The sequence below is a fragment of the Glycine soja genome, chromosome 3 (genome assembly GCF_004193775.1).
Source record: "Glycine soja cultivar W05 chromosome 3, ASM419377v2, whole genome shotgun sequence".
In the NCBI taxonomy this organism is placed as follows: Eukaryota; Viridiplantae; Streptophyta; class Magnoliopsida; order Fabales; family Fabaceae; genus Glycine; species Glycine soja.
This window is the reverse complement of record NC_041004.1, coordinates 15,366,865-15,438,953: the sequence shown is the minus strand read 5'-3', so window position 1 is coordinate 15,438,953 and position 72,089 is coordinate 15,366,865. Positions and strand designations below refer to the sequence as shown.

General features: G+C 36.1%; 2 protein-coding genes, 1 long non-coding RNA gene and 1 pseudogene across 4 annotated transcripts in view; 2 read left to right on the top strand and 2 right to left on the bottom strand.

Moving 5' to 3' along the window:
- Nucleotides 1-12,632: 12,632 nt before the first annotated feature.
- Nucleotides 12,633-13,514, bottom strand: LOC114404987. The gene has a single exon (XM_028367692.1). The coding sequence runs from the start codon at nt 13,512-13,514 to the stop codon at nt 12,633-12,635; it is 882 nt and encodes a 293-aa protein (XP_028223493.1).
- Nucleotides 13,515-50,795: 37,281 nt separating this feature from the next.
- Nucleotides 50,796-53,038, top strand: LOC114404985 (annotated as a pseudogene).
- A 15,056-nt stretch (nt 53,039-68,094) lies between these two features.
- LOC114406197 lies at nt 68,095-69,078 on the bottom strand. Its single transcript, XR_003665386.1, has 2 exons — nt 68,754-69,078; nt 68,095-68,604 (listed from the first exon to the last, which is right to left on the bottom strand). It is a non-coding gene; the product is annotated as an uncharacterized LOC114406197 (long non-coding RNA).
- The window catches only part of LOC114406195 (CASP-like protein 5B2), a 4,615-nt gene continuing 642 nt past the window's right edge, over nt 68,117-72,089 (top strand). The window contains exons 1-3 of one of the 2 annotated variants that reach the window (XM_028368838.1): nt 68,117-68,571; nt 70,698-70,730; nt 71,677-71,809. In XM_028368838.1, the coding sequence (XP_028224639.1) occupies nt 68,438-68,571; nt 70,698-70,730; nt 71,677-71,809 (300 nt within the window). In that variant the 5' untranslated portion in view covers nt 68,117-68,437. The remainder of the gene's footprint in view (nt 68,572-70,697; nt 70,731-71,676; nt 71,810-72,089) is intronic. The other variant, XM_028368839.1, reaches the window with a different exon arrangement.

Below are 72,089 nucleotides of genomic sequence, written 5' to 3'. Positions count from 1 at the left end.
CCACCCACTGCGAACTTCAATCTCTGGTGAAGCGTTGAAGGGACCACTCCCAGGGCATGAATCCAAGGTCTTCCCAAGAGGCAGCTATAGGTGGGATTTATATCCATTACTTGAAACACCACATTGCAAGTGTGGGGGCCTATCTGAATGGGAATGTCGATTTCCCCCATCACTTCCCGCCGAGTACCATCAAAGGCTCGAACCACCATCGAGCTCGGTTTTAAACGTGACGCACTAAAAGGAAGCTTTTCCAAAGTGGTCTTCGGCATTACATTTAAACTCGATCCATTGTCGATAAGTACCTTTGCGACAACGTGGTCCATACATCTCACCGACACATGTAGAGCCTTGTTGTGTCCTCTCCCCTCAACGGGAATCTCTTCTTCCGCAAACGCGATATAATTGTTGGTGGTTATATGATTAACGATGCCTTTGAAACCCTCCCCTGAGATATCATGTGCTACATGGGCATCGTTAAGGACCTTCATCCACAGCGCACGATGAGGCTCAGAGTTTATGAGTAGTTCAAGAAAAGAGATCCTTGCTGGAGTTTTATTCAGTTGCTCGACTACCTTAAACTCGCTTTGTTGGATGAGGCGGAGGAACTCATGGGCCTCTTCCAAAGTCACTGTTTTTCCTTGAAGTCCTTCTTTCTTTTCGGCCCCTCTTACCACTGGAGGATCTACTTCTTTCGAGGGGGTGGCTATGTCTGTGGGCTCTTGGACCATGGGCGTTTTCCCTTTGGAGGGAAATTCCGCCGGGTGAGGGGAAGCAAACACCCGACCACTGCGGGTTACGCCACTGAGGCCGGTGATGTTAGTTACCTTAGCTGATAGGGAGTCAACTTCGGTTGCAACTCTTTCGCTGGACGCGGGAGGGGTATACTTCCACGGAACGGCCTTATTACTTTGATATGTAAATGGCGTTGGCTTGGGCGCCGCCCGGGGGTATATGGGTGTGGAGCCGGTCCCTTTTCTAGTAAAACATATCACTAGGGCCTTGGGGGTTAGAGGAACCTTCTTCTCTTCCGACTGCATGCAAATTTGTGGTTCTTCCCTCCCTCCTATGGACACTTCAAGCTGCCCCCAGTCCATGAGCCACTGAAGCAATTCTTCTACCGCGGGACAGGTTTCCATTTCGTGCGACTCCCCGAGGTGAAACAAACATTTGTCCCTTTCGCCTCCGCCACGGGAGACCATGCACGCCGCTTGCAGTGATTGATAGATGAAGCGTCTAGAAGTAGCTACCTCTCCTAATCTCTTTTCCCGCGATGGCCCATCCTCTTCGACGGCGTTCACGCTAGCCCCTACATGACTAGCTAGTGGGTTGGTTTTAACATTTGGGCCTTCCTCTTGAAACGATAGCCAACCGGCACTGATTAGGTGTCGTACCTTATATTTGAACGGGAGGTAGGAGTCAATGTTGTGTCCGGGAACTCCAATATGGTACGCACACTTGGCACCCGGGTCATACCACTTGGGGTAGGGTGGCTGGAGGACCTTCCCGAGTATGGCCACCACCAAATGATTCTCCAATAATGAAGGCCATAACTCGGAGTATGCCATGGGAATAGGAGGGAAGTTGTCTTTCGGGGGCAGGTGTTGTGCATATTTATAGGTCGCGCCGGGGGCTGTATTATTAACTGGCCGGGGTGCGGCTGGAGCTGTGCGTTGGGTCGGCGCTCTTTCTGCTGCGGGTGGTCTTTTTACTTGAGTCGGGAGGGAATTCCCGGCTCGGATTAAAAAATTTGGGGGATTGGGTTGGTATGAGTTTTGGATATTTTGGGGTGCTTTCATCCACGTCAGGGCGGTGGTGACCGCGTAGGCGTCTCCTTCCTTTTTCCTCGCGCCCACTACTGGGGCTCTTTTGTTGTTGTTGGGGGCCATATTGGCAGCATATTCGAACTTGCCTTTTCGTAGTCTGGATTCAATCCTTTCTCCGGCGAAGACGAGATCCGCAAAGTTAGCTGGCATGTAGCCTATCAACTTTTCATAGTAGAACATGGGTAACGTATCCACCATAATTGTGATCATCTCCCTCTCCGTCATGGGCGGTACGACTTGGGCTGCGAGATCTCTCCATCTTTGGGCATATTCCTTAATGGACTCATGCTCTCGCTTAGTCATACTCTGAAGCTGGTTTCGATCGGGAGCCATGTCCGTATTGTACTGGTACTGCCTAATGAAGGCAGTTGCCAAGTCCTTCCACGATCGGATCTGGGAAGCTTCCAGATTGGTATACCATGCTACAGCTGCTCCGGCCAAGCTGTCTTGAAAGAAATGGACCAACAACTTTTCGTCCGCAGAATACGCCCCCATCTTTCGGCAATACATCCGGAGATGCCCTTTTGGACATGTCGTCCCTTTGTACTTATCAAAGTCTGGTACTTTGAACTTGGGAGGGATGACGATGTTGGGCACGAGACATAAATCCGCCAAATCCGAGAATGGGTAATTGCCAAGGCCCTCGACTGCTCTTAACCTCTCTTCAAGCGCCTCCATCTTCCCCTTATCTTCCGCGAAGGGAACAGATTCTTTTACGGGTGTGGGTGAAACCGGGATATGGCGGACTATGTTCGGTTGGGGTAGTTCATGGGGGGACGGATCTTTGAGGTGGAGTAGGGGGCCAAGATGGGTATCTCTTTCCTCATCGTCTTGCCCAGGATAGTCGTCATAAGGTGGGAGTTGCCCCTCGAAAGTAGGGGCTTGGCTTAAATCTTCTGGGGTGGCACGGGGGGTGAAGTCCAGAGGCAAGCCATAAGGATAAGCTTGCGGACTATACCTTCGACCAAACACGGCCGTGTTTCTGTCTCGGCCCGGATTTAAGGCGGGCTGCAGCACCGGCTCCGCTTCCCTAATTGTACTAGAGGCGGTTGCCGTGGCTTTATCCTCTATAGTTTTCTGGAGTTTTGACATGACCTCCAAGATGGAAGCCATTTGATCTTTTAAAGCCGATAGATCGGCCTTCATATGTTCCTGAACGCCCTCTTCATTATCCATTTTTCTGGATCGAGTGTTATAGGGGTGCCTTGGTGTTTTCTTAGTTATGATGAAATTCCTAAAGAAATAAACAATGGTGAGTATGCCACCAAAACATGAATATGCAAATGAATGATCGGAGCACTCGGATCCACCCCAAGGTTTTTTTTAGATAACCTGATGAGTACAGAACTTCTCATTTTATAAAAAGAACAAAGCTTTCATCTAGCCAAGATTATACAAAGGTGTTACAAGAGAACCTAACGGTTTCTAATTATGTAGGCCATCAAATCTATCATGTGTTGACAGTAATTGATTAGCCCATGCATTTCCTCAGGGGCCGTACACACTTCGGCCATGGCTTTTGCTTTGGCTAATAGACGCGGGAGGTCTTGACTTCCATTCAAGGTCAAGGCGAACCTATCCATCCACATAGTCGCTTCTTGATGCAAAGCATCAATCACTCTCCCTCTTGCTTCTTTTTCGGCGTACAACTGTGCAAAATCCTCCACTAGCTTTTGTTCATGGGCCACAGACTGGTTCAACTCTTCCTTGTATTGCCCTATGATAGCTAGCATGCTTTGCTCCGTGGCTTCCAAGTGTTGAGCCAAACTCCTTTTGGACCTCGCGCAAGCAACTAACTCTTCTTTTAAGATCATGCCATGCACCCGTGACCGATCTCTTTCCTCTCTTCGGAGCTTGAGCTCATTGTTGCTACCCCACAATGCTCCTCGGAATTTCTCTCGGCCATATTCCTCCTTGCAGGCCCTTTTGGTTTCTTGTTCAAGGGCTCTTGCAGTGGCCGTGTTTTCCTCTTGTAACTCGGTGCACTCTTTCCGGATGTGTGTAGTAGCTGATTTGAACTTCTCCTTGGCGAGTCTTGCCTTCCCTAGCTCCAATTTTAGAGCTCGGACTTCTTCATCTTCCTCCGGAGCTTCGAAGTTCTCCTCATCGATAACATTCAAATTGGAGAGCCAATCTAACCCTCGCGTGTAAATTCTTAGCCATCCATGATAACCTCCGATGACGCCATTACGGACGCCCCTAAGCTCCTTGTCTTTCCTCAACGGACTCCTCCACGCCTTGTGGATTCTTTGTATAACCTTGAGACCTTGCGCACCTAAATCTTTCACAAGGAAAGGTGAGAGACTCCCTTCCTTTGGCGCTCCCCTCATGGGGTACCCTAGCTGTCTTATGGCGAGCGCGGGATTATAATTAATACACCCCCTAGTCCCTATTAATGGAACATTAGGGTAGTCCCCACACGAGAAAAGAACTCCTTCCTTGCCTTCCTTCCAACGAGGAAACCAATTGATTGCGCTGCCCCCTATCTCCGCCAAATGTTGGTCCCAATCGACTCTTCCTTTTTCGGCGCATGAGCGATAACTTTGAAGCGGACACGGGTGTCTTGTGTCTTGTTGGAATAGGTGTGAAATCAACCACACACAGAGAGCGGGTAAACAATAGACAATCCGTGCACTGTTTTTCTCACACCTCCGGTCAAAGGTGTCAAACAAATCTACCAAGATAGCCACCACTGGACTTTCCTTGCTATGGTGATATGCGAGGAAAGCATCAATGGCGGCTAAGTCTACCAAACCGTCAACGTTCGGGAAGAGGACAACCCCAAAAATCAACAAAGCTAATATATCCGCAAACGGGCCCCACTTCTCTTGGCTTGCCATATCCCTTGCCTTGCCTTCCAAGTATTTCCGAGGCAGGCCCACTACGCCGTTCCGAGTTTGCTTCATGTGATCCAACCTTTTGCTGAATCTCCAACCACAGCTGCAATCTTGCTCAAGGAAGGAAGAAAACCAGAGAAAAGATACGGTTTTCTCCCCCAAAGAGGGCATCCTAATATTTCCTCAAACTCTTCAATAGTTGGTACCATTTGGAAGTCCCCAAACGTGAAACACCTCAACGGCTGGTCATAGTATTGGGCGAGGGATACGACAGCTTCCGTAAATACCTCCGCTGTGGTCAAATCTAGAATCTTCCCGTACACTTTGCGGAAGGCTTGCCTTTGGAGAGGTCCCATCAATCGTCCCAATTCCTTGAGGCTAGTGATATCTAGACTTTTAACCTTGACTTGATAAAACCTTTTGCCGTTTTGATTTGTCCCCATCATTTACCTAAAAAAGGGGTGGATCAAGACTCCGACATGAGTGATGCAATGCGTATGCATGAAACAGAAAGAAAACAACACAAAGGGGTAATTCATACATACGAGACCGCAGAGATCCAATTTTAATGCTACGTTTGGGCATGATGGCGCCTCGACGTAGCATAAAAAAGGTTATGTATTACTCTAAAGAAACCAAACACCACTAGCAAAGACTATAAACTAGTGCTATTTTACCAAAAAAATGCATGAGAACGAATGGCACGGAGCGTGTTTGCTCTTTGCCCCTATTTGGGAACCTATAGGACAATATCTAGGGGTCTCTAATAACTACTCCCCAACAATTCATAACTCACACGGCTGTTTTCTAGAGGTATCATCACTCAAGATAATAATATTGTGGCGGTATGGAATACCAGCGACAACACATTATAAAGAGAGAAAGCTCTAGACGAGGTTTCACTATTATCAAGCAAGTCGGAGACCTAGCATGATGATAGATTCACCTCCACTCCTTAAATTCCCATGAACCCGGGTATAGGGCCCCTTTTTTACTCAAACCTGTGGGTGCTTAGAATGCAGTGTAAAGAATGCGAAATAGACAACAGTTATTTACATTTTACACAGTTTCAACAAATGCACACACGAAGTTTCACAAATCCACAATTCCTTAAAATAGGCCTAACTCACAAAAATAGTCCCCAGTGGAGTCGCCAACTGTCGCAACGTGCCTTTTTGTGGGCGAGCGAAGGCGAGGCTCACGGGTGCACTTTCCAAAGGAGGAAAGATGCGTAGAGTCGCCATCAACGTTTATTTGTGGAAAGCGTCGGAAAAACCGAAGGAAACCGGTCAAAATGAAAATTCTAAGTTCGGGAGTTGTATTTATGCTTGAGGAAGGTATTAGCACCTCTCACGTTTGTCTCAAAGGACAACAGCCTATTTTTTAGAATCGTGGAAATTGTATTACCTTAACTTTTATTTCTTTTTATTTTTTGAGGTCAAAAAAAGCGGGGCTTTTGCTCCTATGTACCCTCCATCAAAGAGGAAATCAGACCTACGTAGTTCTTTCTTATGCGTGAATCAAGTGATTCTTTTTACTTGAAAGGTGATCATTTTAAGGCGTTGGACCTTAAAAATGATCCATTTTACTTGGTAGGAAATTGAAATGATAAACTTTCAAAACCCTATTTTTTGTGGACAAGCTTAACTAGGCGAGTTGATTTTAGCCTTAGTTTCACTTTAGTTATTAGTCAATTCAATTAAGAATGAGAAATCCCAAAGATTGATTTTTCGCTTTATTTTACTAAAAGGTATTTTTTTATTATTATATTATTATTTTACCTCTTTTTTTATTACCAACGTGGTTACGGCACGACCGAACGGTCGGAATTCATTTTAATCGAAATTAACGGATGATACAATTCAATTGATCGGTGGAAATTTATTTTATTTTTAGATTAGGCGAGAAATGACTTAAATAAATGACTTAAGCATGTCAAAAGGGGGTATAAAAAGCGAATGAAAACGAGAATAAAAATACATGAAACAAAATGTGGACCACCACGGGTACATAGAATGAATTGAAAAGCTCGGTTCGAGGTACTTACCCGTTGAAGACTGAAGAAAACGAAGAACGAACGATGAATGTTGAAAAACGGTCGAGAATCTTCGCGTAATTACTCACAGAAACGTTACGGAAGCGCCTCGGCTTGGATTTTCTTCATGGAAATAATTTTCCTCAGCAATTTCGAGAGAATGAGAAGTGCCAAGAAGGCTTAACTCTTTCTCCCTTCACTCCTCCCCCTATTTATAGCAAAATAGGGGAGGAGCTTGAACCCAGCTCGCCCAGGCGAGCAAGGTTGCTTCCTCCAGAAGCAACAGCCTTCTGGAGGAAGAATCTGGAAGGCCCAAGTGGGCCTGATTGCTATTTGTACCCCCCTTTTTACTAAATGCACCCCCCTCTACCTTTTTTTGGTAATTCTTTTTCCATAACATTACGAAAGTTTACGAATTTCGTAACGATACTTATTTTCCTTCTGCAAGGTTACGAGTCCTTACGGATTATGTATTTACTCTTTTTTAGTTTTTGAAGAAGTTACTAAAACTCACGGATTGCGAAAAATACCTCCTTTCGATTTCCGTCACATCACGGAATTTTCACGGATCGCGTAAGCCTGCTTCCTTTTGATTTTCGGCACGTCTCGGGACTTCACATATTGTGCAACCAAGGGTGCCAAATATCTCGAAGCGGCCAATCAATGGTTGTATATCATCAAATTATAATCCCCGGACGAAATTAGGGTATGACAATAGTATAAGCATCATAAGCTCAACTTAACATAATTCACATTATCTTACCACTCATTGCATAACATCACTCCCAAGGATTTAATCATAAAATCACATTCCACACCTTCACATTAATCATGTGTTCAGAACAAACATATCTCAAGTACAATACAACATCTCACACTCACACAATTTATTACCCACCATCACGTAGCAAGTCACAATGATCATTACACAAGCATTATGAAACAGATACACTAAGACTCAGTCCTATATGCAATATGGTACCATGCTAGTAAAAAACAACATCAGGGTGCCTAGGAGTACATAACAAGACACACCACACAATGAGTATGCCAGGTCACTCTCACTAAGTGAAATCATAAGGTGACCAATCAAGGTCACTCTGTTTTGAAAGAATGCTCAAATCATATGGGATCAACATAGACTTAAAGGAGCACTCAAACCGAGTGTATTTACCCCCAAGGTATAATGTCATCCAGGTATAATGTTTTTATCATTCAGATATGATGTTTTGATCATTGCTAATCGAATTACAGTGTTTGGCATCGGTTACAACACAAGACCAAGGGGTCACGCAGGGTTTTGATGGTTGTTTGTCAGTTCCAGAAACAAAAGCCAAAAGGAAGAGGCAAAATGGTCATTTCCTAGACCTAAGCTCACACAGGCTAGCATCTAGCTCGCCTAGGCCATGAAATTTCTTCAGCCTTAAGCAACCAGGTCGCTTGGGCGAGCTGAGACCTTTAGCTATAAGAAACCAGCTCGCCTAGACAAGCTCCAGCTCGCCTGGGCGAGCTTCCCCAACACCAAATGGATTTTTCTATAAATAACCATGCAGGGGGAAGGTTTTAGGGGCTGGCAATTGAAGGAAAAAAAGGAAAAATGCAGGGAGAAAGAGAAGAAGAAAAAAAATCAAAGCCAAGGCGTTGCCAAATCGAACCATGGATCGTTTCCTACATCATTTCTATTGCTAGCCTTGTACCCAGTGCAATAGTCGGTTAGTTTTTCTTCAGATTTTGATGTAATCTATATACCCTTTTGGGTCCTTTATGATATTATGTGTGCATTTATCTTCTCCACTTATCATTGGTAATTTCATTTTATTCGTAAGGCTTAATTCTAGTTGATCACTGATGTCATGAAAATTGGTTTTTTTAGTGAGACTGGAAGGTAATAAACACAACAAAAAATGAAAAAAAAAATCAATTCATAACCCAACTTCTTTTCATCAAATATCACTTGAGATCGTTTCAAGGTCCAACGCCTTAATGATTCTCTCCATTTTTCAAAATTTAAAACGTCGTTTCAAGGTCCAACACCTTATCGACTCTTTGTTTGCAATTAAAATAAATCTTTAAAAAAAAACAAAATCAATTCAACACACAAACATTCAAACTTAAAGAACTACGTAGGTCTGATTTTCTCATTGCACCTGAGGATACGTAGGAGCAAGGGTAACACCCTTGTCGATTCAAAATAATAATAATAAAAAAGGGACAATAAATAAAGTCACGTTTTGCATACTCGATTAAAGGTTGTCATCCCTTGTGGCGAGCGTGTGGGGTGTTAATACCTTCCCTATGTGTAAACAACTCTTGAACCCTTCTTTTCAAAGTTCATAGACCTCTTTTTGGTTTTTCTAACGTTTTCCTCAAATAAACGTTGGTGATGACTCCCACTCGTTTTCTCCTTAGGAGACGAACGTGCTTTCTTTTATTTTATTTCACCATCTCGTCATGAGGTAGGTTGCGACAGATGGCGACTCCACTGGGGACATTTTAGAGAGTTAAGCCATTTGATCAGTGTGCAATTTTATCATGACTCTTTCTTTCTTTATGTTCCTTTTTCTCTTTTATCCTTATGTTATGCTCACATTCATGATCATTTCATTCCGCTACAGTTCTTTTTGTGGTTTTTGCTTCAACCTCATTTCTTTTATCCTTTGTTTTGTTCATATTTGTATATAACTTTTGCCATGTTATTGCCTCTTGGTGTGTATCTTTGTATCTATTACTTTTGTAGTTAGAAATACTTTGTGCCATTGAATCTTGGGATGGACGACCTGTGATGTACTTGTTGTATCTACCTTGGAATTTTTTGTTTGCTTGAAAGGTAGGGAGGGGTAATTCTAAGATTGCTCCATTCACACATGACACCCACACTGTTTGCACACACTTTGAGATATTAGGCCCTATACCCGGTGATGCAATCCTCCCTAGGAAGGGACCAATCACTAGAACCATGAACAAGAGGCTCCAAGAAGATTGGGCTAGAGCTGCTGAAGAAGGCCCTAGGGTTCTCATGAACCTTAGGGTAGATTTTTGAGCCCATGGGCCAAGGTTGGGTCCAATTATCTTTGTACATATTAGACTAGGATGTCATTATATTTGGTCCTTGTATTTAGGGCTCCATATTGTAGGTAGGGTACCCTAGAAATATAGGATTTTTCAGCCCTTGTATTTTTGGGCACCTAGACTAGTTTTTGTATTAGGGGTATTTTTGTAATTTCACATGCACTAAGTGGATATTTGATGTGTGTGATTGGAAATAAATTTAATTGAATTGGTAGAAGCCCAATCCAATTAAATTTTAGAGGGGGAGGTGAGCATTTTCTTACTACACCCCATTGCCACATCATATAGTCACACTTTGTGCATGTCCTTCATGCATTTCATGCCTTATGACACCTAAGCACACTTAGTGGAGAATCTTGGAATTGATCTTGGATTAGTGGGCTGAACCATAACTAAAATTCACTAATCATAATTAGTGAAATTTTGGCTCCAAAGTTTGGCTCCACAAATTCAATTTCAAATTCAAGTGAAATTTGAATTTCCCTCTAATTTTGTGTGACACTTAGGCTATAAATAGAGGTCATGTGTGTGCATTTTTTTCAACTTTGATCATTTGAATATTAACTTCAGATTTCAGAGCTCTTTTTGAGCACAAAATTTCGTGCTCTTCTCTCCCTCTCCCTTCATTCATCTCCTTCTTCCTCCAAGCTCTTATCCATGGCCTCCTATGGTGGTGAGCTTCTTCTAGACTCATCTTCTCCTTGAAGTGGTGTCTCCTCTCTCTCTTCCTTCTCCATTTCGCTTCCATTTATCTTCCAAGAAGCAAAGGAATCCATTGATGAAGAAGATCCTAGGCCTACAAGCTCCAATGGAGCTTGCATCACCCGGGTCTATGTTAGCCATAGGGAGTGGAGGTCAATCTGTGGTCATGCTGGATCCCCAACTCGCTTGATAACAATGAAGCCTTATCTAAAGTTTTCCTCTTTTGGTGATGCATTGTCACTGATAGTCCCTATCGCCATAGTGTATTACCTAAGAGGATGATGTCTCTAGAGGCCGGTAAGGTTACGTGAAAATACCCATGGGAGTTGTCACTAGATAGTGAACTTTTGGATCCTTTCCATTAGGTTCCTGAATTAAGGACACATAGCAAACTCATAATGTTTGGTTTCCTTAATCGCATCATACATCTCTTCATGGGATCATAATGGACATATCATTCCTGCATTTATCATTCATCATATTCATGCATTGCATTTTCCTAAGTCATTGCATTGTCATACATATTCATTTAGCATGTTTTTGTTCAGCCAATTGCATACATTCCACTACTAAAAAAAAAAGCTTTCTACATCGCCCAATTAACATCGGTTATAGCTAAAACCGATGTTAACAAAAGTGCGGTGGCATTTTTGTAATTAAATGGAGTTACTTAACATCGGTTTTAGCAAAACCGATGTTAACTACTTCATGTTAACATCGGTTATTTAAAAAACCGATGTTAACATGATGTTAAGATGAATATGGTAACATCGGTTTGGGCAAAACCAATGTTAACTTCATAGAGTTAACATCGGTTTTGAGGGAGCCGATGTTAAGGAGTTGATTTTAACATCGGTTTGTTAAAAAACCGATGTAATGTATTTGATGTTAACATCGGTTCTTACAAAACCGATGTTAAGTATATTTAGTTAACATCGGTTATCCATAAAAAACCGATGTTATTGTGTTTATAAGTTAAAAAAAATAGAGATTTCAGAAGCCGCGCGTTTGAAAACCTTGCCCTACCTCTTCTCTTTGTCATCCTTCTGCCTGAAATTGCTGTTCTCTTTCTCCTCTCGCCCAAAATCTGCCGGAAACCGCTTCGTGGACACCCACATTGTCATTGGTCGAACCCACAGAACCCCCTACACTGCCGGAAAACCCACATTGTCGTCGCTGGAACCCACAGAACCGACATTGTCCTGGGTCAAAGAAAACCCTAGATACAGAGTTGCTACTAGGGTGCTGAAACAGTCGTCGGTGCTCAAAGGTCAAAGCTTTCTCCACGAGGTACGTAGGTCAAATTCGTGTATGCTAAGTTTCGTTGTGAGTGGTTTGACCCAAATTGGGAGTGCATCGGATAACATTTTGTTTGCGATTGTACAGGCTCCGCTAACGTGCGTGTGTTGCTGGGTTCTCTTCATCAAGGTAACACTAACTTCTATACTTCATTTGAACTATTTTATTTTTTCTGGGTAGTAATAAGTAATGTTGCATCATTTTTAGTAAGGTGTTATTCTGTTTGCACTATAATAGAGAATCAACCATGATTTCTGTAGATGGATCCACAGGGTTTTTGAAACTGCATGCAATTGCTTTAACATTTTACTGTCCAACAGAGTGGGCTTCACTATTGTTGTTTTAACATATTTTTTGTTTCTTGAGCAAGTAATGCTTAAGTATAGATAATGTTTATACCCAAGTGGATTTAAGGAACTGGGTTGCTTGCTCTGTTTTCTATTTTATTCGCTTAATTGTTGAATGCTTCCAGACTGTTTATAAACTATTCACTTGCCTCGTATTGGCAGTTTCTAAAAGTTCTCATATCCTGTTATTGCAAATTATGCTTGTAACTATTTTAAATAGTTAACTGTTGATATTAAAATAGGTTATTGCATTTAGTTATGTTATGATGTGGGATTAAAATAGGTAACTGTTGATAACTGTTTTGGACTATAAAAATAGGTAACTGTTGATATTAAAAATAGTTACCTATTCAAAGTAACTGGGTTCGTCAGTTCTCATATTCTTGTATTGCATTTAGTTATTATGCTTGTAACTGTTTTACAATAACATATCCTGAAGTGAACTGCTTATCTGAAAATGATGAAGGGTTTCAGCCTTTATATTAGGAGAACATATCTTTTGTTCTAAATGTAACACCCATTACATGATAAAACCCTGACTAATATTGCTTGCCCATTGATTAAGATGAGTTGAGAAATGTTTCTCAAAATGTCTTAGCCAAGTCCAAGTCCAAAAAATAGCTTCATCAAACAATCTCTTAGCATCAAATTCTGCATTTGAAAACAGAACTCTGTTTCTGGTTTTCCAAATAGCCCAAGTTACCGCCATCCACCAATATCGCCATCTGTTACTCCTTAATCCTGCTGCCTGGATAGATATATGCTGTAGAAAATTCTGTTTCGGCCCAAGAGGAAAGGCAGTTTGTAAGTTCAGCCACGACATCGATTCCCACAAAATTGGTTGGATAAAGACGCAGTGGAAGAACAAGTGAGATGTCTCCTCTACAGCTTCTCTGCAGAAAGGACATCGCAGATCCTGCAATTGCACTTGTCTCCTATGTAGATTCATCCTTGTTGGTAGTCTGTCTTCTATTAGCCTCCAAGCAAAAACAGAAATTTTGCTAGGAATTTTAATCCTCCATAGTTCCTTACACCAGTCCTGATGCTGACCCCCTTTAGAAGCTTCCAAAATCAGATTGTATGCACTACGGGTGGAATATTTCCTTGTTTGATCACCTAACCATTCCCATTCATCCGATACTTGTTGCTGAATGTGTATACCTTCAATATCCTTTAAAAAATTGACTGCTGACTGAATTTCATTTTCAAACAGCGATCTTCTCCATAGAAATTGCCATTCCCAGCCTGACTGCATGTGCTGTCCCATGTGTCTGATGATTTGGTTTTGCTGTGTAGATATTTGGTACAATCTAGGATACCTCTCAGCTAAAGGTTGCTGCTGCTGATTCCATTTATCTTCCCAAAGCCTGACCTTATCACCTCCTACAATTTTCCACCTCATGTTGCTGTGAACTATGTCTCCATGCTGTGCTGAATTAACAGTTTGTTTTAAATCTTTAATTATAAATAACAGATGTTAATATATGCCCAGAAGTCACAATGAAGTGTGAAAGTTTACACTGTGTTTTTAGTTTCATGTGTTGGGACCATGGTAATAGTTATAAACAAACTATGTTGGAGTTATACAATCCTTTCTCCCGAAAATGATTGAAATCACATGAACATGGTACCCAATGCTTTGTTAACAAGAAAGGGTGGTCTTTCAGGCGTCTTGTGTCAGTTTGATATATACATTTGTCATGCATAGTATGCCCTAATCATTCATCATATCTCCTCTATGATAGGTTTTTGAAATATTGGCGATCAAATTTTCTATTCCTGCGAGGATAGGGTCAAACCAAGCGTAGTCTTTTAAGAAAAGGATTATATCAAGTCAAGGTCAAAGTATGGAAGTAACCAGCTTGTAAAAGTTGGCACAGAATATGGATCGAGTTTACATAGCTTCTTTGACTACTGCCAACACATGATTTAGCTAATAACTCACAAAATTAGGAACCGTTGATGTGTCCATGTTTTATTTCCAGTTGCACTTTGAATCTGACGAGATTTAATGAAAATTAGAGTTGATTCGACCCTATGTTCTACTGAATGTCCTGGGTAAAATTTGCAATACTTCAGCAACGTATCATTCACATGCATTCATGCTTGCTTGTCTTTCCACTTTGGTTGCATTGCTCATTGCATTCTTTCTTTGAAATTAGAATCATAATCATTGTAACCAAAGAGAAAGATTGCGCTTTACGGCACCCTTACCAGACGTGTGCCAAGGCCAGAATAATGAGTGAAATCGAAGAAGTACGGGAACAAATAAAGGCTGATATGGAGGCCTTGAAGGTACAAATGACAATGATGAGCATGAGGAAGATGATGGAGGATAACATTGCTACATTTGTTGCTGCGAGTACTGCTACTGAGATGGACCGGATTCACCCGACCAGTTTCAATAAAGTGAATCATCCAGTCTCAAATGTAGTAGGTTAAGAAGGCAAGGCAGCGGAAAATGCATGTGGGCCTCATCATGTTCAGGTTCAAAGCAAGCATTTCTTCCTACCATATAGGTTACCTCCTAATTATACACCACCCACTGTTGTAAACGATTCTGGTGAGAATATCAACAATTCTGCACCCTTACTCATTGAGAATCAACAACCCCAATCTGATCATGCACATGACTCTCAACCCATGGGGGAAACACATGAAGTTCCCCAAGATATACCATTGAAGGGCAGGCATTTTTTGGCATCCTTGTGTTGAACGCTCCCAGAATATCTCAATGTCGCCCGTTATGACAACCCTTGCATTTTGTAAGGAGAGAGACATTTCACATTACTTGAGAAGGAAAGGTTTGAGCATATGGAGGAGAGGCTACGCGCTATTGAAGAAGGAGGAAATTATGCCTTTGCTAACATGGCAGAGTTGTCCTTAGTACTCGGCGTGGTTATTCCTCCAAAGTTCAAGGTGCCAAATTTTGATAAGTACAAGGGAACAATTTTCCCAAAGAATCACCTGAAAATGTATCGTAGGAAGATGGGGGCATATGCGAAAGATGAAAAAATGTTGATGCATTTCTTCTAGGAGAGTCTTATTGGGGCAGCTATTACCTGGTATACTAACTTGGAACCTTCCCGGGTCCATTCCTGGAAAGACCTAATGGCTGCTTTCATTAGGAAATATCAGTTTAACTCTGATATGGCTCCAGATAGAATGCAACTACAGAACATGTGCAAGGAAGACAATGAATCTTTCAAAGAATACACTCAAAGGTGGAGAGATCTGGCGACTTAAGCCCCTGATGATGTAGAGAGAAATGATAACCATGATAGTGGACACATTGCCAATGTTTTACTATGAGAATATGGTAGGTTACATACCTTCAAGTTTTGCAGATTTAGTGTTTGTTGGCAAAAGAATCAAAGTGGGTCTAAGAAGAGGGAAATTTGATTATGTTGCTACTGCAAGTTCTAGTAATAGAAGACCTGGGATGAGTGGAGGGAATAAGAAGGAGGGAGAAACCCATGTTGCAACTACCGTTCCTACATGGCCAAATTTCCCACTACCCCCTTTAAATCCCATATACCAATATCAGTCCTTCCCATTACTCACCACCCTACCAACCAAGAACGCCCAATCATCCATAAAGGCCACCCCTGAATCAGCCATAAAATCCATCTGCTGCACATCCAAGACCAAACACCACCCCTAATACCAATCAAAACACCAACCAGGGGAGGAACATTCCAGAAAAAAAGCCTGTAGAGTTCACCCTAATTCCAATGTCGTATGCTGACTTACTCCTGTATCTACTCGATAATGCAATGGTGGCCACAAGCCCAGCAAAGATTCCTCAACCTCAATTTCCCAGAGGATACAACTCCAATGTGAAATGTTCTTATCATCGGGGAGTTCGGGGGCATTCCATTGAGCATTGTATGACCCTGAAATATAAGGTGCAAAGTCTAATTGATGCAGGCTGGCTGAGGTTTGAAGAGGAGAATCACTTGTGAATTCTGATGTCGTCAAGCAATACTATGCATGATGCTTGGGGCAACTTGAAGGTTGTTGTTAGATGTTTCCAATGACTTATTAGGATTTTCAGGTGTATGCTATTACTGTAAACAACAGTCACAATGTTAATAATATGGATGAATTTGATGTTGTTGGCTCTCATTCTCTCACAATTACATCTTTGCTTATTTAACTTTCACTGGAATATGAACGTACACCGTTGGTTTGTTTGCTCAAGTGACTTTTGCTCCTGAGTTGATCTCTGTTCGACCAGAATACTTGTTTACTCCCCCTTCCAAATTAGTATTACTTGTTTTTATATGGGAGTGGTCTTACCGACAAGCACACCGGGTTGCCAAGTAAAATAATTAAAACGGAATGAATCGAGTATCGAACACAGGGAACTTGTTTATTTAGCAAAGTTTTGTTAAGTAAGCAGGCAATTGCAAACAGAAATTAATGATTGTGAATTAAAGCAAAAGTATGTTCTATCCTAAGTAAAAGCAATAAACGAGAACAAGTGAGTGTGAAAACAGATATCTAATGGTGTTGGGTCCTCCTACTGAGTAAGTTGATGCAATTAAAGATGTTTTTCTAATTAAAGATGTTCCTGTGTTCTATGCTGAGGACAAAAATACCAAACACCGATTCCTCTAGAGTTTGAACTAATTTAAATCAAACTTCGTTCGCAGATCCCTCTTGTTGAACTTAGCCTAATTTAAACAGCATTATACTCATAGCATAATAAAGAAAACTAAAACCCTGCACAATATCCCTAGCAATGCAGTTATTCAATCCCTGCTCTATCAAGTTCTAAGGAAACAGTACATTTCCCAATGCTAAAGTCCCTAACAGCACACACAAATGGGTGATCAAGCCACAAGCATGCATACAATAAGCATAGATAGAAGTAGTGAACACATAAAACAACCTTAATTAGATATGAAAAAGAGTTTACATCAACTACTCAATAAGAATCCCCAACTGAGGGTTTTATCCTTTCATGTCAAGGAAGCTCCTTTTACACTAAAGAAGAGGAATCAAGAGAAATTGTTTGTTTACAAAGGAGTGGGGATGTCTCCTCCACCTCTAGGAATCTCACAATCACTCAAAAACTCACTAATCTCCCTAAAAGATGAAAACTTGGCCCCTTGCTCTGCTCTATGCTCTATGAAATTCACACTCTTCAGGCCTCTGAGTAGTGAACAATTTTCTTCGCCCCCCCCCCCCCCTCTTTTCAATTTTGTGCAAATCAGGCTTAAAAAGGGCTTCCTGATATTGACGTCACACTTAGCTCCATTCTCGCGTTAAGCCTAGAAAGCAACAGACGACTCGCTTAGCGAGCTAATAACGCGCTAAGCACGGGCTTGCGTAGCAGATGTCTTTCTAGATTCCCCTTTACTCGCTAAGCGCACTAGTGTTGGGCTTAGCCGTTGATGTGTGCTAAGCGCATTGAGCTCGCTTAGCACGATGACTCCCTTGACACTTCTTCAAAATAGCTCCTTTTTGCCTGAAATAAAAGAAAATTTAACATTAATTCCATGTAAAGAGGTTTCTACTGAGCAGAGATAAAAACAAAGCAATTTTATTTACAATCCTACCAAAAAGAACCATAAATTGGGAGATTTATATATATATTGGAAAAACTTTCTATACAGAAGTTAGTCGTAAACGACGACTAACAAACTCCCCCAAATTTACAGTTTTGCTTGTCCTCAAGCAAAGAAAGAATAGTTCACTTGTCCTCAGGTGATAAAAATTCACAGTGGTTCTTTACAAATGTGTTTATTCCAAAGAATTCAATCACATGACAAGAATGGCATTCAATGTTTCCATCAACAACTTCTCACAAGACATGCAATTTTTCAAAGACATGAACTTGATTATTAAGAAACACAACTGAGATAAGTTAGTAAGAATGATGGATATCAAGGAAGGATCATCAACCAAAGCCTCACGGTCACTATTTCACTCAAGCACAAGTGTTTAGGCTATCCATCAGTCAACAACCAACATAAGTCTCACTCTTTGCACTTCATCTCATACCATACAGTCAAGAACACACAAACTTGAATCCAAAGGACTTTTACTAGGCTTGTAATGAGGTTGGGCTGCAAACAAATCATGGTTTTTCTAGGATGCAAAACTTAAGTTCTAGGAGAGCATTCATCCATAGATTAACCTCTTTCTTTTTATTCCAGCTCTATTACTTGCCTTTTCGCACTTAGCTTTTCTTTTTCTTGAATAACAACATACATTTTTATTTTTATTTACTACTTACAGTTTTTTTAACACATTGTTGTGCTTATTAACTCCTGTGTGTGCTATTATTCCTTACCATTAGAAGCTTTCACCCAATAAACTCCCCCAAATTTGGGGTAAATTGCTTTGAACCAAATTTTTTCTTTCATGAATGATGCTCTCCTACAACCTAAGATAAGGTAGAAGGAGATACACTGTATAGGCTCAAGGTTCAATCGAACAATCATACTTTTAGCTCAAACTGGGTACAAGGGATAAATCATTCATACACAAGGTAAGTTTTTTGGCTAAGTGGCTACTTTCAATTAAAACATGGCCTTCATCATCTTCAAACTCATGCATTCATTTCATATTCAGAGATTCATGCAAAAACCATTACTTAATGCTAGTCCTTCTCTCACAATTAAAGATCACAGTCTCACCGGGTTGTGGCTAACGTGTTCCTTCATAATCAACCTGACAAACCAACTAACATTTTCAGTCATGATCCTAAGTCCATGTTCCTTCTCTTCTAGTGACTGCATGCTTATTCAAAGAATATGGTTTACGTATTTCAATTCACTCACATCATACAACTGATCAATTCAAACCAATCATAAACACTGAATTCCAAAATCAAGAATCAACCACTGGATAATATAAATGCACTATTCATCAAGCTTTGTACAAGCTTTCAACCAAAAAAAACTATAAACTGAAATTTAAAAGCTGAAACATAAACATAAATCTAAAGACTGAAACATAAACACAATCTAAATTATAAAATGTACTAAAAACAAGATAATAATAAAACTGTTCAAAAAGCATGGAAATAAAAATCCTGATCCTGTCAATGATCCTGTGCATGCTCATTCAGGTCTCGTGTTGGTGCAGATGATGGATCTTGAGAAAGAGGCAGGTCCAACACTGATGCAGATGGCTCAGGCTTAGGCTGAGGAGATGGCTTTGGTATTGCAACATCCTCTTGAACAATAACTGGATCATTCTCAAAAATGAAAGGCTCACGCGAAATAGGCTTCGAGGCCTCTAGAATGTTGTCCTCCTGGTCCTATTGAGGCTCTTGGGCTGCAGAGGCCTCACCCCCTCCCAAAGGAGAAGGCTGGACTCCTAGCCAGGCCATCTTCTGAAGAAACTCCTCGATGTTCATAACTGGCCGTTGCTGGACCACATCCTGCAAACTCTACATGATCAAGAGTTGGCCCTGATGCAGGCTCTGCAGCATAGACAAGGAAGGCTCTGAGCTCTGAGCGGAAGGACCTGGAAGAACTGGAGCTGTTGGTGGTGGAGGGAGAGGAGATGTAGAAGAAGCTGATGTATGGGGAGCAGGGGTAGCTGATGTAGATGGGGCCTCAGATCTCCTAGCCCTGGATTTCTGAGTCCCTGGAAAAGTGACCGAAGGGTCATCCAGGTTCCAGCAATTCTTTTTAATATAAGCCAAATTAATGGCTAGGCTCAGGGATTCGAAGGTTAGAGAATCAGATGTGACTCCTCGGGCCTTGCACAAGGCAGTAATCAAGGCTGGAAAACCTAGCCTCGAGGAGTCGTGTTGTTCTATAAGAAAGATCTAACCCGAGATGAGGGACTCCAAGTTCATATCCATCTTCATGATGAGCCCGTATATCAACTTAGCCTTATCCAAAGTAATGTCAGGAGTGTGGGATGTCAGGGCTAAGTTTGAAAAGGATAAAACAATCCAGGTTTGTGCCAGAGTAGTCAGATTCTTCCTCAAGATCTTCAGAGGTAGGCCATCTGCATTCAACTCAAATCCTCTCCCAGGGAGACATAGACGGGCTCTTGAGGAACAGGCCTCATATTAGCAAACCTGGAGTAGGCGAGCAAGCTCTCCCTTTCCTCTATAACCACTAGTGTCTTCAAGAAGGGGTTGAGGGCGTCAACATCAAATTTAATTAGGTGCCCTCGCACCCTCACCTGCTTAGGCGATTTGTCTTCAGGGTCATAGAGGTTAGCATAAAATTCTTTAACAATAGCAACAACAATGCTTCCCTCTGAGAAGTTAGTGAGCTCCTTATGTCAGTTCCTCGTTTCAACTTCCTTTCTAAATTCATCAAATTCGGCATAGAACAGCTTCACACACCTTTCCGGAAGGATTTTCTGGCCAATAATATTGTCTGGATATCTATCCCAAGCATCTTGTGGTGTGAATTTTGATCTGTCATATCATGCTTGGGACACTGAACCTGGTGCCTTCCTTTTACGAGAAGCCATATGCAAAACAAAAAAATCAAATCACAAGATTAGACAGGAATTATTCAAATTGAAAAGTAGAAAATAGAACTGAAATTAAGGCTGGGCGCTTAGCGCAATAGATGCACTTAGCGCGCCTTATGAAATTTACTCGTGCGCTAAGCGCGATAGACACGCGCTTAGCGTGTGAACACAAAAAATATTTTTTTCTGCAAAATGGGCTTAGCGAGTAGGCTCGCTAAGCGCAATTCCACAAATTTTTAAAACAGAGAAAGATTAGCGCTTAGCACGGCGAGGCGCGCTTAGCGCAACTACTAAACTAGATAACACAAGCTTAGCGAGCAAGCTTGCTAAGCCCAATTCTAAGAAATTTAAAAACAAAGACATAATAGCGCTTAGCGTGACATGCACGCTTAGCGCCCAACAAAAACACAAAAATCCTAAGTGTCTGATATACAGTACTTGCTTAGCGTACAGTCGCGCTTAGCGAGTTCAACAGAGAAGATGAATGTGCTTAACGCGACAGCTACACTTAGTGCGTTCATCTATAAATCCAAAATCTTCAACAGAAGCAATGAACTCGCTTAGCACAGCAAGGCACTTAGCGCGTTCATCGTGATTTCCAAAAAACTAGGGCTTCTCACCCCTTCTCATAGGCCCTTATTGGGCCATCAAACCCTAATCAAAACAACCACATTGTGACTACAGTATAACCCTAAAGCTATTCTAACTAACAACTAACCTAACACTAAGCATAAATAGAAATTCTACCTAACAATCACTGAGTTATCTATCCTAAGGTTGAAAACTTAGAACGAAAATGAAGTAAAGAAACTTACTTGGATTGTGTAGTTGAATGCAAAAAATAGCAAAGGTGCAGGAATGCAGGGAGATGAAGCAAGATGAGGGCAGATGCAGTGAATGGCCTTAATGCACAACAAGAGTGAAATGGTAACTGCCTAAGGCAGATACCTTATAATTTTTGGCAGTTTCGTATGGTGCACTTAGCGCACAACTGCGCTTAGCGTGTCCATATGACGTTTGAGTTTTAAAGGTCCATACTCTTAGCGCTTCTGCTCGCTAAGCCCAATTCAAAATTTTAAAATTCCAAAGAAGTTTTTGGGCTTAGCGCGAAAGGTCGTGCTTAGCGGGTACTGCAGCTTTGATTGGTCCTACAACTTGCCCTTAGCCGCCAAAGGATGCGCTTAGCGAATTAATGCTCATTAAATGCAATAGTGGCCTGCGCTTAGCGCAATTCTAAAAATTGCAATTCCAAAGAAGGAATTGCGCTTAGCAAGCGTTCGTGCTAAGCCCAATTCGAAAGAATTAAAATCCAGGGAGGTTTTTGGGCTTAGCGCTAAGCACCCACTTAGCGGGACCATCCAGCCAATGATCAGGGGTCAAGGCGCTTATCGCGAACAACAGCTCGCTTAGCGCGTGAACGAAATGGCGCTTAGCGCAAGGGTTGCGCTTAGCGCGTAGACCACAGAAAATTTTCTAAGTTATTTTTCTGTCCATCTCTTCACAAAACTTATAAACCCCTTTTTCAAATGCTAAACATGTTGAATTCATACAATCACAAGCAATCAACTTAACTAAATGCAAGAAAAACAAAATTTAAAAAGGGCTGGGTTGCCTCCCAGTAAGCACTCGTTTAACGTCATTAGCTAGACGCATAGTTCTTTGTTATCCTGGATCAATATTGGTTCTCTCCTTCAGAACCTTCTCATCAAACTCCTTCACCTATAAAAAAACATTCTGGTCCAACAATTTTCTTTCTTCGTTAAATAGATCAAAGCTGATCTGTTGGTCTTCATTACCCATTTCTAACTTTTTCTTCCTCATGTCCACTACACAGCTTGCAGTAGACATAAATGGGCGTCCCAAAATTAAGGGAATATCTGCATCTTCTTCAACGTCCATTACAACGAAGTCAGCAGGAAAGATAAGATGCTTGACCCAAACTAAAACATCCTCAATCACTCCATAAGGTCTGGTGATGGAGCGATCTGCTAAGTGTGAAGTCATCCAAGTAGGCATTATCTCCAACTCTCCAAATCTCTGGCACCTGGAAAGCGACATCAAATCAATATTGGCACCCAAGTCAATAAGAGCTTTGCCAATAGAAACTTCACCTATAAAACAAGGTATAGTGACGCTGCCTGGATCTTTATGTTTTGGTGGAAGGATACGTTGAATTACGGCGCTGCAGTTTCCTTCCACAATGATGTTGTCACTATGGATGTACGTGTTCTTTCTAGTTAGCATGTCTTTCAAAAATTTAGCATAGAGTGGCATCTGTTGTAGAGCTTCTCCAAAGGGCATGGTAATTTCTAACGTCTTGAAAATATCCAAAAATCTACCTAGATGTCTTTCTTTGTCTTTCCTAGAAGGTACCAAAGGATATGGTACTTCTCTCCCTTCAGCTGAAGATGCTTCTTTCTTTTTCTCTCTAGCACACTCACTCTAGCTTTTTTTCTTCTCTTCTTTTCTCTCTTTTTCTTTTTCATTTTTCTCATTTTTTTCATTTTCTTTTTCTTTCTCTTTTTCTTTTTCATTTTCTTCATTTTCACTCAAAATTATTGGTGTCTCTCTCATCTGTTCATCCTCATCTTCTTCTTCTTCCTCTATAAGTTCACAAAAGGGTTGCACTGGTTTAGGTGCTGGTTCAATTACCAGCTGTTGTTTGTCATCCTCCACCATTTCTCCTTCTTCTTCTCCTCCTCCATGGTTACCTTCCTTCCTCGGGTCATCACAGCCTTGCATTCTTCTTTTGGATTCTGCTCAGTGTTTAGCTCCAAAAGTACTAGAAGATTTTTCTGCAAGCTGTTTGGCTAGCTGCCCTACCTGGACCTCTAGATTTTTTATGGCTGACTCTGTGCTCTTATGATTAGTCAATGACACCTGCATAAACTGAGCAAGAGTTTCTTCTAGCTATGTTGTTCTCTCATATAAGCTAGGCCCTTATTGTTGTGGCCTATTAGGTGGCCCACCCTGGTCTTTATTGAACTGATTATCAGGGTGAGTTCTCCATTGATTATGCTGCTGGTAAGGTTGACCATGTTGAAATCCAAAAAATCCACCTGCATAAAAATTTTGTCTAGACTGGTTTCCCATGTAATTAACTTCATGAGATGTTTCTTTAGTGGGAATACACAAGCCTGACCCATGAGCTCCACCACAAAGTGTGCACAACCTGTAACCTGTAAAACAAATAAAGGTAAAGGTTGGCTACCATGCAATTGAGTTGGCAACTTACTTAGTGTTTCAGTTAAAGCTTCAAGTTGCTTGGATAGCAACTTATTTTGGGCCAACAAGGCATCTTGTGATGAAAGCTCCAATAAACTCTTCTTGGTAGGAATATGAACTCTATCATGCAAAATTGTGTGGTCACTGGTAGCCATATTTTCAATTAAGTCCATGGCTTCTTCATGTGTCTTCAACTTGATTTTTCCTCCTGCAGAAGCATCGAGTAACTGCTTTCACTGCGGTCGTAACCCATCAATGAAGATGTTCAGCTGTATATGCTCTGAAAAACCATGAGTGGGAGTTTTCCACAGCAAGCTACGGAATCTTTCAATGCCTCACACAAAGATTCATCGGGAAACTGATGGAATAAAGAAATTGTAGCTTTTCCCTCTACAGTTTTAGACTCTGGGAAATATTTTTTAGAAACTTCTCAACAACCTCATCCCAGGTCTTTAAATTGTTGCCCTTGAATAAATGCAACCATCTCTTGGCCTCCCCAGATAAAGAAAATGAAAACAAGCTAAGCCTAATAGCATCTTCAAGTACACCGGCAAGCTTAATAGTATTACAAATCTCAATATACGTTGCCAAGTATGAGTATGGATCTTCATTTGGCAAACCATGAAACAAATTGCTCTGTATCAATGAAGGTGGGTAAGTTAAGTTTTGTGCCTGAACCTCTGGCCGCGCAACACTTGAGAAATATTGCGGCACCGAAGTACTTGAGTAATCTTCCAAGGTCACTCGTCGAGGTTGCTCTTCAGCCATGACTTCGGCTTCAAATTCTGCTGTTTGAGATTCCCTGGATGCAGGTGAACTAGAAGATGATGACTCAGAAAAGTGAGCCTCTTCAAGGATTGATGCTACTGTTATGTCATGCAAAAGCTTTCTTTTTCTCTCTGCGTTGTTTCTTCTAAAGGTGGCTTCAATTTCTAAATCCAATGGAACCAATTCACCTGCAGAAGATCTACGCATGCAAACACTAACAGGAAAAGCTGTTAACCAATTCAAGAAGAAAATAAATTTTGAACTAAACATATATTAACAAAAAAAGAAATTAATAAATCAAAGAATAATGAATTAATGCCTTCAAACTGAACTAGACTTTCCAAATAGAAAAAGTTCCCCGGCAACGGCGCCAAAATTACTTGTTCAACCAGAATACTTGTTTACTCCCTCTTCCATATTGGTATTACTTGTTTTTATATGGGAGTGGTCTTACTGGTAAGCGCACCGGGTCGCAAAGTAAAATAATTAAAACGAAATGAACCGAGTCTCGAACACAGGGAACTTGTTCATTTAGCAAAGTTTTGTTAAGTAAGCAGGCAATTGCAAACAGAAATTAATGATTGTGAATTAAAGCAAAAGTATGTTCTATCCTAAGTAAAAGCAATAAACGAGAACAAGTAAGTGTGAAAATAGATATCTAAAGGCGTTGGGTCCTCCTACTGAGTAAGTTGATGCAATTAAAGATGTTTTTCTAATTAAAGATGTTCATATGTTCTATGCTGAGGACAAAAATACCAAACACCGATTCCTCCATAGTTTGGACTAATTTAAATCAAACTTCGTTCGCAGATCCCTCTTGTTGAACTTAGCCTAATTTAAACAGCATTATACTCACGGTATAATAAAGAAAACTAAAACCCTGCACAATATCCCTAGCAATGCAGTTATTCAATCCCTGCTCTATCAAGTTCTAAGGAAGCAGTACATTTCCCAATGCTAAAGTCCCTAACAGCACACACAAATGGGTGATCAAGCCATAAGCATGCATACAATAAGCATAGATAGAAGCAGTGAACACATAAAACAACCCTAATTAGATATGAAAAAGAGTTTACATCAACTACTCAATAAGAATCCCCAACTGAGGGTCTTAGCTTTTCATGGCAAGGAAGCTCCTTTTACACAGAAGAAGAGGAATCAAGAGAAATTGCTTGTTTACAAAGGAGTGGGGATGTCTCCTCCACCTCTAGGAATCTCACAATCACTCAAAAACTCACTAATCTCCCTAAAAGATGAAAACTTGGCCCCTTGCTCTACTCTACGCTCTCTGAAATTCACACTCTTCAGGCCTCTGAGTAGTGAACAATTTTCTTTGCCCCCCCCTTTTCAATTTTGTGCAAATCAGGCTTAAAAAGGGCTTCCTGATCTCGACGTCACAGTTAGCTTCATTCTCACGCTTAGCACGAGTAAGTGAATTTGAGCTTAGCGCCAATCTCGCGCTAAGCCTGGAAAGCAACAGACGACTCGCTTAGCAAGCTAATAATGCGCTAAGCATGTGCTTGCGTAGCAGATGTCTTTCTAGATTCCCCTTTACTCGCTAAGCGCACTGGTGCTGGGCTTAGCCATTGATGCGTGCTAAGCGCATTGAGCTCGCTTAGCACGATGACTCCTTTGACACTTCTTCAAAATAGCTCTTTTTTGCCTGAAATAAAAGAAAATTTAACATTAATTCCATGTAAAGAGGCTTCTACTGAGCAGAGATAAAAACAAAGCAATTTTATTTACAATCCTACCAAAAAGAACCATAAATTGGGAGATTTATATATATATTGGAAAAACTTTCTATACAAAAGTTAGTTGTAAACGACGACTAACAATCTCCAAGTCTTCCCAATCAGAAATTGCACGTTCTACATGTTTGGTGTGTCATAAGCGATGAGTAAAGTTGAATAAACATTTGATTGACTGTGTTTCCAAATAAAAATAAGAAGTATAGACATTCATGTGACCCATCTTATCTTTCTTAAAAGTTGTATTTCCTAAAAAAAGGGATTTGTGAAGAGCAAGAGTCATTTGGCTTAATCTATCAATTGAAAATCCTTTAAATATTTCTTGTCCTTGAAAATTCTTTTTCGAGAACCTGCACAGTTTCTTTCATTTCTTCTTGCTACAAGGTCATGATGAACGACAACAATAGGATTTAGCCTCCTGGTGGACTACAAGTTGAAGAGTTCATAATGTTGGGGAAAAAAATGGATCTACCATTCCTACTCCCCAATTATGTCATCCCTGACCTATGATTCCATCCTAGTTTTCGCCGCCCATGGTTCCGAGAGACCCAATTTATACATAATGAGCACCTCACCCCTTTCTTTCCTTGTAGTTGGAGTTGGGCAAGATTTCACTTGTAAATGGATTGGCTTTAGATGTGAGATACAACTCATAACCACTGCTTGTGAACAGCCTGACTCCTGCTTTCCCAGCTACAGTACAGATTTTGCCAAAGATAACTCTCTCCTGCTCAAAAATCACACAAGAAGCCAAGGCAAGGTGGCCAGTTCTAATCTAGCTATTTTAAAACAAATTCTCATCTCAGGAAGATAGATCAAACTATTACAGATAGAACAGAAAGATTGGTGTAGGCTCTAAGCCAAGCCTATCTCGTGTGCTATAAAATAGACAACATACATTCCCGATCCTTTCTCAAGCTATTATGTCTAGTCCCGAGTCCAAAGAGGTGTTTATATAGTGTTCTCCTTCTTTCCTCGACCCTTTCGGCTAAGAGGAAATCTGGAGCGACAAAAGCGATTTCAGTCTCCCCACCATTCATTTGAAAGGTATAAGGCACGCCATTCGGTCCTTTCTAAAGTAGTAGTGGTGGCTATCTCCCTATGAAGATATCTTTGAACCCTACACTGGGGCAATGACAACACCATGCATAAGCTTCAAGAAAGCTATGGGGCAAATAAGAATTTCTCACCCGGTAGGTCGAAAACCCGAAAGGGGAGCTAAGGCAAAAGTTAGGGTAACTATTGTCGTAGCCTACCCTTCGATGGGAGGACGAGCGAAAATCCAAAGGAGCTTCTTCCAAAAAGGAAAACACGTGAGAGTCTCCACCAACGTTTATTAGAGGAAAATGCTAGAAAAACCAAAAATAAGGGTTTGGGAGTTGTTTACGCATGGGGAAGGTATTAGCATCCCACGCGCCCATCACAAGGGACGGCAACCTTTAATCGAGTGTGCAAAATATGACTTCAAAATTGTGTATTCTCCCTTTTTATATTTTTTACTTTTTTGGGGTCGATAAGGGTGTTGACCTTGCTCCTAAGTATCCTCAGGTGCAATGAGGAATTCAGACCTACGTAGTTCTTTAAGTTTGAAAGTTTGTGTGTTAAATTGATTTTATGTTTTTCGAAAGATTGATTATAATTGTGAACAAAAGGTCGTTTAAGGCATTGGACCTTGAAATGATCTCAAGTGATATTTGATAAAAAGAAGTTGGTTATGAGTTGGTTTTATCTTGATTTTGTCTATTAACTTTCAATCCTCTTTTAAGACAACTTTACAACACTAGTGATCGGTTAAGATTGAACTTTACAAAGAAAAACGAGATTGCCGATGATAGATGGAGAAGATGAATATGCACATAATAACAAGGGCGACCCCTAAGGGTACATAGATAACATTCAAATCTTAAAAACAAAACTAACCGATGGTTGCACGAAGAACACCGAATAAGGAATGATATAGGGAATGATCACGGTCACGATTTGGTAGCACCTCCGCTTCGTTTCCTCTTCTTTCTTCTTCTTCCTTCTCTCTTCTCTCAATTCCCTCAACTTCTAAACCTTGGACCCCTTCCTCAGCCTCCCTAGCACACCTATTTATAAGAAAATGGGCACTTGGGGCAAAGGCAGCTCGCCCAAGCGAGCTGAAACTTTGTGCTGAAGTAATGAGCTCGCCCAGGCGAGTTTGTTTCTTCACCATGAAGTTTTTTGGTGGCCCGGGCGAGCCAAAGGCTAGCCTGGGCGAGCTAAGGTCCAGGAAAACCAAGGAAAAGACCATGTTGCCCCCTTTTTTTGGTATTTTTGCATTCTTGATCAAAACACTGAATGATCATTTGTTTCGCACTGTAACTGGCATTCAAAACCGTAAGTCGACTAGCAAGGATCAAAAGATCAACGAACGATAGTCACCGGATGAAATTAGGGTATGACAACAATAAAAAAAAGAGAAAAAAAAATAAGGAGCGCGTTTATCAGAGATTTTGTCCTAAAATCCAAACTGTAAGAATCTCTAGTCAAGATTTGAAATGACACATGGTCGTTTTTCTTCATCCCTTGTTACCCCCTTTGAGCCAAAGTATAATTGTTTTCTTGAGAAAAAAACAACAAAAACCTTAAGTAGGAACCATCGCTGAACTGGCAGAAAGAGCAATACAAACAACACATGCATGAGGTTTTCCAAGCTCTAGGTTGGGCAACAATGATGTTAAGAAAAAAAAGCCGAAAGCAAATCCGCCAAAGGCAAGCAAAGCAAAAGGAGACAAAAGATCTCCAAATTTTACAAGGAAGGCACAAAAGTGCAATAAGGATTAATGTATAAGACAAATGGAGTAGAGCCCAACCCAAAAGGTTGAAATGAATAAAAGTACAAGCAATGCTCTCGAGGTTCTTACTAAATATAACCCGTAGGCACTCTTTGAGCCTCTCTGATCATTTCTTTCATAGCCCTCTTACCCCTGACCACGTTACAAGCCCAATAAAGCCCATGTGGATCACAGAATGACTAATTTTTCTTTTAAGTTTGGATTCTGGAATGGAACCCACACACGCTTGTGATTGTTGAATATATATATATATATATATATATATATATATATATATATATATATATATATATATATATATATATATATATATATAAAGAATCCTCTAGGTTTTGCGCTTGCACATTTGAGAAGAAAACTCATTCGACCAGGAGCTTGTGGAAAATGCTGAAATACAATTGTGATAGTAGGGTACATCTGATGTTAGTCGCTCATCCAGAATCCTTAGGATTCCTTTTGAATCCCAAAGCCATATATTTTCTTGCTTTGCAGAATAATCAAAAATTTTAAACAAAAAGAGACATGAGTTACCCTAGGATCAATATGTCAGTTGATTAATTAAATGTCAAATGGCTCCACTGTTGTCTTCTAAAATTGTCAAGTGATTAAATCAAAACATACACTCTGAGGGAGTCCCCGAAGAGATTTGTAAATGATAGGATGAGGTTGCATGAGTTATTACGTCTTTCAGAAAAAGATAGTCAATCTATGTTTTTCACAAAAAAACAATCACAAAAAGAGGAAAGAATGTCATGAGCATTGCCCAATTTTCATGATTTAAAACCTTTTGCATTGCTAGATACAAAGCCTACACTTTACTACATTTCAAGATGAAGGTAGCACACCTCTACATTCCAAAACTCATGTTCATATCAAGCTATAAGTGCATAGATTTCTCTTTATATACCAATTTTCAAAATCCAATGTCCTATCTTTTGAGTTTAGGATGAGAGGCCCTCTCAAAGAGTCAACCTCTTGCTTTCTTATAAGGTTAAGCCCTTGGGTACTAGTACCTATTGGCAAGTTTCATAGGACTCAACGTCTTTTGCTTTATGTTTCCATATGACTCAACATTTTTTATTTTTGTTTCATAGGGCTCAAAGTCCTCACCTTTATCTTTCATATGACTCAAAGTCCTCGCCTTTATCTATCATAGGACTTAAAGTCCTCGCCTTTATCTTTCATAGGACTCAAAGTCCTCGTCTTTATCTTTCAAAGGACTCAAAGTCCTCGCCTTTATCTTCCATAGGACTCAATGTCCTCTGTCTTTATGCTTTCATGGGACTCAACGTCCTTCGCCTTTATGTTTTCTTTGACTCAACGTCCTCTATCTTTATGTTTTCATAGGACTCAACATCCTCTGTCTTTATGTTTTCATAGGACTCAATTTCCTTTGTCTTTATGTTTTCATAGGACTCAACGTCCTCCGCCTTTATGTTTCCTTGGACTCAACGTCCTTTGTCTTTATGATTTATAAGACTTCAATGTCTTCTATCCTTTACATTTTGAAAGACTTCAATATCTTCTGTCTTTTACACTTTCAAAGACTTCAACATCTCCTTCTTTATCTTTCTTAGGACTCAATGTCCTCGTCTTTATTTTTCATAGGACTCAATGTCCTTGTCTTTGTGTTTCTTAGGTCTCAACGTCCTCTATTTTTATGCTTTCAAAGACTTCAAGTGTCTTCTGCTCTTATGCTATAGGACTACAATGTCCTCCATTTTATGTTTTGTAGGACTTCAAGGTCCTCTGTTTGATGTTACAGGACTTCAATGTCCTTTTTCTTTTTTTGATTTTCACTATTTTGTTTTCTCTGGCATCCGATTTTGAATATTCAAATCGCTCGAATGAAATTTGTGTCATTTATCTTTACTTATCTTTTATTTTCAATAAAAGATAAGTAAAGAGGGGCAACTATCAGACCTTAATTTCATTCGGGTATAATGTTTTTATCATTCAGATATGATGTTTTGATCATAGCTAATCAAATTGCGGTGTTTGGCACCGGTTACAGTGCAAGGCCAAGGGGTCGCACAGGGTTTTGATGGTTGTTTGTCAGTTCCAGAAACAAAAGCCACAAGGAAGGGGCAAAATGGTCATTTCCTAGACCTAAGCTCACCCAGGCTAGCATCTGGCTTGCTTGGGCCATGTAATTTCTTCAGCCTTAAGCAACCAACTCGCTTGAGCGAGCTGATACCTTCAGCTATAAGAAACCAACTCGCCTGAGCGAGCTTCCCCAACACCAAATGTCTTTTTCTATAAATAACCATGCAAGGGGAGGGTTTAGGGGATGACAATTGAAGGAACAAAAGGAAAAATGCAGGGAGAAAGAGAAGAAGAAGAAAAAAAAAAAAAGCAAAGTCGAGGCACCGCCGAATTGAACCGTGGATCGTTTCCTACATCCTTTCTCTTGCTAGCCTTGTACCCTGTGCAACAGTCGATTAGTTTTTCTTAAGATTTTGATGTAATCTATATACCCTTATGGGTCCTCTGTGATGTTATGTGTGTATTTATCTTCTTCGCTTATCGTTGGTAATTTCATTTTATTCGTAAGACTTAATTCTAGTCAATCACTAATGTCATGAAAATTGGTTTTTTTTTAGTGAGACTGGAAGGTAATAAACATAACAAAAATGAAAAAAAAAATCAATTCACAACACAACTTCTTTTCATCAGATATCGCTTGAGATCATTTCAAGGTCCAACACCTTAACTACTCTTTGTTTTCAATTAAAATAAATCTTTCAAAAAACATAAATTCAACAAATAAACATTCAAACATAAAGAACTATGTACGTCTGATTTCCTAATTGCACCTGAGGAAAATAAATAAAGCCACGTTTTGCACACTCGATTAAAAGTTGTTATCCCTTGTGGCGGGCGCATGGGGTGCTAATACGTTCCCTATGCATAAACAACTCCCGAACCCTTCTTTTCAAAGTTGGCAGACCTCTTTTTGGCTTTTTCAACGTTTTCCTCTAATAAACGTTGGTGGCGACTCCCACTCATTTTCTCCTTAGGAGACGAACGTGCTTTCTTTTATTTTCTTTCGTCGTCCCGCCATGAGGTAGGTTGCGATAGGTCTCACCTTCCTGATTCAGGTCCAACCCCAAAAACAACTTTTACTTGTAGACACTACTCATGAATTATATAATACCCATGACCTCACACTTATTTTTAAACCCGTTTAACACAATGTTGTACAATTTAACACCTTAGGTTCCTAACTTGGAACCCTACACTTTCCATTTAACAGCCCGCCCATAAACCTTTTTCCTAAGGTAAACACTAGTCGGGTTATTGTATAATTCATAACTCACTACACAAGTAATATCACACTAAGTATTAACCACACACTTATTCACAACCATATCCCATGTCCATAATTTAACATCTCACAGCACATGAAATATATAATACTCACAACCTCACACTTATTTTCAAACATGTTTAACACATTGTGCTACATTTTAACACCTCAAGTTCCTAATTTGAAACCCTACACTTTCCTTTTAACAGCCCGCACATTAACATTTAGCTAATATCTTGTATGTGCAATCCACATGGGAGATGGGTCTAAAGTCACCTAATCCTTGAGGATTATCACATTTGGCGATCAAAGAGATGAAAAATGAAGTTGTACCTCTAGCAAGACCACCATGAGAATGAAATTCCTCAAGAACCTCATAATATCACCCTTCAACAATTCCCAAAACTCTTTGATGAATAAGAAAGTGTAACCATTCAGGCAATGACTCTTTTGGCTACCACAATCACAAATTGCTTCCTTAATCTCCCCCTCTTTGAAGAAGGAGGTAAGCATAAGATTATCTTTACTAGAGAGATGATTGATTTCTATCCCATCAAGCTTCAATCTATCTTCAAAATCTTCCAAGAACCTCCTCTCAAAGTACTTTTTCACCTCCATCTTCACCATGCTAGGCTCTTCCACCCAACTCCCCTCCACTTGTAGTCCCTTAAAAAACATTTTCCTCCTTTTCCAATTCATTATGGAATGGAAGATTTTTGAATTGCAATCCCTCTCTTTTAACCACTGCACCCTAGATGTTTTGACAAAGCAATGATTTGTTTGATTTTACCACTCTCCAAAAGTCTTTTTGTTGTTCCAGTCGTCTATTAAAGTCTACTTCACAAAGACTCCCCCTCTCTTCAAGAACATCCTGATCATTGATCTCTTCTTCAATTTGCTTTTGTTTCAAATTCATAAGTCCTAACACCTCGATGTTCTATTTTTTTAAAACCACCTCCACACCTTTTTGCTTTTCTTTCAGCACATAGGTGTAACATCCCATTTTTCGTAAATAAATCAAAAAGGTTTTTTTAGTTAAAAAATATATTTTTAGAAAAATTTTGAGATTTTTATAATAAAATAAATAAGGAGAAATAATTTTATTAATTAAAATAATGGTTTGAAGGAAAAAAAAGGAAAGATATTTGATTTATTCATTTGGTAGGAAATAAAATAGAGTATTTGTTTATAAAATAATAGACAAAGAAAAATAGAGTCAATAATAGGTTATGAGTACCCTAACTATAAATAAAGGTATCTTAGGTCAGTTTTCATACTAACGATATTCTCTACACCTCCTCTTCCTCTCAATTTTGTTTTCCCTTCTCCTCCCAAAACCCTCTCTTTTCCCGTATACCACCAAACCTGACTCATAAAAATGATGATCTCAGACTGATTTACCGTTGGATCGTCGTGAAAATTTAGCACCAGGTTCGGAACTCATTGCCAAACCTTTTCACCATTGGGAATTACGAAAAACTGTCAGAGATGAGAGAAATACCCTTTCCATCGTAGCTTTTTCTTTTCCCGTAGAAACCCAAAACTGTCTCAATAAACTATGATCGCGGATCCATTAACTGTTGGATTGTTGCGAAATTTTTATGTGTGGTTTGAGGTTCATTTCCGCACATCTTCACCGTTGGGATTTGCAAACTAATGTCTTCTGAGGGGGAATAATCATCGCATGTAGACAATGGAATGGAGACTTCAATCTCTTCTTCTCTCTAACACTTGGAAACCCTATCAGAGCAATCAGAGAAAAAACTTGAGGAATCTCAGGAAACCACTAGAGATGTTGCTATCGCTGTCACAATACACATGTGAGCCCACTTAGAGGTAAGGGATGAGTTTATCACAATTGGGGTTAGAATGAACATATCTAAGGATCCTTAGAGGATTAAATTGGGTTTATTTTAGGATGTTTGTTGAATTTTTCCTTTATGATTATAAATACAATATTGATGTTCTGATGTGAATTGGTTGATAAAATTGAGTTCTCTTGGTGTTTTCATTTTTCATATCTATGATTTTGATTAATTGATTTTGATATAATTGTGCGAAATTATTAGAGGGGTTATACTTCCCATGTTGTGATAAACCGTTTGTATAAATTGTTATATTGAGATTATGAAATTGTGATTCAAATCGTGAGTATGTGATAAATTGAACCTGTGATGAAAGGTGAAATACATGTGTATTAAGATGTGTGTATTGAGTTGTGAGTTATGAATTGTGCAATCACACAATTGTAAGACCCTTTAAGGGCAACGAGTATTGTGATGGGATCCATTGTGGGAACCCGACGAGTTTAATCACAAGCGCGACGAGTTAAAATGATTTTGAAAACAATTGAGTAGTTGTGTGTATTGCATAGTTCATAGGTAAAGTGTATATGATTCATGAGGTGTGATAACATGCTAGTTTGAGATTATACCATTGTGATTGAGGCCGAATATATGTGATAAATTGAGTATGTATTGACTCGTAATATATGTGTGCATTGAGTTGTGAACTATGAATTGTACAATCACATGACTATAAGACCCTTTAAGGGCAACGAGTTAATACTAAGTCCCTTTAAGGGCGACGAGTTAATGCTACGACCCTTTAAGGGCGACGAGTTAATGCGCGACGAGTATTGTGATGGGAACCACTGTGGGGACCCGATGAGTTTAATCACAAGCGTAACGAGATAAAACTATTTTAAGAACAATTGAGGAGTCATGTGTTTTGTACAGTTCATACATAGAGTCTGCATGCTAAAATGTTTTCTGGATTGGACCTGAATTAGTAAGGAGAGGCCTTGACGGACTCTTCGGAGTGTAAGCCTTGGGGGTAAATACACCCAGTTTGAGTGCTCCTTTAAGCTTGTGCTGATCCCACATGGTTGGAGCATTCTTGCAAAACAACGTGACCCTGACTGGTCTCCCTATGATTTTACCTAGTGAGAGTGACTTGACTTACTAGTGCGTGATTTGTCTTATCATGTACTCCTAGGCGCCCGACGAGGTTTTTTACTGACATGGTACCACATTGCATATAGGATTGATTCTTAGTGTATCTATTGCATAACGCTTGTGTATTGATCGATATTGATTGATTTAGTAATATTGTGTTTTGATCATTGAGTATGTGAATGTTATGAAAACGAATGAGATGTGTGGTGTTGTGATGTGATGTTGCGCGATAAAGTAGTGAAATAACGTGAGCTATGCTTAAGTAAGTTGTATTTTGTTTATATGATATTTATACCTACATGTCTTGTTTCTCTTTATTAGTTAGGAATGTGATAACTCACTCCCCGTGTGCTATTTGTGTTTGGATCCTGTGATGATCTCGAACTTTGTGTTCGTGGGAGCAGATAATTAGGTGGATGACTATGAAGAACCTTATGCTAAAGGACACGGAAACAGAATGCTCTAATAGGATGTGATATTGGGGTATAGGTTTCTATATTAATTGCATGAAGTCTTGGACGGCCTTGTTTTGAGCCGAGATGATTTATTATTTATTTGGACAAGTTTTATTATGATGTTAGAAAAATGAATGTGAGCCTTTTAGCTTTTTGAAAGGCTTGTATTTAAATGTGTTTTAAAAACTTTTAATTAATTTTGATTTCTTATTCCTTTTATTATTAGTACATATATGTGTGGGGTAGAGGGCGTCACAATAGGCATCCCACCCCGCCATATTCAAATCCCTCTATGCCTCCTCCACCACCTTGCAGAATCTCTTGTCTTGGAACCAACAATTGAGACCCCGAAATGGTTAGGCCTTAATCAAAAAGGTTATTCTTTAGCACAATCAGAAATGATCCGATATATTTCTATCTAGAACATATTGTGAACTCCCTTTCCAACAATTAAACCACTCTCTTGCTACTAAAATCCGATCAAGTTGACTTTTTGCTCTTCCATTAGCTCTATAGCAAGTAAAGCTTCTACCAATAAGAGAAATGTCTAAGAGTTCAATATCTTCGATAAACTGGTTGAACTCCGTCAATTCTCTACCTCCATAAGACCCATTACTTACTCCAACCCTTTCCCGTCTACTTCTTACCTCCAAGAGACCCATATCTTCAATATTGTTTTACGAATATCAATTGAACTATATGGTTCAATTACAATTGAACCATTGAACCTTGAACTAGTATGTTGACCGGTTTAATGACCGATCCGATTTTAAGAACATTGATAATCTTAGTTTATAGTTTTTTTCTCCTTTAAATGTGATTTTCATGAAGAATTTCTTAATATTTGTGGGAAAATAAAGCAAAATACTTATTTTGGGCACTATTTTTAGGGGTGTTTGTTTCATAGATAAATTTTTTAGTCCCGGGAATACAAGAGGGGAAAAATTTATCTTGCGCTTGTTAAGAAGTAATAACATAATTCATCCTGAGCATATTTTATTCATGTGTAAGCCATAATCTCATATTTAAGCAATATTTAATCCCAATGAAGGGAATATTTATTCGTATGGGACAAGAATCACTCGTAGTGAGTAAAAATACACATGTACCCTTCTTACTAAGCATTACCCTATTGCCCTCATAATGTTTTCTTCATGTACATTTTTAGGGTAAAATTTAATTATGGGTCAAATAATCATGGGATCGTGATGGATTGTAATAACTTTTTTGGACATTGTGTTTAGAACTTTCGTGTGAGTTGTTACATTTTTACCTATTTTGGACACATTTGTATATTTTTAACAAACTTTAACAATAAGGATATTACAGTAATTATTATATATGTTCCTAGGAAAATATGTCAAACAAACACATGTTTTAATTATTCTTGGACATAAAAAATATTCTTAACTATTTTTAATAGTTAACTAAACACATTTTTTATAATATACTCAAGAATAATATTCTCATATGTTATTCACAAGAATAATATTTTCGAGAATAAAAAATTAGGCTAAATTACTTTTTTATCCCTCTAATTTATTATTTAGGTTCAATTTTTAAAACTGATTCAATCTGGTCTTGCCAGCTAAATTAAACTAATCGTGTTAGGAACTGTGTGTTTTTGGGCACACTTTTTGGAGGCGATCGTTTCACGGATAAATTTTTTTAGTCCCTTGTTTTGTTTGCCACAGAGTGTGTTTTCTTAACACCGTTAACCCAATTTAGATGGTGGGAACAAATTGAATTGATTTTAAAAATTATAGGATCAAATTGAACCTAAAAAAACAAGAAGAGTAAATTGAATCTAAAAAATAAATTAAAGGACCATAAAATTAATTTAACGAAAAAAATTATTGGTAAAATAGGCATCTCCTTACAAATGGATAGAGCATCTAAAATGTTAGAATAACATCACGTCATCATATTCAAGGAAGTAATTAATCTTTAAGTATATCATGATACCTTGCTCTTTTTTTCTGTCAAAACCTAATTGGTTAATGTCAATCTTATATAATGTTTGATACCCAAGACAAACAAGGAGAAAACCATGTATGACAAGACAAAATCAAAATAATAAGCTTAAGAAAATCAATATATAATAAAATATTTAGATTCTATCATGCATATTCCTCCCAAATTGTGGTAATTTTTTATACAAATAATAATGTCCAATCTCATTTCATCTTTTTTTTTGCTAAATATATTTTAGGTCCCTAATAAATTAAATAACTTTATGTAAGGTCCCTAATACTTTTTTCATTAAGTCCCAAATAAAATAAAATTTTTATTTTTGATCTTTGATATTTTGTTTTAGTCGCCAATAAATTAGTAAATTTTGTTTTAGGTCCCAAATAAATTTGGCTCCCTTGTTATTAGTCCTTATCAAGTATTTTAGGGACCCAAAATAAAATTTATTAATTTATTAGAGACCTAAAACATATTTTAGCTTTTTTAACGAGTTGCATCCTATTTTTAAAAAATCGAAATAATGGTATCAGTTAAGGTTGAACATTGGTTGGGTTTGTGCGAGTTCGGGCCCAAACTTGTCAATCTGGATGAAACTGACCTAAGCATTTCATGGTTCATATCTGACCATTTGGGGCTTCAAGTCTTGTGGGTTATAGTTGGGATCGGGTGGGTTTATTCGGATTGGACCCATTTTGGGCAAAGATAGTTTTTTAGGTCAAAAACAAACTTTTGAGTTTTTTTTAAGAAATTTACTTACTTTTTTAAAATAGACCACAATAATAATAATAATAATAATAATAATAATAATAATAATAATAATAATAATAATAATAATAATAATAATAATAATAATAATAATAATAATAATAATAATAATAATGGCCCAAAAGCTAAAATTTTATATATACTTATCAATTTTAACTATTAACAGTCTTCTGAGTTGAATGAGAATTAAACTTTAAACCTTGAAGATTGTCCATTTAAACAATGAATTAACTAATGAGAAATATTATTATTATTATTATTATTATTATTATTGACAAGTTATGTGGCTACAATAATACTTATCAATTTTAATGGAAATAGATGCATTAAAGGGGAAAAAAACTATAAACTTAATCAGTATTACATATATTAAAGACTAAACCTATGAAGAGAGTATACAATAAGTTAACAATGCAAATAATTGATAATTAATCCATTACATCCATCATACATTTGAACACTAATTATAACATAATATGCTTCTTGTAAGTCCACTAACTTGAAGGAGCGTCATTGGAATTCATTGTAGTATTACATTGGTAAACAATGCAAAATAAACATAACACCTACTTTACTTAAAATATAGAGAAAGCAACCAATCTGAAATCAGTAACCATCATATTATGTTGGATCAAGTGGTCTCGGAATAATTAAGAAGGGGGGGGTTGAATTAATTATAAACGTGTCTTGACTAATTAAAAAATTTATCCTTCTTAATGTTACTAGATTTAATTAGGCTTTTACTACAAAGTTAAGAAAGTAAAGAATAGAAACAGAAACTTAACCAAAAGTAAAAGTGGCAATTAAAAGTACACAGTGGAAATTAAAGAGTGTAGGGAAGAAGAAGACAAACACAAGATTTATACCGGTTCGGCAACAACCCATGCCTACATTCAGTCCCCAAGCAACCAACGGTTCTTGAGATTTCTTTCAACCTTGTAAAATCCTTTACAAGCCAAAGATCCACAAGGGATGTACCCTCCCTTGTTCTCTTTGAACAACCAAGTGGATGTACCCTTCACTTGAACTGATCCACAAGAGATGTACCCTCTCTTGTTCTCAGTATAACAACCCAAGTAGATGTACCCTCTACTTGTGCCACAAAGGATGTACCCTCCAATGTGTTAGGACAAAGAATTCTCAAGCAGTTAGTCCTTTGAATCTTTGTAAGGGGAAACAAAAGATATCTCAGGCTGTTAGTCCTTTGAAATCTTTTGTTTAAGGGGAAAGGAAGAATCAAAAAAATTCTCAGGCGGTTATCCCTTTGAATTCTCTTGGAAAGAGAGAAGGGAGACACAAAAGAATTTAGGCAGTTAGTCCTTCTATTCTTTTGGCAAAGGGAGAAGAGAAGAAAAGATACCACACTTTTGTTTTCTACAGAATTTTCACTTCTAGAAAAAACAAGGTTTGGAAAAACAAAACTTAGAAAGCTTTTTGGCAAAGGAAGAACAAGAAGAGAGATGAGTAGAAAGGAATTCTTAGAAGTTCTTAAAAATTGTTAAAGAGTTGTAAAAGTTCTTTTTAATGCAAGTCAAGGTCTTACTTTTATAGACTCTTCATGTCTGGTCATGAAAACCATTGGAAGAGTTATAACCTTGAGAAAATCATGTCAAGAGTTGCAACTTTTGACCTTTTATTCAAAAGTTATCACTGGTAATCGATTACCATAATCATGTAATCGATTACACAATGCATTTTATGAAAAGTTGTGACTCTTCACAATTGGATTTGAATTCCAACATTCATATACACTGGTAATCGATTACCAATATCTTGCAATCGATTACACCATTTTGAAATCAATTGGAACGTTGCAAATTCAGTTGAAAACTTTTGAAATCAAACATTGTCACTGGTAATCGATTACAGGAAACTGGTAATCGATTACCAGAGAGTAAATACTCTGGTAACTTAGAAAATTTTGAGAAAACTCTTTTGTAAAACAAAATTGTGCTATGTTTGGATTTTTTGAAAAAATACTTCCCTTGTGAAGTCTTAACTGTTACTTCTCGATATCTTCTCTTGAATCTTGAAATCAACTTCTCTTGAATCTTGATCTTGATTGTTCTTGAATCTTGAATCTTGAAACTTAATTGTTCTTGAATCTTGATTCTTTGAGACTTGATTCTTGAAGCCTGATTCTTTAGAACTTGCTTAACTCTTGATTCTTTGGCATCATCAAAATAATCTTGGAAGTCATTGCTTCCACATATTATATTCCTTATATTTAAGATATAATCAGTGGTACAATGTACTGTCAAAGGTTAAAATAAAAACCTTAATTGTCATATATGGACTTGCGATTGCTGGGAAGATGACATAACTCCAATAAAATGCAACCACACATCAACATTTTCATCGAACAAAATCTACAGCTTAAGAAATGAAGTGTATGAACTAATAATCCCTAGCCAAAGTGAATGATGAAGACAACCGTCCAAAAAGTAAATAAATACTCCCCTTTGCATTTCTATAAATCCCCTTAGTCTAGTACATTGATTTCAAGTAGCATGGAAGAAGAGCATTGAGCCAATCAATGTGAATAATACCTATCCAAAGGCAAAAAAATCTTGTAAATGAAGTTTATAGTTTTTTACCAACCCAAAGTAAAAGATGAAGAGAAAAACTAGAGAGGCCTACCATTTTGGTCCTAAAAAATACTTGTATATTTATGTTCAAAGTTCTTGCAGCCTCAAGTGCAACCTAAAACGTATTGTAAACACATTATCCAGTGTCAATACAATGTATTGTAATTCTCAATCATCAATTAGCCTCAAGCATAAAAAAAAAGGATAGGCAAAAGTGTAGATTAATTAAAATATATCAATACCTATTCAATTGGAGATAAATAAGTATGCTTGAATTCCTTAGAGTGTTTCCCTATTTATTCTTCCAACTTTTCATTTCGGACTAACTGGTTAAAGGGAAAAAATTATCCACTAAATAAAAATAGGCTTAAATACATTTAAGATCCCTAATAAATGATCAAATTTTATTTTGGGTTCCTAATAAAAAAAATTTGTTAATTTGAATCCTTGATATATTAAAATTTTTGTTTTGAGTCCCTATTGTCAGTTATGTGATGACATGACATCATTACAACCGTTGATGATGTTTGGAAGATCAGTTTGTAAGGTGACACATCATCACTTAACCGATGGCAGGGATTCAAAACAAAAGTTTCAATATATCGATGACTAAAAACAACAAAAAAAATTATTAGGAACCTAAAACAAAATTCAGTCATTTATCAAGAACTTTCAACATATTTAAGCCATAAAAAATTCCAAAAACAAAAGTAAATTTATTTAAACCATTACCCCAATAAAACCAAGCAACAAGTGATCAAATAATCGCAAAACAAATATATTTCAACATCAACAAATTTAGTCTTACCCATGCTTCACAGATTGGTTTCAAAATGACACAAAAAGTATTTCCAGTGCATAAAATAAAAGAGAATCATGTTACCACTGCTATGGGAGCACCACATGTGGATGACATTTGACCATACCCTTAGCTATCCTACTTAGGATACCCGCAAAGCCTAGGATAGTTAGCCTCTAAGCTCTTTAGGGCATAGTCTTTATATTGTGTTTTCTATTATGTTACTATGTTATTTGAATGTTTTGTTAATGACTTGTAATGGCTTTTTAGCCACTTTTGATTGAAATATATGATATCATTTTCTATTCTCTACCTTTTGTGTTATGCTTTTATCTGTTATTCTCATTTGATACACACTTTTTGGCTTTGTGATGCCAAAAGAGGGAGAATGATATGATTGACTTAAGTATGTACCTAGTTGCTTTAATTGAGAACATGCTACTAATGTGTTTGTTAAGCATGATGTAAAACAAGTACATAGAGAAGAAAAACATCAATACACATATGATTTGGCATGAGCAAAACCAAAAAGGGAGAGATTGTTGGATCAAAGGTTGAAGCCTTCAAGATTAGTCTTTAGGTTTTAGTTTTGATTTGAGTTTTACAATGTCAAACAAGTTTTACAAATGTGGCACTTGTATTGGATATTTTTATACTAGACATGATGCTTGATATAGTTTAAGTTTTCTTATATCCATGCTAAGTGTGAAGCAAATATGCTAGAAAAATGGATTGATCTCTAAGTTTCTTAAACGTAATGAGTTCAACACAATATAATTGTTTACAAGGTTTTGTAATCAATTACAAAGTACTATAACAAACAACAAAACTCACTTCTACTTGAAATTTGACAAAAAGTATCGAATTAATTTATTACCACTTTCTATAATCGATTACAAAAGCCAGTTTCAGAAAAAGGAAGACTCTATAGCTTGAGATAATCAACTATCATTTATTGTAATCGATTAGATCGCATCTGCAAACTTATGGAGCTTTGTTGACTCCTTGGCAAGTGCACCAATTTGTACAAGTAATAATAAAATGGTAAGACCAAGTATCGAGTCCACAAGGACTTTGTTTGTACTCAGTGTTTTATATATATATATATATATGTAATGTATAAGCAATTTGTGACTCAAATTAATCTTGTTCATTGATTAAGTAAAAATATAAACTAAAGTGAATTAACTACAAAGCAAGAAACATGAAAGGTTAAGAAAACAAACGCTTGGAGTTGTAAGATGGTGTTGGTGATGAGTTAAGGAACATGTTGGGTGCTTCATTTATCAGAACTACTCTTAATGTAATCGTAATTGATTTTTCTCTTTTGAACATGAATATGATTATTACCTGCATCTTCTAACATACTTTAGCTATGATCCCTCAAGTGAGAGATCCTAAACTACCTAATATCACTCTTAATCCCTTAAGAGTTATATTAAATAATTTTCATTATGAACAAAAATGCATAAACAGGCTAGACAATACCACTTTATCCCTAGACATGGATCACCTAGATGTTCTTCCCAAGTTCTTAGCATATAAACATTTCTCAATGCCTAAATCCTAATAAATTTCATGAAAATGGATGATTAGACCACAAACATGTGAATAAGCACAGGAAAGAACAATAATACCAACATCATATTGTTGGATCAAGTGGCCTGGAATAATTAAGAAGGGGGGGTTGAATTAATTATTAATGAACCTTTACTAATTAAAAATCTATCCTTCTTAATGTTACTAAAATCAATTAGGCTTTTACTATAATGTTAAGAAAGTAAAGAACAAAAATAGAAACTTAACCAAAAGTAAAAGCGATAATTAAAGTGCACAGTGGAAATTAAAAGTATAGGGAAGAAGAAGACAAACACAAGAGTTTTATACTGGTTCGACAACAACCCGTGCCTACATCCAGTCCCCAAGCGACCTGCGGTCCTTGAGATTTCTTTTCAACCTTGTAAAAACCTTTACAAGCAAAGATCCACAAGGGATGTACCCTCCCTTGTTCTCTTTGAACAACCAAGTGGATGTACCCTCCACCTGAACTGATTCACAAGAGATGTACCCTCTCTTGTTCATAGTTACAACAACCCAAGTAGATGTATCCTCTACTTGTACCACAAAGGATGTACCCTCCAATGTGTTAAGACAAAGTTCTCAGGCGGTTAGTCCTTTGAAACTTTGTGAAGGGGAAACAAAAGATATCTCAGGCGATTAGTCCTTTGAAATCTTTTGTTTATGGGAAAGGGAAGAATCAAAAGAATTATCAGACTGTGTCGTTTTGAATTCTTTGACAAAGGAGAAGGGAGACACAAAAGAATTCAGGCGGTTAGTCCTTTGTTCTTTTGGAAAAGGGAGAAGAGAGACACAAAAAGAATTCAGGCGGTTAGTCCTTGGCGAATTCTTTTTGGCAAAGGGATAAGAGAATGAAAAGGATGAATATCACACTTTTGTTTTCTGTGAAAGAAGAAAGTTTGGAAACCAGAAAACTTAGAAAGTTTTTGGCAAAGGAAGAAGAAGAAGATATCAAAAGGTTATCAAAAAGTTGTGTGTAAAAGTTGTAATAATTGTTATTGAAATGCAAGTCAAGGTCTTACTTTTATAGACTATTCATGTCTGGTCAAGAAAACCATTAGAAGAGTTATAACCTTTAGAAAAACCTGAAAACCATTGGAAGAGTTATATCTCTTGATTTTTATTCAAAACTTGTCACTGGTAATCGATTACCAAAACCATGTAATCGATTACACAAAGCTTTTTATGAAAGGATATGACTCTTCACAATTGATTTTAAATTTCAACGTTCAGATACACTGGTAATCGATTACCAATATCTTGTAATCGATTACACCATTTTGAAATCAATTGGAACGTTGCAAATTCAGTTGAAAACTTTTGAAATCAAACTTTGCCATTGGTAATCGATTACAGGAAACTGGTAATCGATTTCCAGAGAGTAAAAACTCTGGTAACTTAGAAAATTTTGAGAAAAACTCTTTTGAAAAACAAAACTGTGCTATGTTTATTTTTTGAAAAAATCTTTTCAATACTTCCCTTGTGAAGTCTTCTTGATTTCTTCTCTTGAATCTTAAATTCATCTTCTCTTGAATCTTGAAATCAAACTTCTCTTGATTCTTGAAACTTGTTGACTCAATCTTGAAATCATTCTCTTGGGCTTTTTATCATCATCTTTGTTATCATCAAAACTACTTGAATCAACTTGATTCATCATCATGAAGCTTGCTTCTACACATATTAATAGATAGTTTAGAATCATTGCATCAAAGAGAGTTTGGTTTTCAGAGCTCCCAATGACGGGTGGTTTTAGCCTCTCATTGTCGTGAGAGACTTACAAATATTAAAGGTGGAATGAAATGGAAGAAAATGGAAGAGAAATGGAGTGAAATAGATTGGCTAGAGCTCTAGAAAGTGATTCCTTTCAACAATGGCTTATTTGCTTCCTCTGCTTCGTGTTCCTTTGCTTTTGTAGCTTTCTTCGTAGCTAAGGAAAACTGAATGTTTCCTTTCTTTTAAATAACTTCACCAATTGATTGGCCAATCAAAAATTTCTTGTGCACTTAGTGCGATGCTCGTGCTGAGGACACATGTCTACCTAGATTAAGTGACCATGCACTAAGCCACAAGATGCGCGCTTAGAGCGCTTGCTCATGACAGTTGTCTTCCAATGTGGCTTCTCACGCTAAGTGGCTTGCTTAGGCTAAGCAGTTTTGACTCTCTAAGCAAGGAGGTCGCGCTACACTTCAGTTCTTCAATCATCTTCCATGCCTCTGCTACATATCTACAAAAAAAAAATACAACCAAAATTACTATAAAATTATTAACTTTAGCATTTTCTAGATAAAAAAACTCAAAAGAAACTATGTTCTTGTTGCTTTAACACTAAAGAAGCAATAAAATAGAAGAAAATGAGATAATTGTTATGTGATTTTAGTATACAAATGATGTATGCATAGCACCTATCAAGCTCTATGTGTGATTAAATAATTGATAACCATAATTAATAGTCGATTATTCCAGAAACCACAAAAGCATAAGAAACTCTTTGTTTGAAACAGGATAATTGATTAACACATTTTGTAATCGATTACCATGTTTCTGGAATTGCAAAACAAAGAGGAATTTTGGCGAATTAATCAATTACCATATTTGATAATCGATTAAATCAGTTTGTCTGTCAAAATTATAAATACCCTTTCTTGTTCTTTTCATTAGTGATTCTTGAGAAAACATTTCAAGAGAGTCAACTAAGGGAATTTTATTGCATTTCTCCCGGAGAAACAAGCTGATCAAGATTCATTCATAGTTTATCATGATCTGATCATTATTGGAAGAGCTTGAAGATGTTTTGATCTACACATCAAGGTGTATTTGTTTCAATTATGTATGTCTTTCTTGTTTCTAATCTTGTTTTAAACTCTTGTTCTTTCTCTTGTAGGGTTCAAGGAAATAGTAGAATTGAAGGAATCATATGTGCACAGTGTTTATACTTGATTCTCTAGTAGTGGAAGCTCTAAGGGGTCTTAGAACAACTAGATGTAGATGCTCTTGAGGACTAAACCGATATAAATTTTGTTTGTAATTCTCTTTCTCTTTAACTCTTAGTTTTCTGATTCAATCTTGGTAATGAAATTGTTGTGAAAGGACCATAAAACTTTTCATATGATCTTGTTTTCATTGTTTTCTTGGTTTTGATAATCTTTTGTAACAAGTTTTTTAGAAAGCCTTGATTAAACAAAAGGGGTATGTTTTAATTGAATTTAAATCATGAAGAGGTGAAGATTTCGAAAGAATCTATTCAACTTTCCAAATTTTCGGCTATCCCAACAACATGATATTTAGTAAATGAGACAATGCAATTGAGGGAATGAGTTAAGCGATTGATAGATAATAAATTGAATAGGATCCAGGGACATAAAGGGCATTGCCAGGGGAGAGAGGGAGTACCAAATCCCTCAGACTATGTTTGAGAACCATTAGCCAAAGTAATAGAAGGTAAATGACCAAAAGTAGAAAGAGTAGAAAAAAGTGATTTATTACTAATAATATGATCAGTGACACTTGAGTCTAAGAACCATGGGCCAAGAGATGGAAGGGGAGGAAATGCTAGTAAAGGAAATACCAAAGTGTGCAATAGAAGCAGTAGAACTAGAGGCATGACTCTCCTCATACCACTTGATGAAGTCAGTGAAGATGGTCGAATAGAGTGGTAAGGCAAAAAAGGGTTGAAAAGAAGTAGCTTGAGTAGGAGATGTGACATTTGTTGTATGGGGGGAGGAGACCATGGAGACAATGACATCGACCAATGATGTGATGGAGCATACCACAATAGTCACACATGAGTTTGGGTTTGTCAAATTGGGTTGGGTTCACCCCTAGTTTTCATGATGACCATGATCACGACTCTAAGATGCCAAGGTAGAGGAGTCAACTGTTGCAAGAGGAACCTCTATAGTAGCAAGATAGAGAGATGGTGCTCAACGTCTAATGAGAGGTTGATGTCGGTGACAAGGGATAATGATTTAATTCCCTTTTGGTTCTTGAATTTTCTACCTTTTTGTTTTCTGATTTTTTTCTATTTGGGTTTCCATTAGATTGTGGAATTGTTGCTTGAAAATGAAGTTGTTTTGGTTTGGTTTTTGAGTTTAGAGGTGTGGTCAAAGATGGGGGGGTTTGAATTTTGTGGAAGAGCAGGCGGATGAGGAATCAAAGGGAGAAAATGAGAAAATAAAAAAAAATAGTAAAAAGTAAAACTTACTCAGTGACAATTTAATCCTGCTAAGATAACACTACACGTAGACACTCTTTCTGATAATAGGTTCAAAGGTGTCATGTACCACTTCCATTTGGGTTAACAAAGAAAACTAATGGCAAGATGAATTTGTCAGACTTTTTGTAAATTCAGGAATAAAATTTAATTTTTTATCTATCAAGAATCTAACTGTTAGAACTCGACAAATTTAAAGATCAAATTGAATATTTACCCTAAAAACAATAAACTCAATCACCCCTTCATTGGTTATGTAATGAAAGATGCTCCACACACTTGCATATTAGCGCCTCCAAGGTAGATATAAACTTTAAAGAACTTTTCCAAGGATTGAAATTTGAGGTTGTCCATCTTCCAATGATCGAATAATTCATTTCTCTCTCTATTGTCTGACGGATTCAAATCTGTTATCTTTGTGTCATATTATTCGCTGCATACTTTTATCTACCACATATCAGTCGATGGACACTTCTACTGGCATAATTTCCGCTTGTGTTGGCAACACACTTATGAAATGGCTCCACTCCACAACAAGCATCTTTTGAGAAGTCTACCAACCACATCTCCACCTCCAATTAACACAAGAAATATCTTCGTTCCCTTCCAGCAACATGCATGATAAAGCCAAAGATCCACTTGATGATGAAACCACCTGGTGCCAGGTTTAGCATGACTTAAATTTGGTAATTTGAAGCCTAAATAAACTTTAACTGATTTAACTTTTAAAATATCTTTACATTTCAATTTGAGTACTATCTTCAATAAATATGATTAAAGATAGTTTTATAGAAATATAATTCCATTTTTGTATGAAACAAAAAAATGTAACTAATATTCTTAATCAACTTGAAACTAAATATTTTCTCTTATTTGAGTCAAGAAAGAATATGACATTATTATCACTTACATTATCATCTCATACAAAAGAAATAAAAATATAATTGTTATATAAAATTTCATGGGTTCCACTGTTGGGCGGCTAATATTATTTAATTTTTTTTATCATACTATTACTATAGAATATCTATCGGAAAATCGATTATTTTGTATAGGGTTTTTTTTTGTTAATTATGTTTCTTTTTCATCTGCTAGCGACTGTGATGTGAGTGGGTGCGTGAAAGAGAAAAGAAAAACAAGGATTCTTTTTGTGAGAGAAAAAAAAAAGCAAGATATTGTTGAATATAATTGTACCTTCTCCAGAACATATATGTCTTTATAGAAACAATCCAAAATAGAATTAAAAAATATTAAATGAAATTATAAAAGTAAACTCAAGTCTCTCAACAAGCTTTTAAAGAAAATAGTATTTTAGTCATGGAAAGAAGAAGAAAAGTTTAAGAAAGAAGCTGAGAAAACATTAAATTTCTGAAGGAATGATAAAATTATTGGTATAAAATTTGATTCTTATATGGTAAATTTGTAATTTTCTTATAGGAGTTAATTGTTTTGTCTAAAATTTAATAATAAAAAGTTAATTATTTGTTAAAAAAATTCATAATCTCGCTCAAACAACCCATACACGTGACATTACAGGTCGCATGCTAACGTGTTCGGTTAACAGTCACACAAGCAATTCACGGATCCCAATTAACGGCAGACACTTCAGACAAAAATTTTTAAATATCAGGAACCCGATTTGAATGAAAAATTTATCAGGAACTAGATGCAAAAGTCGAGTATATATCAAGGACCAACAACATATTTAAGCCTATAATATATATAAATATGTTATATAATGTTAATAATAATTAGTGTTGATAATTAGATATATAAATAGATATATGAGGCTTATAATAATACACAAAATATAGTTGGTCTAGATTATAGCAATTGATGGAAAGTCATATCAAAATAAGATCTATTAATAAGTATATATATCTCTTGGAGTTAAATTATAATTAGTGACAATATATATAATTAAAAATTAATATATAATTAGTGGTATTAATTATCAGATTTATTAATCAATATATATTATTTTATTTTAGTAGAAGTAGACATATTATTAATTGTTATTATATATATTATTAATAATATTTTTATTCAAAAAAATATCAACATAAATATTGATGATGACAAAATTATACCAACTTCAAAGCCTCATCTAGCTATTGAATGTAACAAATAGGCTAAACCAGAAGTTTTATGTAAGGTAAATGTAAAATAATTTACGCAATCAACCAATAAGAAATGATAATAGGTATGACCATTTTTTAATGGATGAGGGTGTAAAAAACTTTTTCACAATGCCAATGCATATTATTTTAAGACAACCAAGAAACAAAACACTAGTGTTCGCTGGTATTAAAATTCCTCTATTTCAGTTTCCATTCAAAAGTATGAATGATCAGGACTCAACAAACACCCTTCTCTCTTTCATCAAGATATTCATTCGGCTCTGAACAAACCTCCCAAGCACTTTAGTAGTGTACCTCTCAAAGTCAGACCTTACTCCATCAAAAGAATAACTTGCCCTCTGAGCTGTTGTTCTATCAAGTTCTTCTTGCCAATTATTTGAACTACCACCATAGACATTGCTAAAATAGCCTTCATTTCTAGCACCAAGTGATGAGTGAACAATATCCATTGATCTAACATGATCTTTCCTAGGATATCCAACATTAGTTGATGTTGACGATTTCAACAATGTGTCTCTCAAAGTAAAAGGATAACTTGATCTATGAGCTCTTGTTATATCAATTTCTTCTTGAAAACAATTTGACTTGCCACCATAGACTTGATAGCCTTCATTCCTAGCACCAAGTGATAAGGGAATAGTATGCATTGTTCTCCCAAGTTCTTCTTGCAAATATTTTGACCTACCACCATAGACCCGATAGCCTTCATCCCCATGACCAAGTGATAAGGGAACAATATGCATTGTTATGCCAAGTTCTTCTTGCAAATGTTTTGACCTGCCACCATAGACCTTATAGCGTTCATTTTTAGCTTCAAGGGATATGGGAACAATATATGTTGTTCCGGCATGATCTGCTAGAGAATATCTAACATTAGTTGATGTTGGCTATGGTTTCAAAGATTGCAATGGATCCATTGCTTGCAATGTTCTTGGAGGGCCTAGACTCATACCAGGAAAAGAATAGCCACCAGAAAGTGCAACTCTTCCATGTACTTCAACCATGGTACTCAAGTGACACCCAGCGATTGAAATGTTATGTCAAATATTGACGTCGCTTCTTCTTTCATTTTTGGAAAGCAACTTGTTCGTGGATAATAATTGTGATGAACTGAAGTTGGTAATCTAGAATCCATAATAGCCTCAATCTCTTGTAATGGGAAACATGTTTGTTGTCTAGAAACCGACATTTTATTTCTCTTCACATGGTTTTGCCGCTTTGCTTTAGGATTGTAGATAAAGTTGAATGTGTTGCACTTACCACGTGGAAAGGGTTCATCACATCTATAGCTATCACCTCTCTTATTGTTGTAACCTAGGTAATCCTCTCTCTTGAAGTCAGCAGACTCAATCAATGACAAAAAGCATTGTACATCTGTAAGGATATTTATCATCTATTTTCATCTTACCTTTACACTACAATACATAGAATGCACCAATTCATTAGTGATTGCTTACTATACTAGAGGTCCTTTTTTTCTTCCTGGGAAACTTCAATTTCTGAGAATCTATTAACACCTTACAAGGTTTCTTCAATAGACATTAACAATTGCAATACTCTACATAAATGCTTCAGTGTTCAATGTTTGCTTGGTGTCTGCTGCCTATATTCCTCGGTGTGACATCTAAACTCCTTTGAATTATCTATTTGATATTAAATTGCCAGTTCTTTTTGGTCAGGACCAATACTATATACAATCACACATTCAACTGAAAGGATATAGGGATCGAGTGATCTTGGTGAGTACCTTAGACTGCTTAGTTAATCTTAGAAATTCTCTGATGCCCTACTAGCCAACAGCTACAAGGAAACATGGATGATAATTCGTGCTTGTGTGAAAGTCTTGGATATGACTGGCTTAAAATTTTTAGCATTGAATCAATTGAGGGCATGTCAGTACTATAGGGAAAAAAAAATTTTTTCTTCTCCCAGTCCCCCCCTTTTCTTCATAGTTGAGAGTCTTTGTTTGATCACCTTTTGCAGTTTTTGACTGCTATATCTACAATAGATGACTTGAACTATTCGGAAAAGATAGACACATATTATATTGTTAATGTTCCATATGTATTCTTAATGTGTTGGAAGGTTTGTGCATGTCTTAATGTTTGAAGAGTTTGGACTGCTTCACTTTCATCCTTAATTTCATAAACATCTTTCAAAATTCAAAGATTAACAGCTAAAATCTTTTTTCTTCAATAATATTTGGAAGGTTGTGAAGCCTCTTTTGCAAGAAAGAACAAGGAGAAAAATCCAGGTGCTACAAGGTTGTGGGAAGGAGGAATTACTGAAGGTAAATATCAACATTATTTTCAATGATCTATTTTAGCTCTCACAATATCACCAATTCCATATGTAGTGTTTGTCTGTTGGTTCTCTTGACTAATCAAAGTAACATCAATGAAAATAATTGTAGTAGTTGTATTTTACTTTAGATCTAGGTCTAACCCAATCTATCACTTGTCATATTAGTGATGTTGTTACACTGGCCCTGATAACAACATCATCATGCTTGTGGATTTTGTTTGCTAGTTTCTAGTTCAATACTGTCAAATTACTATTCTAAAGATACTAGTATTTAATTTTAACTTGTTGTCAATTTAACTCATAAGAAACAAGATTTTATCAATTTTGTTTATAATTGGCTAGACAAGGTAAAATTTGACAAGATCTGCACGGTTTCCTACCCCTGCATTATGAAGGATGTGATATATCAAATATTTCATATTGCTTCATCCTACGTATAATTATTCTTGTCATAAAGAATTTCTCTCTCTCTCTCTCTCTCATGTCATGGTACTTTTGAATTTCATCTTAAGACTTGAGAATGAAGCGAATCAAAGGTGTCCTTTCTTCCTACATTTGTTACAACTAAAAGAATTTTAACATACTCGAGTTCTTTTAAAACTTGTTGTAGGTAATGGACTATGCATCCCTCCCACACTTCTGCAGAAAAGAAGATTCCAAGTCATCCAAACATCATGCATCATGAAACACTGAAAAAAATTTCTCCTTCAATCACACCTTCCATCAACAACTCTACAATCACATCAAGCAACAAGCCATCATTGTGGAGTCAATTTCACCAATCAAACAAGGGTCCTTCTATGTAGACATACCAAAGCCAGACCTTGATGATGCCAAAATAGCCAAGCCATAGAAACTGAGTCCACAAATTGGAGAATAAAAAAATGGCTTTACCAACTCACTAAATGTTCTTACAGTTAATGACCATTGAAAGCTATGCTACTAAAGCTAGTAATTGTGCTTTTTGGCCTCTCCAGAGCCACTTTTATTTGTTGATTACTTTATTATCCCTTTTGGATAAGGAGGGTTATACTTGTGAGGTCATACTTATACCAAGTTATTAGATGTAATATTGTAATGTTTGCATCAACTCGATGCAAAATTCTTCAAATAGACCTTAATCTAATTTCTATAACCACCTTGGGATGATAAGCATATGATATATGTTCAATGTACAAAAAGACAACATCATGCTACAATTCATATGACTACCTCGGTAGATTGTTACTTGTCATCATTATTTGATCTCAATTGTTTTTTACTCTTAAGATATGGAACCATTTTCAAAACCATTATGAAGGTTATTAGAAGAGTACAAGGAAATATTTGACGCTCACTAAGTGTCACACGATGTCAGAACTAAGTTTAATACGTATTTTCCTACATTATAAAATATTACATGGTTAATTAATCAGAAATTATTTTTTGTATGATTTCTAATATATTTTTATTATAAAAGTTAACAAACTTATTATATATATAGTAGTGTTTTTGTGTGTATAAAAACTAGTAGTTTGAAGAAAAAAAGGAATTCATGTGTCTTATCCTTTTATTTTGGTATACATATGTAATTTGCAAGGAATATTTTGGTTGTTCACCGAAACTAATATTTTTCGAGAGATCTAAACACACTTAAAAGGTAGATTGCCTCCTTTTAACACAATTTTTTTTTCATTCGCATGAGTCAGAATTTAAATTCCTAACCAATTGCCTAAGAGATCTGAATCCATGACTACTTTGAGGAATCATAAGAACATTACTTGTTCTGTTTTTTAACAAATGCTATTCATATTTGCAACCAAAACAGCTTGTTCTTTTTTTTTTTTTTTTGAAGCATTGGAGTTAATTGAATAAAGGGATTAATGGTCAATAGAATACCCGATTACATGTTTAGATAATTGAATTGTGGATTTGGTATAAGACGGGTAAGGTTCTCAATAAATTGATTCCAAATAATAGTAGCTATTGTCACATGATCCTATTCGGTTGAGCTATATTTCAGTACTACTTGCAGTTTCCAATTGCTGCATTCATTCGTGGATTAACATGTGGTTAAAATGCTTTTAATTTGATTGGTGTAGCACTTCTTTTGTGCATGGTTAGGGTCCTAGGGACTACTTTTATTGGTTTTGCATTCCTTCTTACCATAAACCCTGAACTAAAAATGCATCACACAGATATCTTCATTCAAATTGATCTCGATATCATATGTCAATATTTTTATTCTTGGAAAACTTTTGACACAATAAAATGCAAGTCATCTAAATGACACAATGAAAAAACGAGAGAAAATTAATCACATTGCAAATAAAAAGAGCAAGTGATGTTGAGTAACTAAGGCATTAGTTACTCACACCCACAGATATGAGATTAAGAAGTATAATGTTGGACTCAAGTACACCTTTTCTTATGAGTAAATAAATTATTTGGATAGCCAAATTACCTAGGAAGAAAATTTTTCAAGGATTATGCAAATGAAAACCAACAAAGCAAAACATCAAATATTTAAATCACTCTTTTTATGCTAGCTATTGTTTAACTTGAAGTGGCAATAGGCTTCACAAACTTACAACAACAAGATTGAAAACAAAACAAAATGACAAACATGTGCCAAGTATAGGGTCCAGCAGTAACGTATGCCTATCTGAGATATATAATTTGGTAACTTATTGTCATTAGCTTCCCATTGATTAGACAGACATATCATTGAATGGAAGAGAGATAGTTCAAAGCATACATGCAGATGGACAAACCTTCTCTAAGGATTAGAATCTTCCCACTCTTATACCTTTATGGCATGCACTTAAAGCGTTATGCAAACTCTCCCAACCCAAGCAAATATTAATTAAAATACAAGAAAATACTTTTCTGAAGAATAAATTCTAAAGTGCAGAGATATAAGTTCACATCAACCCTAACGTACATAGAGAGACTAGTTCATGCCACAAAATGTAATATAATGAATTTGATACTTTCAAACCCAAATCAAAAAAAGTTTTTTTTTTATATTTATTGAATCATTCAAAAATCGATTAAGAAAAAACATTTTACTATTTTAGTCAATCCTTGAAAGCAAGGATGAAAATATTCAATTAAAAACCTAACTGACTCCAGCTTTATTGCCAAAAGACCAATAACAAAACATCATGGGGGGACTAGATAGAAATCCATGTCAAGGAAAAGTGAACCTACACTAAAGAAGCCCTAAAAATTTACTGGCATAATGAAGGGAACAACATCCCACCAAAAATCAATTCTTGTGCTCAATGTCATGAGGCAAATATTAGAATATCCATATCCAACCATTTAATGAGGCATATTGTGTAGGAACTATTGCATAGCAAGATCCAACTCATTTTGATGATGGGCACTGTTAAAATTTCTACATCCACCCATTTGATGAAATGAATTATGTAAGTTGAATTGTTGCTGTGTGTGTTGTGCTTGTTGTATTTCATGTGGTTGCATTGCAAAATTTGGTGGAGGAGGAACCTAATTATGTTGATCAATGTGGGGAGTAACAATCATGTCAATGTCTTCTAAGGTTGTGTCATGGATGCTTCTTCTTTTCTTCTCTTTCTTTGGGGCTTTCTTGCGTTCGAAATATTTTTGAGCATGACTTGCAACTTGAGTTGGAGTTTTTGTTGGAACAAATTTCTTTGAAATGTTTTTCCATCCTCCATGTTCATATTTCTCAAGCCCAAGGACAAATGACCTATGTCCTTCTTTTATCCAATGTGTGTATTTGTTGCAATGAACTGATCGGGATGAGTCACCAAATAATTTGATGCTATTGGACTTCGTATTATGCGAAAGCAAGTGGTGTTGGTAGCTGATTGGCACATGCACCTGCTCAAATGCAATGCTATTTAATGTCTGCTCCAGTGACTTGGCAGGAACCTGAGAGGCAAAAACCCTCTGAGGGGCACAAACATGAGTTGTGTGGGCAGACAGTACAGGAACCAAATCGAGAAAAGTATAAACCCTCTGAGGTGCAAGAGCAGTATGACCAAGAACTCTCTAAGGGGAAGGAACCTGAACCCATCAAGGAGTAGGAGGAGTAGCTGCAACAATATGAGCATGAACTCTCTGAGGGGTAGGAACAGGATGAAGACCCTTTGAAGGGTAGGAACCTAAGGTGGGAGCAACAACCTCATCGATGGCAAGAGCAAGAACTTTGGTAGGGGCATCAACAATAGGACTAGTGGTTGGAGCAAGAATGACAGGAACCTCATAAGTTGAAGGAGCAAGAGCAAGAACCTCAAGCTGAGGGGAAGAATCACGAGTGGCAAGATTCTTCAAGAACTTATCTAAATCTTTGTTATGGTTGTTGAAGTCAAAGTCGACTGAGTTCAAGACTACTTTCGTTGAGTCTTCTTTGTAGCATGGTATGCTCTTTGCCCACTACTTATCTCTTTCCTTAAACCACTTCTCATGTTCCTCATCATAATAGAAAGTGTATTCATCAAGGAACTCAATTGCGTTCTTGTTTTCTTGGTGAGTTTCCTCAGACATTCTTGTCTTTCTTTCTCCTTTGTGGCTTTTTGGATTTCCTGTACTGAATTAGTTCTTTTTCCTGTTATATTGAGAGATAAAATGTAACAGCGAATTTTTCAAAATTGCCACCAAAATGATAGTTAGTTAAAGATTGATTGTGTGCGTTGTATTCATTAAGTTATATCTGCCAAAGATTTGATTTTGCCTTCCTTATACTTTCCCAGATTTTCTATATTAATCTAGTTCAATTATGAAAGAGTAAATATCTTATCTTAGAATTTAGTACTCACATTTTAAATCTTATTTTATGATTTAGATAGAGATTTTATCTAAATAGATTTACTTTAATTTAAATAATAAGTATCTTATATTATCTAAATATTTAGATATAATTGTAATTTTGTACACTCACATTTTAAATCTTCACTAAAAGAACGTATTTAAAATTAGATTTTTTTACATAGTATGTCTTTTAACAGTTTCTATTATTAACTTTTATTTTCTTTTTCTATTGAAAATGACCATAATCCTTAGCTGTGGAAATGACCATGTAAATTTAATTAATTTAAATTTATTGAGTTTAAGTAAGATTTTTGGAAGGAATTAGTATAGAAAAAAAATAGAAACTTAATGGGAATAGTTTGAAAATAGTATTCTTCAAAAGTAAAGAGAAAATTTACAATATTAATTAGTCCCAAAGCATTAATACAGTTGTAGTAAATTAATACAGTTGTAGTAAAAAAACAAAAATGGAAAAGAGTTGGTTACCTGCATTGCACCTACGTTACCTTTTTTCTTTCTTTGATGGGAATGTTCATAAGAATCAACCGTAGCAAGGTAAGTGTGCAATTAGGATTCACTTAAATCAAGAAAAAATTTCTTTCAGATTTACACTTCATCTTTATCATTCATTATCTTAGAATCAAGCGGACAATATTAATGACTTAATACAAGAAAATGAATGGTAATGCCAATGCAGAAAAAGAATTACTCTCGATGTAAATTGATCTTTCATTTATCTCTCTCTCTTTATATATCACAGAAGTTGTTGCAGTGCGTATTTTTATTTCTCTGCATAAATAATAAATATATTATGTATTATAAATTTATCTTTTCATACCCTAACTAACACGTATTAAATTAAAAATTAGAATTATTCAAGTTAATGCATGATAGCTAATAAAACTTTAGTCCGATAGTTGTGTTTAATTTTAGGCTTAAATATATTTTTGATCCTTGATATATGTTTGACTTTTGCATCTGGTTTCTGATAAATTTTTTCTTCAAATCAGATCCCTAATATTTAAAAAAATTTGTTTGAGGTCTCTATCATTAATCGGAATTCATTGACTACTTACATGATCGTTATACCAAACACATTGGTATGAGACGTGTAATGCAATGTGTACTCGTTGCCTGAGTGGTGTTACACATAAGATTTTTTATTTTTTAATTTTTAAAAAGTATCAATGCCATTGTTTGCTCTTTAATCTTTTTTTTTTTATTTAATTCCTACTTGTAATCTCACTCAGTACACCTGGCATGCCAATGTGACGTGTCCGACGATTAACAGTTACGTAAATAGTTAACGGATTCCGATTAACGACAGAGACCTCAGATAAAATTTTTCAAATATTAAATACCCGATTCAAAGGAAAAATTTATCAAGGACGAGAAACAAAAGTTGAGTATTTTTTAGGAACCAAAAATATATTTAAGCCCATATTATATATAATTTCTATGAAATTTGATGACTGTTAGTTATTATTATATTTATATTTTATCTGTTTGTTCCTTTTGTTATTATGAGATTATCAGTGTCACGGTTGTTTGATTGTTATTGTGCTTATGAGGCAAAAAAATCTTTTTAAACTTGAAAAAAAACTGTATGTGTTATAAATGCATGTCATTCCTTCTTGTATAATTTGTTATTATATTTTTATTGAACACTCGGTAAAATAGAATATTTATGTAAGATTGTCTCTTATATAATTATTACTTGATTATTTATGTAAGATTGTCTCTTATATAGAATATTTATGACCTCTTAACATAAAAACAATCGCGCTGCTAAGCTAAATTTAAAAGAGTTTAATTTGGATATATTACTATTGTATAAATTTTTCATTGTCATTTAATTAAAATCATTTTACATTTTTACATGACTTTTGAGAGTAGTTGTTATCAAGTTAATAATTTTATTTTTCATGACAATTTATTGTTGGACAACAATATCATTTTTTATTATCTATATATTTACCTGAGTTCAACAGATATTAGAAATTAGATGAGTTCAATAAAAACATTCTTAATTATCAATCAACTAAAAATTAGGGTAAGCAAAAATCAATGGCCCGATCGAAAACCGAGAAATCTGCCTTAAAAATAATGTTTTCCAACGGTTAGGTTCGGGAATTTTTCATCCCAATAATAAAAAATATTAAAAAATTATTTAAATAATACAATCAAAAATTATTTACACAATACAAATCACGTTAAAAATCAGTTCTCCAAATTAATTTCTCTCATTTGTTTTATTTTATTTTTTATTTTTACGCTGTGAAATCGGTTCTCCAAGGAATTGATTACATAACGTGTTATATTTATTTTATATCGTACAAGTCAATGATACTTGATATAAACATTATATCGTACACGATAAATGATGACAATTTGACTAAACACTAATATTTAATTTATAATAGTATAAATTATCTCTAATAGTATTTAAGAAAAATACATATATTTGATTACTTACTATAAATATAAATGGTACAAATGATACAGATATCCGAGGAATCAGTCCCCAAAGTCAATTTCTCACCTTCGTTTAATTTTTTCATTTTGATGTTGTGAAATCAATTCTTGATTTTTGTTCTAAAACGACCTTACTACACCTGGGGAAGCCATGTCATAAGGTCTTTTCTTTGAAATACAGTTCAAAATGTGTTTTTTTTTTCATTTTTTTAATTTGTTTGTTACTTATTTCAGTTTTGTTTTGTTACATTTAAAAAAAACTGTTTTTTTTGTTTTTTAAAATAGTTTTCTATTTTGTTTGTTACAGTTTTTTTTAAAATTAACTGTTTTGTTTTTGTTTTAATTTTTTTAGTTCGCTAATTTATATATATTAAATTATAAAAATATAATTTATACAGAATAGAATTTAAGAAAAATGCATAAAAAATGCATATATTTTAATACATAATATAAATATAATTTTGTTAAATATTTATGAAAAATATATATATTTAAGTGATCTAATTATTTTACTTAAACAAATTAAATAAATAAAATATATCCAATTTTAATAATAATTAGATCACTTAAATATATATGCCCTTTTCTTAAATTCTATTCTATATAAATTATACTTTTTATGATTTAATATATATATATATATATATATATATATATATAAATTAGTGAACTGAAAAAATTAAAACAAATAAAAACAATTTAAGAAACAGTTAATTTTTTTAAAAAAATGTAACTAAAAAATAGAAAACTATTTAAGAAATATATAAAAATAAAACTGAAATTAATAAAATAAATAAATAAACAAAAAAAACACATTTTGAACTATGCTTTGAAAAAAAAAATTAAAGGTCTTACGACATCATCCTTCCTCAAGATCTAGTAAGGTTGTTTTAGGGAAAAAAAACATGGGTGAAATCGTTTACTGTACATGATACAATATTTATATCAAACGTCATTTATCATGCACGATAAATAATAATATGTTATAAAATCGGTTTCTATTCAAAAAATAAAATTAAAGTGAAAAAATGGTTTGAGAAATCTGATTTCTCACCTTAAATAATTGTTTGTATTATTTATGTGAATAATTTTTAGGCGGTAGTATTTGAGTAATTTTTTTATATCTTGGGGTGAAAAATTCTTGGATTTGGACTTCGGATTTGATTAAATAAAAAAAATGGTTAAAATTGGACAATTTGGAGAGATGCGGGTTAGAAAAGAGTAATAATCCATTAATATCTGCACCGACCAAACAAAGCGTCACACGTAAGGACAAGGAGTTTAATTTTCAAATTCAGACGTGTTGAGTTTCCTTGCAGAGTTGCAGGCATTCAGCATTGTGCCTTTCAACATTGCATTGCACCCCTTTTCTCTCATTCTCACCTGCAGTATCATATTATTATATCATTGTTATTGTTAACATTTTTTTTTCATATATAGCAACAACGTTTCTCTTTAGAAGCTTCACGAAAAGCTTTACGAATGAGTCTCTCATCGAGTCATTTCTTTTGAAAGAAGACTTTCATGTATGCTCTCAATATTCCAGATTTGTTCATGTGTTTTATCTTCTTTTTTTTTTTTTTTTGTCTCACCTCCATTCTTTCCTCCACTTCACTTTGGATGGGTGATCATTTTAAGTTCTAATCGGACCGATGTTCACCTGTACTAAAAATCATATAAATATAACTTTAAAGATGGTTATTATAAAAAGTAAATTTTTTTTATGCAATAAAAATTAATTAATTAATTAATTAATTAATTACTATTATATATATATATATATATATATATATATATATAATGCTTGTGATTAAATAAATGTGTGAGCCTTATATAATATGAGTAAATAGTTTCTATATCGTGTATAAAGAAGTTTTACATTATTGTATTTAATAAAAAAGTTTTATATTATTATTTAATTATTTCAATAATTACTATTTTTTTAAGTGTTCATAACTATATCTTAAAAATTATATTGGCAACAACTTTTGATTAATTGATAGTGTAATGAACATTTTACAATGATAATATATTTAAATAAAAAAATAACATTAGAATAAGATTAAATAGAGTGTTAGAGAAATGTAATAACTTTATCACAAATGAAAACTTTGGTCACAAGCATATATGTAAAACACAAAAATTGATTGTGTCATCCAGTAATAAAAAAACAAAAACAAAACAGTTCTAGTGAAAACAAGAGACTATCATCTAATGGAAGATAAAATAAATTTTTCACAAAGATTTTTTTAAATAAACATTTAGTGATCAAGCATGTCAAAATAAGTTTAAGAGAATAGTAATTAAATAGTTTAAGAAAAATGTGGAAACATTTGATTTATGTTGGTTCACTCTAAAAGAGTTATGTCTTGTTTTTCTTTAAAAACTTGAAAAGGATTTCACTAATTAAGATTGATTAAAATACAAGTATTTTAAACTATCACTCTTGATTATAATAATATTCTTTAGGTCCTTAGTGACACATTCTTAGACTCCTCCTTAATCTAAGAATATTTAAGTATTTTTTTTAACATCAAGTGTTTTTACAAATTAAAGTTTGAATGAATACAATAGTCAAAGAGTGAATAAACAAATAAGCTTAAATACAAATAAACTTTGCTAGACAAAGGATGAAGTGTTTAAGTGCATAGTATATCGTCCAATGATTTTAATAGAGTTTCTATTCAGAGATGTTTGATCATTTTCACTTAATATTCTTCATTCTTAAAAATTCTGGACATGAGACGTCTTTTATATATTTCAATGAAGGATTCAGTATGAGATTAACGCCGAGTCTTGAAATGATCGTTATCTCAACTAAAAGTGGTGCAACCTAGCGCACTCTGGTTAGACAGGAAAAGATAATACAAATAACTACATGTGCTCCTCTTCTGCGACGATAGTGACCTTTGAGGAATATTCTTATTAATTCCTTCTATTTTTTTTTCCTTAAATTCAAATATCAGTCGTTCAAATAAAGAGAGACAAAAACATATTTGATAAAGTAACATTCATTGACTTCCCTTTGTGGGTAACACAAGCTTTTCATACTCGGTGAATGTCACTTGTAGAGGACATAAAGTATAGTGATTAAGTCCCATGGACGTGAATAAAAGTAACTAAGTGTTTACACACTAGTTTCACAATAGATGAACATAATTAATTTAACAGGGTGTTGGGGGGCTAAATACAACTCTTAATAAAACTGTTTTGCACTTATGGGATGTATACTTACAAAAGCTATAAGATATGAAAAGTGTGCTCGTTTATATATTAGGTCTCATTCATTTAACAATAACTTATTAGTCCATAAAAAATATACTTTTGAATCAAAAAAGAGGAATATATTAATTCAAAAAATCAGATAAGTACATGGCGATCTCATGAGATCCAGCCAGGATCCTTCGACAAAAAAAAAACCCAAGCCCTATAGCATCAAAGTTACTATATGCTTTCTAAGCTTATTGTTATACCAGCCCCTGTATACTATGTTATCTATGATATTATCCACTATATTTCTGTTCACATTATTCTTGAAAACTTCATCATTTCTATATAACCACACCTCGTAAAGAGTTTCAGTGAGTGCTAGTTTCAGGAGTTTAGCTTTCCACCCTTTCTTTCCAGTTTCTCGAATAGCCCACTTGAGTTCTACATCCCAAGTTTTAGGTTCATGAGTAACTTCAATCCATTTAAGAATCTGATCCCATATGGATTTTGTAATTTTGCAGTAAAAAAATAGATGAGCAATAGATTCCTCAGACTCCTTACATAAACTACATTGATTTTCTTTGATCATTCCAAATCTTTTCAGCCTATCTTTTGTGGCCATTCTACCATGACACGTCAACCATAAATTCACTATAGCTCGGGGCCTTGCAATATTATGGTTCAGCAAAAATCTCCACGGTACCCGATCAGATTTATCCATTAGCAGGTTATACATGGTTTTCATCGAGAATTTATCCCTCTGCATCTAATTATTCCATTCCTGTTTCAGCCTGACTTTCTCTCTTTGATCCAAAATATTGTTGAACATCCAAGACCAATGACTCCGGCTATCAACCTGCATAATACTCTTTTTTTTTAAGTAATACATATGTATCCACTTAACCCAAAGATTATCCGATTTTCTGCACAGATTCCACAAACATTTCATCATGGTTACCTGATTCCAAACAGTCAAGTTTATAATATCCAGTCCTCCTTGACATTTCGGTCTGCACACAGTCTCCCAGGCCACCGGACTTTTCTTCTTCACCTCACTACATCCAGTCCAAATGAATGATCTGCAGATTGCTTCAATTTTCTTCAACACGAATTTTGGAATTGGAAAACACAACATCCAATATTGTGTTATAGAGAAAGAAATACTTTTTACTAATTGTATTCTCCCTGCATGACTGAGTAATCTCGCTGTCCAATGCCTGGTTCTACACACAATCTTCTCAACAAGAGGCAAATAATGGGTGATGGTGAGCTTTTTACTTGTTAAGGGAACCCCCAGGTACCTAATAGGAAATTGCCCCTCTTCAAAATTTGTAGTCCTCTTAATAACTCCTTTGGTTTCATCATCAATACCACAAAAAAAAATCTTACATTTCGTCGGATTAATTACCAAACCTGTAGCATCTGAAAAGTTTTGAACAGTGTCAAGCATCATGTCCACAGATTTAGAATCTCCCCTACAAAATAAGAGAACATCATCAGCAAATGTCAAGTGTGTTATGCCCATTTTTTCACATTTCGCATGATGGTTAAAATTAGGGTTCTGCTGCATTTTGTCAAACATCCTATTAAAGTATTCCATCATGATCACAAATAGCAAAGGAGATATAGGATCCCCTTGCCTGATACCTCGACACGCCTGCATATCTTCTGTCATCTGCCCATTAATATTGAAGCTATAGGAAACTGTTTTCACTGTAGTCATAATCCAGTTTGTGAAAGTCCTAGGCAAGCCTATCTCTTGCATAACATCCTCCAGGGCCCTCCAATCCACCATATCGTATGCTTTCTGCAGATTCGATTGCATCATGCATCTCGGTGTACCATTTTTCCTAGTGTAACCCCTGATTAACTCATACGCAAGCATAATATGGTTGTGGATGTTCTGTCCCGGCACAAACGCGGACTGATTATGACTAATAACATCTTGTAGAACTCCCCCCAACCTAGCTGTTAGGATTTTGGAAATAATTTTGTAGAAAGTGGTGCAACCCGCGATAGGTCTATAATCCTTCACACATTTAGCATCATCATTCTTGGGTATCAAAGTAACTACAGTTTTGTTGAACGGTTTGTATAGTCTATTATGATCAAAAAATTCCATTACAGCTGCAATGACATCTTTCTTAATAAATGACCAACAAACTTTGAAAAATTTTGCGCCGTATCCATCTTCACCGGGGGCTTTCAAGTCCCCTATACCATGAAGAGCATCTTCAATTTCTTTAACAGTCACTTTGCTCACTAAATGTTTTCTCTGCTCCATGTTTACTTGTCTACCCTTCCTCATTACACCAATATCAATATGGTTCAAGCTGTGGTTGGCTTTTCCCATGAGATTGCCATAGAACTCAAGAACCTCCTGTTCAATTTCTGCCTGAGTTGATAAAACTGTACCATCACTTGTTTGTACCATTCTCATACTTTTGGTTTTACTTTTAGTCTTCACATACGCATGAAAAAAAGCACTGTTATCATCACCCCCATTTTCAGCCAGTCAAGTTTCGCTTTCTGCATCATATAATTATCTTCCATGGAGTTCCATCTAATAACAACCTCTATTAGCTTTTTAACCACCTCCATCTTTTGACTGTCAAACCTGCAATTGATTAACTCATTCTGTGCGTTGTGAAGCTCTTGTCTAGCCTTCATGATTTTCTGCTTGATATCATTGGCAGGTTTATTAAAATCTTTTAGTACTTGTTTCAATCTTTTCAGTTTGTGCCATAAAACACCCATTGGACTACCTTTTGTAGGTTGCTTCCAGCTTTCCTGAACTACTTCCTTAAATCCTGCAATATCAACCATATAATTATTGAATTTGAAAGAACCGTGTGTCCTCCTAGCACGATCAACATTCAGATACAACAAGGAATGATCCGAAACGTTGGGGGGAAGGACATTCAGCACCTTATCCGTATTCTCTTGAAACCAAAGGACATTAGCTAGGACTCTGTCAATGCGGGAATATATTGGATCAGCGCTGCGCTTATTCGACCAGGTGAAGAAATCACCAATACTATCCATCTCACTTAGACCGGTAACATCCATCATATTTTGCAGATCAACAAATTCCGCTTCGGTAACCATCTTTCCGCCAATTCTGTCTTGGGCCTTGGCCACGTTGTTATAGTCACCCACCACACACCAAGCCCCTTGATGAGTCTCATGAATTTTCTCAATATCTTTCCATAAAATTTTCCTTCTATCCAATGCATTACTTGCATAAATAGCAGTTAGCCAAAACTTGAAATTTCCAGTTACATCATAAACACCACAGTGTATAAGTTGGCTAGTCCTGCTAACACATTTCACATCCACCCTATTTAAGTCCCAATGGATCCAAAGCCTACCATTTGCATGACAAGTATAGTTATCAAGATAATTCCCATTTAGGCGAAGTTTCTCTCTAACTTTAGCAGCTTTATTTTCTTTAACTCTTGTTTCGATCAAAATTGCAATTTCTGGCTGAAGCTCTAGGAGACGGGAGCTTATCTCCCTTAGCTTTCCAGCCTTGTTAAGCCCCCTTACATTCCATGAAACAATCATGGTCCCCAATCGAAGGCTTGGGGGCCATTCAAAACCTCCAACACCCTAAATCCATTGGTACAATGCACTGTATTTGAGGACTCAGCATATGTAATAGATTTACCTCTATCCTTTGAAGCTTTGCTCACTTTAGTCCACGTCTCTTCATCATGTTCAGCAGTTCTAATCCATGTCTTTCCTTCATCTCCATTAGCTTTACTCGTTGTTGTTTCTTTCCTTGGTGTAGAGACCTCAACAGGGATTTCGTGTTTTCTCTCCTGTTGAGGCTTAGGCTGCCATTTTTTCTTCTTGACCCCATTTCCACATTGATGCCCTATCTTCTGACATTGAGGCTTAGGCTTAGGTTGCATCATTTTCCGACCATCTTTATCCTTGATAGCAATTGCTTCCACCAATTTTCTAGTAATGTCGACCTCCACTAACATCCTGGCATAGGAAACTCCGAGTTTGTGGGTAGTGCATTCATTAGTAACCATGGGTGTACCAATGGCAATGCCAATTTTGTTAAGGCTTCGTTCGCCCTAAAGATACAACGGGAGCTTGGGAAGTTTTATCCATATCGGTATGGTTCGTAGCATGTCCTGCTTCAGACTAAAATCAGGTCTCCACTCTTTGAGTACCACCGGCTTGCTTCTTATTGTATAGGGACCCTTCATCACCACCACTTCCATATCGTCATGTGATTTGAATCTTAGCAGGAAGTACCCATCATCGTGATAATACAAGTCTGGCAGCTGCACAAAATTCCAGTTTCTCTCCATGAAATTCTTAATCGTATTCATGCTGAGGTCACCCCCCAGCACATATAGGATTAGGGCATTTTCCCAATATCTAATTTCAGATTCGATGTCCTCATCCTCAATCTCGATTTCAATTTGTCCCTCTACCATTTTCGGTGCCACATAAGACATCATCCTTCCTTTTGTTGGATTTCGATTCTCACTTATCACGTCAACCCATAATCTTCTCGCCTCTTGATTTCCTTTCGGATCATCTTTAGGGGTTTCCACCTCTTTGGATCTCTCCTCAATCAGCTTTTCCCCATCCAGTTTGTTCTCATCTTCAATCTCATCATGCTTCCCTGTTTCCATCTCCGATTGTGGTTCAGGCGAATTCTGATTCTTCGTTGACGAAGGCACCGTGGATTTCGGACGCCCTCGCCCTCGCCCTCGTCGTCGCCGTCATCAAAAAAATTATATATATATATATATATATATATATATATATACACACACTTTTATAATCATCCAAATTAAAGATAAAGATTGCATATTTCATCATTTTGTAAATTTTATTATCCAATTTTTTCCCGTACATTTTACTAACATATTCTTTAAATTTTTTTTCATTATTCATTGATCCGTTAAATATGAAACAAAGTTATGTTGTAATTTTTACAAAACGATGTCGCTCGGTTTCTAACACAGTATTGAAATATAAAATAGGTTAAATTACTCATTTGGTCCCTATAGTTTTATGATTTTTACTTTTTTAGTCTCTATAGTTTGAAAGTGATCTTTTTAGTCCTTATAGTTTACATTTTAATTCTCTTTTAGTCCATATAATTTTGAAAGTGGTCTTTTTAGTCTCTATAGTTTCATGATTCTTACTCTTTTAGTCCCTATAATTTTTAAATTACAGGGACTAAAAGAGAATTAAAATATAAATCATAAGGACTAAAAAATACTTTTAAACTAAAAGGCTAGAAGAGAATTAAAATGTAAAAATTATAAGGACTAAAAAGATAAAAATCACGAAATTATAAGGACTAAATGAGTAATTTAACCTATAAAATAAAGATGATTGTAAAGTGAAGAGGAAAAATGCAATAGTAAAATTTGTAAAATGATGAGTGAAGTGATGGAATGTATGATTAACCCAAATTAACAAAAGAGATCCTGAATAACAGTAATAGTAACAGTAAGCAAGCATTATTAACCATCATCATCATCCTTGTTCCTAGCACAAACTTTACCCAACGATTCCATTTACTGCTGCTACTACCGCCCAAAAGTTATCTTCCGCAAATTCCACCCTTTCGATTCACATTCTCTCTCTCAAACCTGCTTTCTCAAACACCCATGTGGAGAGGGTGAGGAGCAGAAGAAACCCTTCAAATGGAAAAACTCTGAAATTAGGGTTTTGGTTTCCCCCAAAGGGAGAGAAGGAAAAAAGAAAGAAGGAAGGAGGGAGGGGATGATGAAACGGCTGTTGGGTGGGCCCGGGACGATTAGCGGGTTCCTGTTGAGGTTCGGCCAATGCGCCTTCGGTGCCGCTTCGATTGCTATTATGGTCACTTCCTTTGGCTTCTCTAGCTACACCGCTTTCTGGTATTCCACTATTTTTCTCTCTCTTTTTTTTTTCTTTTTAAAAAAAGTTAAATTAAATTAAAATTGATGCTTGTGGCGTGTTTGGGGGGGGGGGGGGGGGGGGGGGGAGGGTTAGTGCTTCATTTCTAGATTAAGGAAAATGTTTGCGGAAATGAGTAAGTGACCTTTTGGGGGAATGTTACCTGAAAATCTCAATTTTTTGGCTTTGCTTCCAAACATGGCTTTAGTAAACTTTCACGGTTGGTTGTGGTTTTGTTACGATCTTTGATATCGCGGAAAACTGCGGACAAATATGGATGATGCGGCCACAATTGCGGAGATTTCGAAAACCTTTTAATTGTGGAAGTTTCGAAGCTTTGGCCTTTAGTACCTGGAAATCAGATAGTGATAACAATACGGTGTAACCGTAAGTGGCGTGGGTATCAAATAAAATAGAAGGGGTAAGTGAAAATGGAATTTTCAATTGAAGGATGTGGTGGGGTCCTATTGAACATGGGCGTGGAAAATTCAAGGGTGGACTTAGTGTGAGAATTTGCTTGAAAAACTTTTTTTTCTTAAAAAGAAAATGATTTACCCTAATTTTAAAGGGGTGATGAACTGATTCTTTCCAGTGAAAATGAGTTACACTTGTTTTAAAGATGATGTTTATTGCTTTGTTCGTTCCAAATTTTCCACCTACTGAATTGACCACGTGTGCTTGGATGGATGTTGGCAAAATTGATTTTGGTTAGAATTGATTTTGAAGTGATGTGGTTTATTTTTGGATGTTTTATTATAGAATCAAGTTATGAGGAAAATTCAGCACAAAATTTTGGATTTAGTCAAAAGCTACTCAAAGTTGCTTCAATCCATAATCGATTCTAAATACTTCTCCAATGTGAAACCAAACATGTGAAAATGATTCGAAAATCAATTATGGACCCAAAATCAATTCTCCAACACCAAACCAAACACGCACCTCATCTGTTCACACAGATCTCTTGGAGGAGGCCAAATAATTATAGGGAGAGTAAACTGACCCAGACCAGTAAATGAAATTACAAGAACATAAGGGTGAAGATGTGTTAGATTTCAGTCTAGAATGTAGATAGGTTATGATGATGAGGGCTCTTGAATTAACTGTGTTTGAGGCTTGTTATCCCTCCATTTTAACTAGGTTCTAGGTGCATGAACTTGATTCAACCAGGATGATACACAAGCCCCCAGCTCAGCGCTCTCTGGAGGGTACAAAGTCCCCTATGGCATTGAGAAACTTTCATAGACATTTTGATGTTTACTGCAATGTGGACTAATTGGTTCTTTTTTAGCAAGATGATTCTGATGTGCTTAAAAGGGATATATTCTGTGTATTATTTTTAGTTCTTAGTTTAAACAGAATATAACCCATGATGGCTTTTACTATTTCTCAAATCTTTGCTGGTGTATTTGGGTAAACAGCTTAATTAAGCATTTGTTCAATAAGCCATTATCTCATGAGAGCTTATGTCATAAATTTGACCATGAAACTTGTTGAAATGGACTATAAATAGCTTATTTTAATAAACTTTATCATGAAACTTATTGAAATTAGAATCAGCTAAATTATAGGAGTTATATGAGCCATTTTCATAAGCTCAAACAAACTCAATAAGATCTTCTAACACACCCTAATATTAATTTATTTCTTGTTTCATGGTTTAAGATAACGTTGAAAGTTTGAGTGAACCAGATCTAAACTAAGGTTATGTTTGGAATCAGCTAAAATTGGAAATGACTCGATTATAGTTATTTTGATTCAGAAATCAAATTTTATGTTTGGAAATCATTAAGAGTGAGATTTGAATTTATTAGAAAATCAAATAGCTTGGAACTCATCAATGTGGAAATCAAATTGATTTGATTACAGTTTATTATTTTACTTATAAGTGGTAGGCTAAAAAGCTAATAAGGAAAAAATAGTTTATTTATTTAAAAACAAAATCCAATCCTGCTAATTTGATAGGATTTCTACATTAAAATGAATAAAATCTATGGAATTTCACTTAACAAAATCAGTTCATATTTTTTAAAATCCATTTTTAATGTTTCCAAACACATAAGGAGGACAAGATTTTTTGAACTTCACTATATGCTGTTGTTTTTTGCAGTTTAAAAAATGTCATCTCTCATCTTGGATCGTGGTAAGATTGTAAGAGCCTCACACTACATTATGCATGGCATTTTTGAACAATGGCATGATTTGATCGTGCTTGTAGTAAGTTAGAATTTAGAAACTAGTTTAGGCCTGTTGTATTTTTAATTCTTCTAGAATATTCTAGGTTGAGGCGTCAAAATGAGTTTGGGCTGCCCATGGACCATTCCTTTGGCTTATAGACTAGCTCATTTAACCCTGTAAATGGGGTGGGCTGGATAAAATTTTTGGAAACCTATTTAGCATGTAACCATGCCAGCAGTGAGCTTTTGAGTCCTTGAAGCCCCATTACATTTTCATCTCTAAATCAATCTCTATTATAGTATTATGACAACGTGAGGTGCTTTTTCAATTCAATTATTACAGTGTTCTTATCAAATATATCTTCACCCGTCTTGAAGATGCTCAGATTCTTATTTGCACTAGAAATTAGTTTGATTATTTTGTTTTGTTCCAAATCCTTATGGTATGGTGATGATTTTCTATATTAATATATATGCTTAGTTGATTATTTTGAAACTGAGCAATGAATGAGTGTAAAATTAGCCTTAACCCTTGAGATTCGAGAATTCTTAGGGGTCTGGTCTAATGGGAATAAGAGGAATTGATTGCTTATTCCTGCCAGAATAGTTTGGTTAATTTAGTGCGAGGACTTCTTTGTCGTGTGTAACATGCTAATGGTTTTTATTTTTTTATTTTTGTGTGTGTGTGTGTATGCCATGGGCATTGTTGTAACTTGTAAGTAGTGTTTAAGTCATTTGTTGTCTGCACTGGATTCTCAGATAGCATTGTTTACTACTTAATGTTATTTTCTTTTGTTTTTCTATTAAGTAGAAAGTGATTCCTTTATTATTATTATTTTTTTATTTTTTGTCTTAAATAGATTTCATATTTACTAGTAAACGTAACTCTCTGGTTCTTCCCTGCATCTTCAGCTATTTAATTGCATCAATGGGACTTCAAGTGCTCTGGAGCTTTGGACTCGCATGCCTTGATATTTATGCTTTGAGGAGAAAGAGAGACCTACAAAATCCAATTCTTGTCAGCCTGTTTGTTGTTGGTGATTGGGTAATAATCATGCCACTTTCCTTATCTTTTTCGTATTTTTGTGTGGAAAAATAATTTTAGAGGACAATAACGTGCTTAAACATAATCATCATCAGTTCATCATTTAATATTGAACATCATTTGCTCCTCTATTAACCATGTACTAATTCAGAATAGTGTTTCTCTATTTGGTTTATCTTGTTAATCTTAAAAACTTTGGTGAAGTATTGACAAGATCATTGGGCTTTGATTTCTGAATTATATGTTGTAATAATGATGGAATTGGAATCAATATTTTCCC

Coding starts and splice junctions, on each gene's coding strand:
- LOC114404987 (XM_028367692.1), bottom strand. CDS start 13,514: ATGAGGTGGAAAATTGTAGGAGGTGATAAGGTCAGGCTTTGGGAAGAT.